Source organism: Mauremys reevesii, linkage group 24 (assembly GCF_016161935.1).
Source record: "Mauremys reevesii isolate NIE-2019 linkage group 24, ASM1616193v1, whole genome shotgun sequence".
Taxonomy (NCBI): domain Eukaryota; kingdom Metazoa; phylum Chordata; order Testudines; family Geoemydidae; genus Mauremys; species Mauremys reevesii.
This window is the reverse complement of record NC_052646.1, coordinates 10,128,919-10,189,866: the sequence shown is the minus strand read 5'-3', so window position 1 is coordinate 10,189,866 and position 60,948 is coordinate 10,128,919. Positions and strand designations below refer to the sequence as shown.

Below are 60,948 nucleotides of genomic sequence, written 5' to 3'. Positions count from 1 at the left end.
GACGTTGGTACAAAGGCCCCGTCAGGAGCTGACTTGAGTCTAAGAATGGAAACAGAGAAGCTTGATGGCAGCGGGAGTCCCAAGGCCTGGCCATTAACTGGCAGCCCAGGAGGGTGGACATGTGAATTCAGCCTGGCGACAGCTGGGAACAGAGGAATGAGGAGTCCAGGGGTGGCTTTAAGGTGCTGCTCTGCAGAGACAGGGGCCCCGACAGAGAGCTTGAGAGAGCCAAACGGGGGCCCAGGGGAGCCTGCCGAGATGGATTCTGACTTGAGCCTGGCATTGCCATGTCCCAGTATTGGGGCAGTGGAGGATGCCCAGGTGCTGCGTGCCTGTGACTAACGAAGGCTGCCTAGGGTCGCTGCAGACACTCCCTGTCTGAGCTCAGTTGGACTTGCTGCAGAGTCAGGGGGCTGGAGCCTGAAAGCTCCTGTTCGGAGCTGTGGGGTTGCATGTCCCACCCCAGAAACAATGTGGGCGCCTGGGGTCTGGCACACTAATGAGGTCACTCCCAGGGCCTGTATGAAGGCCAGGGCCTAGCCCAGACCCTGAGGAGCTATGACAGAAGGGATACGTGTGCAGCCGTGTGCCAGGATTGCCCTCATGTCTCTGCCCAAACTTCTCCTGCCCTCAGTGCTGTGGATGGGGGGTTTGGGAAGGGTGGTGTGGGGGTGATATGGGGACTGGGGGCACTATTGGGGGCAGCTGGGGCTTGGGAGGGGCAGCATTGGAGGTAGGGGCAGTGGGGGGTGATATGGGGCTGGGAGGGGTGGTAATGGGGCAGTGGGGTTAATATGGGGGCTGGGGTGGTATAGGGGAAGTGGGGTGATATGGGGCTGGAGTGGTATTGAGGGTGCTACAGGGGCTGGGAGGGGTTGGGGGCAGTATTGGGGCAGTGGAGGGTGATATGGTGCTGAGGCAGCATGGTGGGCTGGGGGTGGTATTGGGGCAGGGGTGATAAAGGGCTGGAAGAGAGAATGATGGAGTGACACGAGGCTGGGGGTAGTGGAGGCTGGGGTGGTATTGGGGCAATGGGAGGGTGATACAGGGCTGGCGGGCAGTATGGGGGCACTGGGGGTGATATGGGGCTGGGAGGTGGTAGTGGGGATGACATGGGTCTAGGGGGTTGGTATTGGGAGCAATGGGGGTGATACGTGGCTGGGGCGGTATTGGGGCAGTGGGGTGATACAGGGCAGGGGCAGTATTGGGGCAGTGGGGTGACAGGGCCGGGAGCAGTGGGGGTGACACGGGACTGGGGGCGGTATTGGGGCAGTGGGGTGATACAGGGCAGGGGCAGTATTGGGGCAGTGGGGGTGATACAGGGCAGGGGCAGTATTGGGGGCAGTGGGGTGACAGGGCAGGGAGGTAGTGGGGTTGGGGGCAGTGTCAGGGCAATGGGGTTATACGGGCTGGGGGCGGTATTGGAGGCAGTGGGGGGTGACACGGGACTGGGGGGGGCATTGCGGCGGGGTCACCGTCGGCTCACTCTGCCCCGCCCGCCTGTCGGGCTCCGCGTGACCCCGCCGGGCCGTCACAGGGCGGGGCCGACCTCGTTGATTCAGGACGGGGCGGTCTGCTGTCTGATTGGTCCTCACTCGTTATTCCCGCCCCCCCTAACCAATCCCGGCCGCGGCGGCGAAGGGGCATTTTTGCTCCGAGGGTGAGAGTGGCCGGACGGTGGGGACGGGAAGGAGGGGGCGGTGTGGGGTGGAGGTTGTGGGGCGCTGGGGCTGGGAGCGGTCGGGGTGTGGTAATGGGGGCTGGCTGAGGCTGGGGTGGTTGGGGTGAGGGGGCTGGGGGTGGTGGGGCTGAGGCGGGAGGTGGAGGGTTGTGGGGGCTGAGGCTGGGGGTGGTTGGGGTGAGGGTAATGGGGGCTGGGGTGGTGGGGGCTGAGGCGGGAGGTGGAGGTTGTGGGGGCTGAGGCTGGGGGTGGTTGGGGGTGGCAGGTGGCTGGGAGCGGTCGGGGTGAGGGTAATGGGGGGCTGGGGGTGGTGGGGGGCTGAGGCGGGAGGTGGAGGGTTGTGGGGGGCTGAGGCTGGCGGCAGTGCAGCGCGTGTCATGGGTCCCGTCCTACGTGTGGCTCTGTCCCATGTTGCTGGCCCCCTGGGTGGGGTCTAGCCCCAGAGACCCCAGGTTCAGGGGGAGCAGCTGATCCCAGTGTGGGGGCACGGCCAGCCCCTCTCCACGCTGACCCCTCTCCTCTTCCCCAGGCTGCTGAATGCAGAGGACGGTGGCTGTTGTCGGTGGTGGGATCAGTGGCCTCACCGCCTGCTACCACCTGGCCAGGAGCCCCAATGCTCCCAAGGTGAGACCTCCCCAGGGGCTGCCTGCGCAGGGCACTAACGTGGCGGGTCGCTGACCCTGGGGCCGCCCCACAGCTCTGGGGCCTTTCTGTGGAGACCATGGACAGCGCCAGGGCTGCCCTGCCTTCCAGGGCAGAGAGGAGCCCCTTCCCTACAGCCTTCCAGCTCTTGGCCTCTGTGCTGGAAGTGCCAGTGGGGGTATATGGTACCAGGTGTGGGGCTGGCTTGTGCAGCATTCAATGACCCTGGGATCACAGCTGCCCCACCCAGCTAGGGCATTGAGTTCAGGCCTGTGTGTGGCCCCTGATCCCTTCTGTGAGGCTCAGCCACCTGGCTGTGGGGCAGGTCCTGGGGCTCTTCCCCCACCTCTTGGTGCCAGGCTCTGCAGCGCTGAAGCACCAGTAGGGAGATGGTGCAATCCAGTGCTGACCGTGCTGCTTCATGCCTGGAAGTGGCTTCCACAGGCCACAGCCCAGGGCTTGGGGGAAGCTGGATTGGGCTGGGCTCCGGGGCAGTTAGGCTGCGTGTACCGGGAGCCTTGGTGTTATGAGGGGCTGGCTCAGCGACCGTCTCCTGCGAGAACTGGGGTGACTGCAGCCCTGCCCTGATGGACTCCCCGCTCCCCACAGATAATCCTGCTGGAGGGTAGCGGCCGCCTGGGGGGCTGGCTCCATTCCACTCGAACTGAGGACGGGGCCGTATTTGAGCATGGCCCCAGGGGGATCCGACCTGCCGGGACCGTGGGGAAGAACACTCTGCTCATGGTAGGTGGGCAGAGCCTGCAGAATGGGGGAGGGGGGCAGGCCCCAGCTGGGGGATGAGGGACAGACCTGGAGTGTTGGCTCTGCAGCCAGGTGGGATCTGTCCAGCTGGGCTGATCTCCTGATGGAGGCGCTAGGAGCCCCCATGCAGGGGCAGGCCCCAGAACTGCCTCCTGGTGGCTGTTGGGACCTTGCAATCGCTTGCACGCCAGCTGGGTGCTCTTGATGCCAGTAGCAGGGTCTACCCCTGCTGAAAGGCTGGTACTCCTCTGCCCCTGGCTGGAATGGCCTTGGCGAGGAAGCAGACATGCCAGCGCACTACAGAGCTGGGGGAGGGCAGGCAATGGCTTAGAGGAATCCGTGGGGCACGGTCAAAGGGTGGGAACATCTGGCAGCTCTGGGGCGGTTTGGGTGGAGTCAGTGAAATGGCTGTGTGCATTTGGGCAGAGCCTGCTGACTTTGGTCTGTCCTGCCTCATCTCAGTCAGGGCCAGGGGGTCTGGCATGACTAGGGCCCCCCTCAGCTAGGAGTAGGGAGTCAGTGGGACAGCAGGGGCCCCCAATTTTGGTCATGGCCTCTTGGTGCTGCTCTAATACCCAGTAACATGAGCAGTCAGTGTCTGGCCTGCTTCTCTCTCCCTAGATCTCTGAACTTGGCCTGGATGCAGATGTGCTTCCGGTGCCTGGCGACCACCCGGCTTCTAAGAACCGCTACCTGTATGTGAGCGGGGCACTGCACAGGCTGCCATCTGGCATTGGGTATGTCTCCCGTGGCGGCTGCTGCCATCCCAGCAGCTAGTGACTGTGCCCGGGGGTGATGGGTCTGGGGATGGGGACAGGGAAGGTTCCCAGCTGCACTGCCTCTGCTCACTTCGCTCGCCATGCCCCAGCCTGGTAACCCCTCTGTGTTTGTTGGCAGCGGTGTTCTGCGGACAGTGCCGCCCTTCACCAGACCCCTACTCTGGAGTGGGCTGCATGAGCTGGCAGCCCCCCGGGGCACCCAGCCGGATGAGACCATCCACAGCTTTGTGAGCCGCCGCTTCGGAAAGGAGGTATGAGCCCAGCCTGTGCAGGGAGGGGAGCCTAGGAGGGGTGAGTGTGGGCTCTGTGCACAGGGCAGGGGGAGGCAGCTTTGTGCGCAGGGCACTGGGAGAGATTTAGTGCAGGGGAGGAGCTGGGGCTGGGCCCCAGGGCGTGGTGGCAGCAGCTCTGCCTATCTTCATCCTGCAGCGGGTGAGGGAAGGGAGCCAGGCGTGGCCTTCTCGGATGGGCCCCAGGCAGCCTGTGATCTGTGCTGCACTGTCATGGGGTTTTGCCTCAAGCCCTGTTGCTCAGGGCCACTGGAGACCCAAGACAATTTCCATAAGAGCCAGGGTGTGAACCCAGGTGTCCTGAGGCCGTTCTGCCAGGCTCTCCTAGTGCCCTGAGCGCAGCCAGACGCATGCAGGATTCTGCATTTCCCATTCCAAACTGCCACGCAGTGTCGCTGTGCAGTGGAACAGCTGCCACTTCCTGCATTGCCATGACAGGTTTCTCTGTTGGTATCTCAGTGGGGCAGGGCCTGGTGGTGAAGCAGGGGAGACTGGAAGTCAGGGCTCCTGGATTCTATTCCCGGCTCTGCCACAGACACAGTGTGCCTCCAGGCATGGCTCTTCCTCACTCTGTGACTCAGTTTCCCCATCTGTTCATGCCTGACACCCTGGTGGTGGGGAGCCTAGTTGCCACGGTGCTCTGGAGCCCGAGGGTGGGAAGGTGCTAGAGGAGGTGAGGGGTGAACAGGCTGCCAGCAGGGCTGGAGGGTCAGAGCACCACTGAGAAATGGCAGAGAGGGAACTTGCTGGGAGTCCTATGAATGGAGAGAGGGGCTGCTTCAACCAGTATGAACGGCAGAGCAGGCGGCTCCTGCCCCCAGCATGGGGAGTCCTCCTGCCCCATGCTTGATGGTGAGAGAAACCTGCTGCGGGGGGGGTGTTCCCCCCTGTGGGGCGAGCATGGTCTGACTGTAGGCCTGGCACTGGCCTCTCTTCAGCAGCTGGGGGTGTGGGAGCTGTGCGTGGTGTGGGGGTGTGTCGGGGTAGAGGCCTGTGGTCTGACTGCAGGCCTGGGGCTGGCCTCTCCAGTCTCTGTGCTCAGTGCTGGTGGGGAGTGAGCCTGGCCTGGTGCAGGGGCTCTGGGGGCTGCCTGGCAGCCTCGTCTGCCCAGTCCTGGTGGGAGAAAGGGCAGGTGGACCCAGGGTTGTCCCTGGTCACTCCAGGGTTTGTGGAGCCAGCTGGGGGGATGGAGAGCAGCACTCCGATCCAGGGTGGTCTCTGCCCCTTCACACAGCTGTCCCCTGGGGGATGCAAGAGCTGCCCTCACTGGCTGTTCAGCTCACCCAGAGCCCCACTGGGAAGATCCCTTCTCTCTTGCCTGTGTCCAGGGCTGGGGTGGGGCCTGCCTGATCCTCTCCCCTTGGTTCCCTAGCTGGCTGACATCGCCATTGACAGCCTGTGCCGGGGGGTGTTTGCTGGAGACTGCCGGGCCCTGAGCATGCGCTCCTGCTTCCCTGCGCTGTTCGAGGCTGAGCAGAGGCGGCGCTCCGTCATCCTGGGGATGGCCCTGGGCGGAGGTGAGAGTCGGCCGCGCAGCCTCCTGCAAAGGGGCTCTGGGGGCGATGGAGCCGCTGGGCCAGGGATAGGCTGCACCTGTGCTCTAGAAGAGCGTGATACAGAAGGGCTTTCCACAGGGACAGGAGCATGTGCCTGAGTCAGGACCCTGCTCCATCATTGGCTGGCTGTGCAGTCTCCTCCCCTGGCTCCCAGGGCCAGCTCTGATCTCAGGGAGCCCTTCCCATTGGTGGCAGCTCAGTTGGGTCAGGGCAGCGGGATAGAGCTGGGAAGTGGGGAGATTGGCGGGTTCCTGGGGGATCTGCCGTGTGGGTGAGTTGCTAGTCTGCTCTCTGCTCCTAGGGAAGGGCCCCGCCCTGGACTCGGCGCTGAGCCGCAGGGCTCGCGACGAGCGCTGGAGCCAATGGTCGCTGCGTGGTGGCATGGAGACACTGCCCGAGGCCCTGCAGGACTTCCTGAGACGGCGTGGGGTTGAAATGCACTGCCATGCCCGGCTGCAGCACCTGGAGAGAACAGCAGCTGAGTGCTGGCAGGTGGGAGGCAGCAGGGTGCGTCCTCTTGCACCCCTTCGGCGTCCCCAGGGCTCTGCTGGGACATGGAGGGGAGGGGAGCTGGGCTCCAAAGGGTTAAACTGAAACCAAGCCTCCACTTTTTGCTGCATTTTCTGGTCAAACACTTCACCGTTGCCCAATTCAGGTGCGAACATGAGTGGTCAGAGCAGGGGGCGGTGGGAGCCAGGACTCCTGGGTTCTACCCCAGCTTGGCCACTTGTCTTCCTGCTGGGGTGAGTCACCTGTCTGCACTGTGGGGCAGGCTTGCCAGCAGGTGGGCCGAGGTCTCTGCTCTGACTGTGCCTTTCCCATCTAGATCACCCTGGAGGATGGCAGCGTGAGAGCAGACCATGTGATCAGTGCCATCCCAGCCAGAGGTAGGGGTGGTGCTGTGCTGAGGGGAGCCCCTCTGCTCTGATGGGGATCCGTGCCCAGTGTGGTCCCATGTGGCTGTGGAGCCATCTAGGCACTCAGGAATTGTGGGGGTTGGGACTCAGTCTCTGCTTGTCCAGCAGAGACCCCGCGTGGGTCTGAGCCCATTTGGTAGCTGGGCGCTGCATCCCACTCAGGGAACCCTCCCCTCTGTGCAGGAGTGTGGGCTAGTGGTGAGAGTGGCGGACTCCTGGGTTTTCTCCCTGGCTGTGGTTTGGAGCAGGCGTTCTGGCTCTGCGCAGAGGGGGAGAGGGGTGTGGAGCCCCCAGCTGCTCTGTGCTGAGGTGTCTCTGTTTCCAGCTCTGGCGGTGCTGCTCCCCGGCTGGGCCGAGCCGCTGGCCCAGGAGCTGCGCAGCATCGAGGCTGTGTCGGTGGGTGTGGTGAACCTGCAGTACAACGGTGCCACGCTGCCCATCACGGTGAGACTGGGGCACCCCCGCCTGCCACCATAAACCCCTGCAGCCCCCGTCCCCGAGCACCCAGCATTACATGGGGCTGAGTGGGAAGGGAGAACTCCCCAGACTACAGCCCTAGCCTCATGTCATGGGAGGGCCTGGGAGCTGTGGGGAGCTCCCAGCAAGTCGTGTGCGGAGCTGGCTCCCGGAGCTCGGGGTGAGGGCAGGGTGTCCATCCGTCTGCCCATCCAGCTCCTGTCTCCCAGGGGGAAGTGGGGCAGACCCTAGGGGGTAATAGGTGTTTCCTTGTCTCTGTCCCAGGGGTTCGGGCACCTGGTGCCCTCGTTCGAAGACAGCTCCCTGCTGGGCATTGTCTACGACTCGGTCGCCTTCCCGGAGCAGAATGGCAGCCGTGGCCCTTCCGTCCGGCTCACGGTGAGCCCACCACCCTGCTCCCTCCAGGGAGGCGTGCTGGTGGCAGAGGGGGCTGGGTGTGGATGTGCACAGGTCCAGCCATGGGCCCCGGCAGCCTGACCTCTGGTCACAGGGTGAACAGGCGACGACTTTCTGATTTTCCCTGCTTCCCCCAAGGCCCCACCCCTGCCCTCGCTCCTCCCTCAGTGCCTCCTGCCCACTGCTGACCTGGCTGTTCAGCGGCAGGCAGGTGGCACTGGGAGGGAGGGGGAGGAGCTGATTGGCAGGGCCCGCTGGTGAGTGCTGAGCACCCACTTTTTTTTTTTCTTCTTTCTGTGGGTGCTCCAGCCCTAGACTATCCATGACAAGGGGGCTGGTTCCACCACAGCACAGGGCAGACAGCTATGGCATCTGGCCCAGGATCCCCAGCATCCTGCTGGCGCCTCCCATGGGCTGAAGGTTGGCCTGGTCTGGCACCAGCTCAGCCGTCCTCAGTGTGGGGCAGGGGATCCTGGTTTGGGGCCAGGCCTGGTCCTCTGGGGCCCTGTTTAAAATAGACTTTAAGGTCAGAAGGGACCATTATGATCATCGCAGGCCCCAGAATCTCACCCACCCACTCCTGTAACAAACCCCTGACATACGTCTGAGCTATTGAAGTCCTCAACTTGTGGTTTAAAGACTTCAAGCTGCAGAGAATCCTCCAGCAAGGGACCCGTGCCCCACGCTGCAGAGGAAGGCGAAAAACCTCCAGGGCCTCTGCCAATCTGCCCTGGAGGAAAATTCTCTGTAGTAACTCAGATCCCACCCTATCTGGTGTCCCATCACGGGCCATTGGGCATATTTACCGCTAATAGTCAAAGATCAATTAATTGTCAAAATTAGGCTATCCCATCATACCTTGCCCTCCATAAATTTATCAAGCTTAGGCCTTGGCTACGCTTGTGAGTTACAGCGCAATAAAGCCTCGCAGAGCGCTGTACCTCACTCCCCGTCCACACTGGCAAGGCACATACAGCGCTGCTGGTACCCCACCTCCTCGAGAGGAGTAACGTTTGCTGTGCCTTGATTACAACTCCAGGTGTCAGTGTGAAGGAGGAGTTAACTTACTGCGCTGTGGTAATCCCCTTATCAAGTGGCCACTCTTCTCATTGTTGTGATGGGCTGCAGGAATGCAGAAGTGCCCTTTCAAAGCTCCATCAGAGAGAAAAAGCAAACATTTTGCTGTTGCTTTGAGTGAGTGAGTGAGAAGCAGGGGGGTCTGAACTTACAGGGCAGCGTGCTGTCCCCCCCACCCCTTTTGAAAAGCACGTTGCAGGCACGTTGCAGCCACTTGAATGCTGGGAGAGCTGCCCATAATGCACTGCTCCCAATGCAGCTGCAAATGGGGCCAGGCCAATGCGCTGGCAGCTGGCAGTGTGGACAGACGGCAGCGCTTCCCCTACTCAGCTGTATGAAGGCGGGTTTAACTCACACTGCTGTACAGCTGCAAGTGTAGCCATGCCCTTAGTCTTGAAACCAGTTTAGGGTAGGGAGGGGGGAGATCCTGGTTTGCTGGAGCCGTTACCCCTCCCCCTGCAGTTCAGAGGAGTCCTCTTGGCCCCCAGACGAGATCCTGCTCCCCTCCTGAGTGGTTGTTTCGCTGCCTGCAGGTGATGCTGGGAGGTGCATGGTTCGAACAGGGCTTTGGGGACCCAGACACGGTGCCACAGGCCGTGCTGCTGAGCCGTGCCAAGGAGGCAGTGAGGGCACACCTGGGCATTGTGGCCGAGCCCTCCTGCACAATCGTCAAAGTGCTCAAGGTAGGTGGGTTGGGGGTGGGCAGCACTGGGAACCATTCAGGCCAAACCAGCCCTCACCCTGTCTCTGGTCCTTCCACAGGCCTGCATCCCCCAGTACATGCTCGGCCACTGGCAGAGGAGAGGTAAGGCTGGCAGAGCCCTTGGTGCCCTCTCACATCTATGGCATCAGGCTGCCCCTCGCATGTTATCCCCTCTGCAGTATCATAGAATCTCAGGGTTGGAAGGGACCTCAGGAGATCTAGTCCAACCCCCTGCTCAAAGCGGGACCAATCCCCAGACAGATTTTTACCCCAGATCCCAAAATGGCCTCCTCAAGGATTGAACTCACAACCCTGGGCCAATGCTCCAACCACTGAGCTATTCGCCCCAAGTCAAGCCTGGGGGTGGGGTCCTGGGCTGGGCAATGGGCCACACAACCACACACTCCCAGGTGGGATTTCTCAGCATAGCCAGGGGAGCTCCATCCCATGTGCTGAGGGTGGTAAAGACCCCTCTAGCCTCACTCCCTCTGTCCCCCTGGCAGAGACCATGAGCCGTTACCTGGAGCAGGAAGGATTACCGCTGAGCCTGATCGGGGCCTCCTACCAGGGTGTCTCTGTGAACGACTGTATCTACAGTGCCAAGCTGGCAGTCACCCGGCTCCTGGACTAGGCCTGCTGATCTGCCACCGGCCACCCATCTCTTGAACTAACTCTGTTTCGAGCGGGGAACAGTGGAGCCCCCTGCCAGGCAATGGGCTCTCACAGTGCGAGGAGAGGCTGCCTCCTCTGAGGGCACTGGGGGCTGGATTCCTACCCAAGGTGGGAGGGGGCTGGGGGCCCCCTTGTGATAGAGGGACATCCCCAGAAGCAGTGAGAGAAGGTGAGGGTGGAGGCTGGGGCGCTGACTCTCAGCAGCTGTAGGCTGCAGCCTGGGTTCTTCCCAGCAGTGGTCAGGTACCAGCCCAAGAGAGGGGCTGGGCTGGGCTTGTCTCACCCAGACCCTCCCTTTCCCACCCCCAAGGCTCCCCCCCAACCAGCCCTTGGCCAAGCCCCTCCCTGGCTGGTGTGGTTCATGCTGCGGTTGTGGAGCTCACTGTGTGTGTGGGGGATTGGCTATGACCCCTGCACTGCAGCTCCCTGGAGAGGCCCTGCACCTCAGGCTCTGTCATTGACTAATAAACCCCCCCTGGCTGGGTTAGCGTGGCTCTCTGCTGACTGATTCTCCCCTCACTACAGCATGCTGGGCTGGGAGCAGGGCAGGCCAGTGCCAAGGAGTACAGCACCTGCAACTGAGCTGGTGCTGTGGCAGGGGGTGGACACCGCTAGGTCCAGAACAGCTCAGGAGAAGCAGCAGCAGCCTGGTGCGGTGCCCATGGCAGGCAGCCAGTTTCTATAGGCTCTGTCCAGGCCAAGGGAGCTGAGTGGAGGAAGTCCAGCCCCAGGCTCCCTGGGCTGTGATAGCCCCTCCCCCAGAGGGATGAGCCAAGGGCCACTGTAGGACCAAACATTTTATTCAGCTCCTGCCTGGTGCAGCAGCAGCCAGGCACGGCCAGCATGTTCCTAAATAAATAACCACAGCAAGTTGTCAACAGCTAGAGGAGGATCAACCCCTGGGCTCCCCCAACCACCATGGGGGTGGGGGCTAGACAGCCCCCCTAGCTCACAAACTGTTCTGGGGGGAGGGGAGGGGAGCAGCCCGGCTCTCTAAGCACAGTCTACTCAGCACCCATCTCTTAAAGTGAATTCAGTGCCGGGGAAGGTGCTGCCTGGAGGCCTTTTAGCAGGTATAAGCCAGGCCTGCAGCAGCAGCTGGCACCCTGGCTGTGCCTGGAGGTGCCCTGCACTTATGGGCCCTTGAGCAGCTGCCACTGGGGCTAGGGCTGGCCAGGCACCAGTGCCACCAATGCCCAGAGCAGGGGGGAGGGGAAAGGCTCCAGCTGGAAGCCCAGTCAGCAGGACCAGCCCTGGCCATTTGCCCAGCTGCTCCCGGGGAGGCTCCTGCCCAGCAGGGGCAGGCCGGGCTCCCAGCATTTGCCTCTTGCTTTAAGGGGGCAGGCAGGTGAGGCTCAGGCATGAGCCCCTGCCCTGGGGAAAGGAAGCCCCCAGCTGGGATTCTGCCCTGCCCTGCCCCTGCTGCTGTAGCCCCAGCAGGCTGTGCGCCCAGGGCACAGCTAGGTACATGGGAGCCTGCTGGTGCTGAATGCCCTGGCTCCTCCATACCCGAGCAGGGCAGCCAGCCGCAACAGGGCCTGGGGGAAGGACATGGCCAAAAGCCTGAGCACAGGCTAGCAGCTCCCCAGCTCAAAAGCCACCACAGACAGGGCCAGGGGAGTCAGGCACAAGGCAAGTACTAGCCTCCAGGAAAGGAGGGAGCCCAGTCCCCCCTCCTCCCTCGGAGAGCAGCTCCCTGCACAGTGCAGCCCACCTCCAGGAGTGCTTCCCCCCAGGGCCCCCCCTTCCACCTGCAGAGGATTAACACAGCAGCAGCAGCCCCGTGTTGTTTGTAAATCCAGCACCGAAGGGATAACATCTCCAGGGTGAAGGGTCAGAGTTGAGCCCTGCCTCCCCCAATCCCAGTGCCCCACTCAGCAGCCTGGCCAGAGCACACTGTAACACCCAGCAAATTCCAGGACTAAGGGCCTGCCAGCAGCTGAACAACACCCAGAGACACAGAGCAGTGGGTGCTACGAGCAGCCGGGGCCCCACTGCAGTTCACCATTGGCCCAGGCAGACTGATCGGGGGCTTTCTCCAGTACAACTTTCAGGGCACAGCAGGGACTAGGCCCCCCTCACTGCCAGTATGGGTCAGGGGGGGGAAGGGGGTGCACATGAGCTTGCCCCACCTCCAGCACAGGGATTTTGGCTCAGCTTGTTCTGAGGAGCTCAGCAGGATGGGGGGGTTGAGGCTCAAGGACTCAGCTCCCCGGGGGGGGGGGGGGGGGGGGAAAGGGTCTTGGGCAGGGCACCTGGGCTCAGGAAGAGCCTACTCCAGCTAGCACTTGAACACCCACCAGCACCAGGATTCTAGGGGCCCCGAGCCAGCTAATGCCCATGGCACCGGCGCACCTGCTTCTCCCCTGCAGCAGGCCAGGACTGACTGCAGCTGTTCCCCTGCAGGACCTAGTCAGTGACCCACTGTAACCACACCCAGGGGTTAGGGCCCCATGGTGAAGATGCAGCAGATACCAGCACAACCAGTCTCATTCCTGGGGGCTTAGCCTCCTTGCTGGAAACCACCCCCTGCCTCCTGCGCTCCTAGGCTCTGCCCCGATCTACTGCCCCAGCACGATGGTTTCCTGGGCCCAGACAGCGATGGGCCAACCTTCTCTGCCTTACAGCCCAGCAGGGGGACTCCAAGCCACAGCCTGTGCTGAGGCTGCAGCCAAAGGTGCCAACAGCAGGGGCAAGCTGGCTGGTGGGCCCAAGCCCTATCAGACTCGGCTCACAAAGGGCTCACCCTGCAGACTTGTCCACTCCTGGCCTGGGCAGGAGCCCCTGGGTGCCAGGCCTCATAGCCCAGCCTGGCACATGGGAGCAGCACAGGGCCAGGGCCTCCAGCCAACGTGACCCATGGGGTTTGTTCTGGGAAGGGCTCAGCTCACACAGCAAGTCTCTGGCTGCCCCGACCCCATTCCTGATGTCCAGGGCCCTCTCTGGTTAGCGGGTGCTCAGCGGGAAGGTCTGATTGTCCCATTGTGTCTGGGGGGCCTCGGGGGGCTGCCCTTGGGCCAGGGCCTGTGGGGCACTGCCCCCTGCATTCTCAGCCCCACCCAAATCCATTGCCCCGGACTCCTGGCTGTGCTGCAATGCGACAGGGCTCCGCGGAGGGATGCCAGCACTCGGCTGGGGGCGCTGAGCAGCTCCACGCTGAGGCCCAGAGCTGTCCACAGCTCCCCCCTGGGCCTTCCTCTGGGTGCTGTCCCATGCAGCCCCTTCCCTGCCCCCCCGCTGACCTGCGGCGGCTCCAGGCCCCTCGCTCTGTGTCCCGGGGGCTGTGGGCACTCCCTGGCCAGCATCCTGTCCAGACTTCTGGGGCAGGGGTGGGGGCTGCTCCCCCCCGTTTGCCGTGGCCCAGGGTAGCTTGGCAGGGTGTGTTTTGCGCAGCATCTCCTGCCTGAACTCATGGTTGGTCCCAGTCTTGTACTTGTGCCCCCCAAAGCCGGGCGCAGACCCCTTCCTGCCCTTCAGCGCCCGGGGGTCGGTCCCAATGTCAGCGGTGATGTTGGTGTACAGGGGATGCAGCTCCTTGGCCAGCAGCGTATAGGAGAGCGAGTTCATGCCATCCTGTGTCCACATCCTCTGCGTCCGGATCAGCAGGTCAAACCTGCAGGGTGGGGAGGAGAGTCAGCGCCAGGGCTCTGCCCAGCCCAGCCCCCCCATCAGCCTAGCCAGCGTGAACTCCCCGCCTTGCCAAGCAGCAGCGCAGGGCGGGGCCCCAGCACACTCACCGGTGCGGGTTCTCCTCGTTGCCCTGGTCGCCTTTGTGCTTCACCATCTTGTAGTGGCCGACCGATATGGGGGGGCGCGAGATCTTCATGCCAGCCAGACGCACCCTGGAGACACAGGAGCAGACGCGTCAGTGCGGCACCCAGCGCAGGGGCTGCAGGATCCGCTGCCACTCGTTGCCATGGCGATGCTGCAGCAGGGCTCTGGGCTAGATCCCTCCAGGGCCAGGGATCAGCTCCCCGGACAGCAGAGGGAGCTGAGTTCCAGCGGGTGCAGCACGAGCCAGGTTCTCTCCCCTTGGCACCCAGCGCAAGCCATGGGACAGCAGAGCACAGCCCCCAGGGACCATGGTGATGGACACAGCCCTGGCTCAGGGCAGTCACTTCGTCCTCACCCCACCAGCTCTGCTACAGCTACCGACCCGCCTCCTTCCCGCTGCGCTGGACCTACCTGAGCATGGCTGGCAATGGCACTGGGAGAAATGAGCATGCAAAGAGTCCCGAGAGCCAGGAGTGGAGAGAAGAGAGAGCTGGTGAGAGGCAGCCAGGCCCATGGGGAGGGGAGCACGCCAGGGCCAGTGAGACACGGCCATGGCGGGGGAAGCACACCAGAGCCAAGGAGAGAGAGTCACAGACCACAGGAGGGAGAGGGAGGGGGAGGGGGGCAGCACACCAGAGCCAATGAGACAGTCACAGATGGGGGGGGGGGGCGGGAAGGGGTGCACCAGGGCAATGAGACACAGCCATGGACCACAGCGGGGCTGACAATGAGACCCAGAGCGCAGGAAGCGGGGGCAGGGCCAGAGGAGCCCAGCTTGTGAAGTGGGGGACCCCAGAGGGACCTGCTGCCCAAGCGCTGTCACCGGGCTCAGCCAGAGACGCTGCTGCCAGCCCCCTGGCCCAGGCCCGTGCCAGGGGTGACAGCTAGACCAGTGCCTGCCTAGGTCCTTGAGCGAGCGCCTCACCAGCCTGGCCTGGGCCTGCTCTCCCAGCCCTAGCAGTACACAGGCCCTGCCTGACAGCTGGGCCCGGCCTGCTGCCCAGGGCCAAGGGGCGGGGGGGGAGGAAATGGCAGCAGAGATGCCTCCCACCCTGGGGAGCAGATCCTCAGGGAGACAGTGATGGGGGGCTGCACCCCAAGGCCAGGGGAGCAAGGCAGAGGCTCCACCTTGGCATGTCCCACTGAGCCAATGGGGCGGGTGAAATCACACCCCTCCCTCCTGCACAGGGGACTCGTGTGACTGATCCCAAAGGACAGCGTGTGTCACCAGCACCAGGCCGCTGATGCCAGACAGGCAGTGCCTGATGCCCGTCCCCTGGCCCAGTTACTCACCCCACAGCTTGTTAGCACACCCCTCCCCCGGAGACAGGAGCTGCACTAGCAGGGGGTGTGGGCCAAGGCCTGCTCCTTCTGACCCTAGGATTCCCTGGCCCCCAATGCTCCCTCCACAGCTCCTTCTCTTGTCAGCAGGGTCCCCGGGCGGCCAGCCATGCGTGCGCTGGGCCTGTGTCTGGGAAGGGGAGGAAGTGCCCACACCCCAGGCGAGCAGCGGGGTGGGGACGGACCTGCTAGTTACACACCCAGCACAGCGGGGGGGTGAGAAGCAGGGCGCAGGTGCAGGGCAGGTGCTGGAGGCGACTCTCACCTGGTGGCGATGTCGTCGTCCTCCCCACCCCAGCCCCAGTACTCATTGGGGAAGCCGTTCATTTTCAGATACTGATTTGGGGTGAGCGCTGACACGCCGCCGAAGTACTGGGCATACGGGAGGCTGGAGGAGAGAAGAGGAGAGTGACTGAGATGGCTTGAGGAGGGATCCTGGTTCAGAGACTACCCCCAGCAGCCAGGCCCCAGGTGCCGTGATTCCCTCGGGGAACCACCTCAGACCTCAGTCCCTGCTCTGGGCAGGCTGGCTGGGGCTTGGATACCGGGCAGTGAGGGCGTGTAGCTGCAATGATAAACCATGGTGCCACTGGCATAGCTGGTATTAACTGACAGATGCAACCAGGAGTGGACCAGCAGGGGGCCGCGGGGGCAGGACTCAGGGGCCTGGGCAGCACAGGAGTGGACCAGCAGGGGGCCACAGGGGCAGGACTACTATGGAGGATTTGGAAGAGCCCTCTGAGGGAAGGGATCAGAAGGAGACCCCACTGACCAGAAGGCATGGGATGCATTGTCCTAAGGATGGGGGTTCCATGACCACCACTCCAAGAGGAGGAGACGGGTGGTGGTGATTGGGGACTCCCTCCTAAGGGGGATGGAGTCCCCAATCTGCCGACCAGACTGGGAGCCTCGAGAAGTGTGCTGCTTGCCTGGAGCTAGAATCCAGGATGTGACGGAGTGTTTGCCGAGACTGATCAAGACCTCGGACCACCACCCCTTCCTATTTCTCCACATGGGCACCACTGACACTGCCAAGAATGCCCTTCAGGGGGTCACTGCTGAGTACATGGCTCTGGGAAGAAGGATAAAGGAGTTTGAGGTGCAAGTCATGTTCTTGTCCATTCTCCCCGTCAAAGAAAAAGGCCCAGGTAGGACTGTCGAATTGTGGAGGTGAATGCGTGGTTACGCAGGTGGTGTCAGAGAGAGGGCTTTGGATTCTTTGACCATGGGATGTTGTTTTAGGAAGGATTGCTAGGAAGAGACGGGCTCCACCTAACAAAGAGAGGGAAGAGCATCTTCGCAGGCAGGTTTGCTAGCCTAGTGAGGAGGGCTTTAAACTAGGTTTGCTGGGGGTTGGTGACCTAAGCCCGGAGGTAAGTAGGGAGTTGGATACCAGGAGGAAACACAAGGAGGAGGGTACAAGATAGGAAGAAAATTGATTCATACTGAGAAAGTAGGGCAATTGACTAGTTATCTCAGGTGCATGTACACGAACGCAAGAAGCCTGGGAAACAAGCAGGAAGAATTGAAGTCCTGGCACAATCAAGGAACTATGACGTGATTGGAATAACAGAAACTTGGCGGGGCAGTTCACATGACTGGAGCACTGTCATGGATGTGTATTAACCGTTCAGGAAGGACAGGTGCGGGAGGAAAGGTGGAGGAGTTGCATTGTATGTAAGAGAGTGGTATGATTGCTCCAAGCTCCAGTATGAAACTGGAGAAAAGCCTGTTAGGAGTCTTTGGGTTAAGTTTAGAGGCGAGAGCAACAAGGGTGATGACGTGGTGGGCGTGTGCTATAGACCACCAGATCAGAAGGATGAGGTGGACGAGGCTTTCTTCGGACAACTAACTGAAGTTTTCAGATCACAGGCCCTGATTCTAATGGGCGACTTCAGTCACCCTGACATCTCCTGGGACAGCAATACAGCAGTGCACAGACAATCCAGGAAGTTTTTGGAGAGTGTTGGGGACAACTTCCTAGTACAAGTGCTGGAGGAACCAATTAGGGGCCATGCTCCTCTCGACCTGCTGCTCACAAACAGGGAAGAACTGGTAGGGGAAGTAGCAATAGGTGGCAACCTGGGCAGCAATGACCATGAGATGGTTGAGTTCAGAATCCTGACAGAAGGAAGTAAGGAAAGCAGCAAAATATGGACCTTGGAGTTCAGAAAAGCAGACTTAGACTCCCTTAGGGAACTGATGGGCAGGATCCCCAGGGAGGCTAATATGAGGGTGCAAGTGGTCTGGGAGAGCTGGCTGTATTTTAAAGAAGCCTTATTGAGGGTGTGACGAATTGGGAATGTTCTTAATGGGTTCTTTGAATACTGAGTGGGGAGTATTGACCTGGAAAGGTTGCAGGGGAGTTTTGCTGGGACGGTCTGCATTGGGGACGGGAGACTTTCCTTGAGGACTGATACCTGAGCATGTAACATGAGAACCCAGGAGGGGTTTGGAGGCCAGGTGACACCTCTGCCCGGGAAACTGGACAAAGGGTGGGGGAGGAGCCGGGGGGAGGCTGAGGGAGATTCCGTTTGGAGCTGGCTAGGAAAATGGAGGGGAGCCCAGATGAGGCTTTAGCCTCCCAATGAGGCTCTGGCCTCCCTGCCCACCCCGCCCACCCCAGGGACCTAACTGAGGGGTCCTGTTGTCTGTACCTGCAAGACCTGTCTTGGACTGTGTTCCTGTCGTCTAAATAAACCTTCTGTTTGGCTGGCTGGCTGAGTCATGGTGAATCGCAGGAAGCCGGGGGTGCAGGGCCTTGTGTCCCCCCACACTCCGTGACAGAGGGCACAGGAACAAACCACCTCGATGTGCAGAAAGAATAGTAAATATGGCAGGCGACCAACTTGGCTTAACAGTGAAATCTTCGGTGAGACTCAAAAAGGAGGCTTAGAAGTGGAAATTTGGACAGATGACTAGGGAGGAGTATAAAAATATTGCTAGAGCATGCAGGCGTGTAATCAGGAAGTATTTTAAAGAATCATTATTGAGGTTGCAGGAACAAACCATCCCGATGTGTAGGAAGAAAAGTAAATATGGCAGGCGACCAGCTTGGCTTAACAGTGAAATCCTTGCTCGTCTTAAACACAAAAAAACAGCTTACAAGAAGTGGAAGATTGGACAAATAACCAGGGAGGAGTATAAAAGTATTGCTCAGGCATGCAGGAGTGAAATCAGGAAGGCCAAATCACACTTGGAGTTGCAGCTAGCCGGAGATGTTAGGAGTAACAAGAAGGGTTTCTTCAGGTATGTTAGCAACAAGAAGAAAGTCAAGGAAAGTGTGGGCCTCTTGCTGAATGAGGGAGGGAACCTAGTGACGGAGGATGTGGAGAAAGCTAGTGTACTCAATGCTTTTTTTGCCTCTGTCTTCACAGACAAGGTCAGCTCCCAGACAGCTGCACTCTGCAGCATGGTATGGGGAGGAGGTGACCAGCTCTCTGTGGAGAAAGTAGTAGTTTGGGACTATTTAGAAAAGCTGGACGAGCACAAGTCCATGGGGCTGGATGCACTGCATCCAAGGGTGCTAAAGGAGTTGGCCGATGAGATTGCAGAGCCATCTTTGAAAAATCATGGCGATCCGGGGAGGTCTCGGATGACTGGAAAAAAGCTAATGTAGTGCCCATCTTTAAAAAAGGGAAGAAGGAAGATCCAGGGAACTACAGGCCAGTCAGTCTCACCTCAGTCCCTGGAAAAATCATGGAACAGGTCCTCAAGGAATCAATTCTGAACCACTTAAAGGAGGGGAAAGTGATCAGGAACAGTCAGCATGGATTCACCAAGGGCAAGTCATGCCTGACTAACCTAATTGCCTTCTATGATGCGATAACCAGCTCTGTGGATGAGGGGAAAGCAGTGGATGTGCTATTTCTGGACTTTAGCAAAGTTTTTGATACCGTCTCCCACAGTATTCTTGCCAGCAAGTTAAAGAAGTCTGGGCTGGATGAATGGACGGTAAGGTGGATAGAAAATTGGCTAGATGGTTGGGCTCAACGGGTAGTGATCAATGGTTCCATGTCTAGTTGGCAGCCGGTATCAAGTGGAGTGCCCCAAGAGTCGGTGCTGGGGCTGGTTTTGTTCAACTTCTTTATTAATGATCTGGAGGATGGGATGAATTGCACCCTCAAATTCGTGGATGATACTAAGCTGGGAGAGAGGTAGATACGCTGGAGGATCGGGATAGGATCCAGAGTGACCTAGACAAATTAGAGGATTGGGCCAAAAGAAATATGAGGTTCAACAAGGACAAGTGCAGAGTCCTGCATTTAGGACGGAAGAATCCCACGCACTGCTATAGACTAGGGACCGAATGGCTGGGCAGCAGTTCTGCAGAAAGGGACCTAGGGGTTACGGTGGACAAAAAGCTGAATATGAGTCAACGGGGGGGGGGGGGGGGGCTAATGGCATTTTGGGTTGTATAAGTAGGGGCATTTCCAGCAGATCAAGGGATGTGATCATTCCCCTCTATTCTGCACCGGTGAGGCCTCATCTGGAGTACTGTGTCCAGTTTTGGGCCCCACACTACAAGAAGGATGTGGATAAATTGGAGAGAGTCCAGCGGAGGGCAACAAAAATGATTAGGGGGCTGGAGCACATGACTTACGAGGAGAGGCTGAGGGAACTGAGATTGTTTAGCCTGCAGAAGAGAAGAATGAGGGGGGATTTGATAACTGCTTTCAACTACCTGAAAGGGAGTTCAAAAGAGGATGGCTCTAGACTGTTCAGTGGTAGAAGATGACAGAACAAGGAGTAATGGTCTCAAGTTGCAGAGGGGGAGGTTGAGGTTGGACATTAGGAAAAACTTTTTCACTAGTAGGGTGGTGAAGCACTGGAATGGGTTACCTAGGGAGGTGGTGGAATCTCCTTCCTTAGAGGTTTTTAAGGTCAGGCTTGACAAAGCCCTGGCTGGGATGATTTAGTTGGGTTTGGTCCTGCTTTGAGAAGGGGGTTGGACTAGATGACCTCCTGAGGTCCCTTCCAACCCTGAGATTCTATGAAGGCAAAGCACAACTGGTGTTGCAGCTAGCAAGGGATGCGAAGGGTAGTAAGAAGGGTTTCTACAGGTATGTTAGCAACAAGGTGGTCAGGGAAAGTGTGGGACCCTTACTGAATGGGGGAGGCAACATAGAGACAGGTGATGTGGAAAAATCTGAAGTACTCAATGCTTCTTTTTGCCTTGGTCTTCACAGACAAGGTCAGCTCCCAGACTGCTGCACTGGGCAGCACAGTATGGGGAGGTGGTGACCAGCCCTCAGTGGTGAAAGAACAGGTTAAGGACTATTTAGAAAAGCTGGACATGCACAAGTCCACGGGTCTGGATCTAACGCATCCGAGGGTGCTGAGGGAGTTGGCTGATGTGATTGAAGAGCCACTGGCCATTATCTTTGAAAATTTGTGGCAATCGGGGGAGGTCCTGGATGATTGGAAAAAGGCAAAATCATGGAGCAGGTCCTCAAGGAATCCATTTTGAAGCACTTGGAGGAGAGGAAGGTTATCAGGAACGGTCAACATGGATTCACCAAGGGCAAGTCGTGCCTGACCAACCTGACTGTCTTCTATGATGAGATAACTGGCTCTGTGGATATGGGGAAAGCGGTGGACGTGATGTATCTTGACTTTAGCAAAGCTTTTGATACGGTCTCCCACAGTATTCTTGCCAGCAAGTTAAAGTAGTATGGATTGGATGAATGGACTATAAGGTGGATAGAAAGCTGGCTCGATTGTCAGGTTCAACGGGTAGTGATCAACGGCTCCATGTCTAGTTGGCAGCCGGTATCAAGTGGAATGCCCCAAGGGTCGGTCCTGGGGCCGGTTTTGTTCAACTTCTTTATTAATGATCTGGAGGATGGGATGAATTGCACCCTCAAATTCGTGGATGACACTAAGCTGGGAGAGAGGTAGATAAGCTGGAGGATCGGGATAGGATCCAGAGTGACCTAGACAAATTGGAGGATTGGGCCAAAAGAAATCTGATGAGGTTCAACAAGGACAAGTGCAGAGTCCTGCACTTAGGACGGAAGAATCCTATGCACTGCTACAGGCTGGGGACTGAATGGCTATGCAGCAGTTCTGCAGAAAAGGACCTGGGGATTGCAGTGGACGAGAAGCTGGATATGAGTCAGCAGTGTGCCCTTGTTGCCAAGAAGGCCAACAGCACATTGGGCTCTATTTGTAGGAGCTTTGCCAGCAGATCAAAGGAAGTGATTATTTCCCTCTATTTGGCACTGGTGAGGCCACACCTGGAGTATTGTGTCCAGTTTTGGTCCCCCCCGCACTACAGAAAGGATGTGGACAAATTGGAGAGGGCTTCGAAAATGATCAGGGGGCTGGGACATGTGACTTACGAGGAGAGGCTGAGGGAACTGGGCTTATTTAGTCTGCAGAAGAGTGAGGGGGGATTTGATAGCAGCCTTCAACTACTTGAAGGGGGTCCAAAGAGGATGGAGCTCAGCTGTTCTCAGTGGTACCTGATGACAGAACAAGGAGTGATGGTCTCAAGTTGCAGTGGGGGAGGTTTAGGCTGGATATTAGGAAAAACTTTTTCACTAGTAGGGTGGTGAAGCACTGGAATGGGTTACCTAGGGAGGTGGTGGAATCTCCTTCCTTAGAGGTTTTTAAGGTCAGGCTTGACAAAGCCCTGGCTGGGATGATTTAGATGGTGTTGGTCCTGGTTTGAGCAGGGGGTTGGTCTAGATACCTCCTGAGGTCTCTTCCAACCATAATATTCTATGATTCTATGACTCAGGGGCAGGGCAAGGGGACCCAGGAATGTAACAGCAGGAGCTGCGGGGGCAGGACTGAGAAGCGCCTGCCCCATGCTGAGCTGTGACAGCTGTTTTCAGTCAGATTCACACAGATTCTGTGCCATGCGCCCAGTGACGAGCAGACAGCTGCAGTGGCGGGAGGCCGTGTGGGAGGGTGGCACGTGGCAGCTCACCTGTAACCGAACTTGTTCATGGCAATGGAGACGTGCTTGGGGCTCCAGGGGTCGCAGGTGTACAGGTTGTGGTCATTCTCAGGGATGAGGTCGACATCGTGCAGGAAGAGGCAGTCCCACTCCTCGTCCCTCAGAGCCTCCTTCACTCCCACGTTCAGCAGCTTGGCCCGGTTGAAGGTGGAGTTCCCAGCCTGGAGTGGGGCAGCGCAAGGAGCTCAGACAGGCCCGGACAGACAGGAGCCCAGTCAGGTCTTTGAGGCCCCAACTCCACCCTGGGCCAGTGGGGATCCCCAGTACAGCGCCCCCTGCCTGGCGGCGGCGAGCACAGACCCACCTGGTGGATGACATAGATGCCGTACTGCAGCTGCTGGCGCTGCAGAAAGGGGTGCAGGTAGTAGAGCAGGTGGCGCAGGTGTGTCTCCCGGTTACGATGGGGGATGATCACGGCCGTACGGGAGCGGGGCTCGCAGGTCACAGGCCGGTATCTGCCCCCTTCCCTCACCGCCGGGTTCTTCTCCGCGATCTGCTTCAGCGTCGGCACCTGACTGAAGCTCACTGTCAAGGGGCCAACTGCAGGGGCAAGAGCATTGCTGGCATCAGCAGAGACACACCCACAGCCCATCACACTGGCCATGAGGCCACAGCTCCAGAGCCCACCCAGCTGAGGCCACCACACCCCAGCCCCAGTGCCGCCACTCCCACCCCCACCCACAGGCCACACCCCCAGAGAGGCATCAGCACCAGCATCCCCATCCACACACACTACACGGCCCCTCTGTACTGGTATCCCTGTCTCGCCCCCAGCCAGCCTTGGCCACTCAGACCCCTCAGCTCTCACGGCTGCCGCCCCAAACGTTTCCTCCCCACTCAGCCATTGCTAAGGCAGCCCGCACATGCTCTCAAGGACAGGCGTGCCCCTCCTCCTCCACACGCAGCAGGCACAGGCGGGGGGAGTCGGCCAGCTGGCTGCCCAAGCCAACCCTGTCAGTCGGGCTCAGGCAGATGGGTGAAGCCCGAGGGAGCCTGGCACCACATGGGGGCGGAACAAGGCTCTGGAGAGTGAGTGGCTGCCGTGAGCACAACTGTCCTTTAGGCTCATCCTTCACTGGCCAGCCAGGCCATAGGCCTGAATAGCCAGCTCTGCCCTCCCGGGGCCGGCCTGCACTCCGGCCAGGGCATCTGGGGTGCAGCTAAGCTCCATGATGGCTCCCTCCAACAGCAGCTGTGTGGGGACAGGAGTCCGCGATTTCTCCAGTCCTCACGTCTCTGTGCCCTGAGTCAGCGCTGCAGGGGGGTCGTTCACACCAAGGGGAGCCCGGTCTGGCAGGCTGAGAGCAGGGGACTGCACAGGATTCAGAGTCCCTCCCGCTCCCACGGACCCAAAGCTCCATGCCGCCACCTCTGGGGAGGAGGCCAGTGTCCGGGCGGGGCAGAGCTCCTGCCCGAACAAGGTATTGTCAGGTGGGACAGACAGCGGGACAAGCAGCCTGGGCCTCCATCTGCTCCCTGCAGAGGAGCTGGCTCCCCGGCTAGCAGCGTCGCTCGGTTCTCAGAGCAGCGGGTAGGACTGGAACGCAGGCCTGGGCCTCTCCCACTAGGTGCCCTGCTCCCTGGATGGGTCTGATGCACTGCAGCCCTGAACAGATCCCCACTGACATGCAGCCCCCTGCCTGAGCCTGACCTGGCCACTACAAGCCTGCTTCCCCATGCGGGTCTGCCCCAGGGTTGCTGTTATGGGTGCTTGGGCGTGTCTAGGTGAGTACACACCAGCTGCAAAGCCGGACTTCCCATTGCAGAGCAATGCAGGGCCTCCCGGTGGCACAGCAGCCTCATTAGCCCCGCACCGCTGCTGCTCCTGCAGCGAGCTCAGCAGGGCATCGCGTGGCACTGGAACTGGGCTCACAGCAAGTCCAGGCTACACGGCAGCTGCCCCCCAGGGCCACCAGCCCCTTGTCTTCCTCAGCGCTGCTGGCAGTGGGAGCTGGAGCCCCACTGGGGCAGAGGCGCGTTCTAGTCCTTTCACCAGTGGGCTGGTCTGAGCACTCTTGGGCACTAGCCTGAAGGTGCATCTGATGCAGCAGGCTCCAGAGACTTCTTGCTCCTCCAACCACAGACTGTGTCCTGGCAAGTCATGGATCCCAGCCTGTAGCGAGTCCCACACTGCCTGCGAGCTGAGTACCAGGTGTGCAGAAACGGGCAGGCTGATCGACCTACCCAAGATGCAATGGGTACAGAATTGCCACCCGTCAGTGGCCAAGTTCTGCTCCGTCCCTAGGTTTTTAGAGCACCCACATCACCATTCGGAGGGGGCAACGCCGCCTGGGCTATCCCCACCGGGCAACAGCACAGCCACACACGAGCTTTTACAACAGAAAACTGTAGTTGAATGAAAGTTAAGGCAAAACAATCTCAAGTGAGCTGGTGTGCGCCACCAGGCTCAGGCTGGCCCGTGCTTCCTTCCCCTGGGACTGGCGCAAGGTTCCCTCCCTGACCCACCTCTGATGGGAGACAGTCAAGGACTCCACAGCTCTCTCCATGTTTAACTATGCAAGTGCTCGGAGACAGGAGCCGACTGCCCGGCAGCTCTGTGGTGCATGGGGTCACACCTCAACCACATCAGCAAGAGGGCGTCTCTGCTGCCCTTCCCAGACACTCGGCCCACAGCAAGATGGAGCTATGAGACGTGGCAGAAGCAGCCCCCTGGAGGGCAGGAGCCTTGTCTAACATGTAACCAATAAGCCTTCTGGAGACACGTCACAGGCCATTCCCCCTGCCCGGCTCTGTCCTGCCCTACAAGGGTGCTACCCACCTCCCCCCGCCTTGCCTCTGGGGTGCTCGCTCCCCACCATAGCTTGTCCTGCACCCACTGATGGGGGAGGGGAAATACCCTGCTCGTTATTATTCCTGCTGGAAAACCACAGACTTGACTGAAAGCCAGTTTGGCTCATGTATGACAAATGGCGCTACAGAAAGGCTGAGTGAACCCCATTCCACCAGCCCTCAAGGCTCCACGCCTGCGCCCCACTGATCCCCCTGCCCCCCCGCGCCGGGCGCCACGCCTGCGCCCCACCCATCTCCCCCCGCGCCGGGCGCCACGCCTGCGCCCCACCCATCTCCCCCCGCGCCGGGCGCCACACCTGCGCCCCACCAATCCCCCCGCCGGGCTCCACGCCTGCGCCCCACCGATCTCCCACAGGACTCCTTGCCTGTGGCCCCCTGATCCCCTACCACCCTGCAGGGTTCCCATTCTGGCCCCACGCCCAGTGCACAACTTACTGAGGTAGGGCGAGCGCTCAGGGCAGTAGGGCAGGGACCCGGTGGGGCTGCCGCCTGGAGGCAGCCGGGGCAGGAGGCGACTCAGGTTGGTGTACACGTCCCGGGTGCGGGAGTAGTCGAAGACGGGGTTTGAGTCACGCCCGAAGATGGAGGTCAGGTTCCGGAAGCCGCCGAAGGAGAAGTACACCATGAAGGCAAACTGGAAGCCAATGAGCAAGGCCAAGGTGCAGGGCCTGTCCAGGAGTCTCCGGATCATGATGCCAGGAGGGAGCTCTCCTCCCCCACAAGCAGTGCCAGGTGGTGTCTCTAGCTGGTGCTGTCGAGAAACAGACATCCACACATTAACTGGGTGAGGTGCCCCTGGGCAGCAGCATGCAGCCCCCCAACTCCTCCAGCCTCATCCCCCACACAGGGTGCGAGTCTCTACTGGAGACTCCCTTCAGCGCCGGGGCCTCACCTCCTCCACCCAGCTGAGCTGGCCGGCCGCAGGGAACAGGCTGGCAAAGAACTATAAGGACTCTGGTTTAGCTCGGCAAATCAGCTTGTGACATGAACATGCCCAACTCTCCCCCCACCCCCTGCAGTGGGCGGGCAGTACAACCTGCTCCCTTCCCTGCCCAGTCCAGCCGCAAGCTGGCAAATGCCATTAAGTGAAGAATTACAGGTCCTGGTGGAGTCTCAATCTCCTGCCAAGCGCTCTGCGAACTCTCGCTGGCATTGGGATAGCGCCTGTCAGCCTGAGGGATACCCAAAATCTGCTCCTCACCCCCACCCCCGGGGAGATGCAGCCACCTCTGGAGTGAAGAGCAGCAGAATTTTAGAGGAAGGCGTGAAGCATCCTGTGTCCACTCAGAGCTGCAAGGAGAGTGGAGGGAAGTGCAACAGAAATGCCTGCATCTGGGTCTGGCCAGGGACAGACTAGTGAGATGTGCCACCGGATTAGCAAAGGCCTTTGGGGCCCCTGCAGCTGTGTCCTCTAGCACCAGGCTGGGGCACAGAATCAGTCACTCCCACCTCAGTGGAGCAGCGTCACAGCTTGCAAGGAACAGCTCTGCGTTGGAGGCGACAGACTGGCTGATCCATCCCTCTCCTCACAGGAACTGCACCCCCTGCATTCACCTCCCCTGTCTGCACTGTAGCATCTTCCTTCCCCAGGTCTGCACTGACACCTACTGCCCTGCAGCACAGCACAGCTGACATTGCCTTGGCTCCACCTCTGCTCACATCCTACAGCCTTTCTCCGCTCTGACTCTGCGCTGGGACCATGGCCTGGCTCCAGCTCCTGCCTGCTTTGCCAGTATTTAGAGGAAACAGCCCCATCTCCCCAGACTCTCACACTTCCATCAGAACCCCGTCCAGCCATGTTCCTTCTCAGCACCCCGAGGGGCTGGGATCAGCCAGCCCCACACCCTCCCCGCCTGGCTCTGCTCCTCTAGCGCCACTCGTCTGCCCCGTCAGTGTCTCCGGGCTCTGGGCACAAGAGCCTTCTTTGGGACTCCTCCTGTCTACCCCACCCCAGCTCTAAGCAGAGCATTCACACCCGCACCCAAGTCTGGCCTTCTCCACTGCTGCCAGAAGTGGCCCCTGCTGAGCCCCTGGAGGAGCCGCAGATTCCAAGGCCAGAAGGGATTAGTGCCATCACAGAATCACAAAAATGTCGGGCTGGAAGGGACCTCGGGAGGATATCTAGTCCAGCCCCCTGCACCTGAGGCAGGACCAAGTAAACCTAGAGCATCCCTGACAGGGGTTTGTCCAACCTGTTCTTAAAAACGTCCAGGATTCTGCAACCTCCCTTGGAAGTCGCTTCCAAAGCTGAACTCCCCTGAGCGTTGAAGTTTTTCCTAATATCTAACTGAAATCTCCCTTGCTGCAGATTAAGCCCATTACGTCTTGTCCTGCCTTTAGTGACCATGGAGAATGATCAGTGTCTTCCTTTTAACAGCTACTAACATATCTGAAGATTCATCAGGTCCCCCCTCAATCTTCTTTTCTCAAGACTAAACATACGCAGTTACTTTAACCTTTTCTCATGGATCAGGTTTTCTAAACCTTCTATAATTTTTGTTCCTCTCCTCTGGACTCTCATTTAGTCTGACCTCCAGTATCACACAGGCCAGAGAACTTTCCCCAAAATATTTACTTTGACCTACAGCAGACCTAGAAAATCATCCCACCTTGATTTTAAAATGGCCAATGATGGAAAATCCACCACGACCAATGGTCAAATTACCCTCACTTAAAATTTCAGGCCTTATTACCAGTCTGAATTTGTCTAGCTTCAACTTCCAGCCATCGGAGCATGTTAGACCTTTCTCTGCTAGACTGAAGAGCCCATTACCAAATGTTTGTTCCCCATGTAGGTACTTACAGACTGTGATCGACTCACTCCTTAACCTTCTCTTTGTTAAGCTAACTAGATTGAGCACCTTGAGCAGACCACTAAGAGGCATGTTTTCTAATCCTTTCTTAATTCTCTTGGCTCTTTTCTGAACGCTATAATTTATCAACATTCTGCACACAAAACTGGATGCAGTATTTCACAGGAGGTCGCACCTGTGCCAAATACAGAGGTAAAATAACCTCTCTATTGCTACCCTATATTCCTGTTTCTATGACCAATGCATGGGACACATTAGCCGCTTTGGCTGCAGCACTGCACAGGGAACTCACGTTCAGCTGATTATCCACCACAACCCCCAAATGTTTTTCAGCATCAGTGCTTCTCAGGATGGAGTCCCGCACCCTGTAAGGACGACCTAGGAGGAGGCTGGGTGCAAAATGAAGAGAAGGGAGTTTCCATTTAGGAGTTCTGCTGGCCTTGCCTTTGCCCTCACTCCGTCACATCACTGGTCTGCTCCCCCTAAGGAGATCTTCTGTCTCTGCATCGACCTGGAAACGTGCCGGTGTGACGTCCGATCCTGAGTTGCGGTGCTGCAGGAGACAGCACACAGCGGGTCAGGCCCATTGGCATATTGGTGGCAAGGGAAGGGGAGGTGGGAACCCAGGAGATTGCTGGGGAGAAGAGGGCTCAGCTCTTAGTGGGAGCACTGCTCCTCCCTCCCTCTACGATTTCTACATCTCTCATTCCAGAGCAGACCCCCGCCCGGGCTGAGGACATGGGCTCTCCTCACAAACTGCTGCTTTCAATTCAAATCAGATTGTGTTTCTAGCACTTCTGGCTAGAAAGAGAAGCTCATGAGGCTGCCATCTCCCAGCAAGAGCAAAGGGAGCTGCCACCGTCCCCCTCTATGGAGTTGTGAATTTTGAGGCCTTATCAGATCAACTGAGGGTCGATGCTTTTAGTTTTCACACCAATCTCCATCCCAGAAAGATCCAGCGGGCACGCTTCTCCCACGCAGCTAGGTGCGTCTTTGCCCCCCTCTTAAAGAGCAGACAAACACTTTGTCCTTAATCTAAAACAAGTCCTTTTTCCAAAGCAAGAGTCTCTGGCAATGCTCAGCATATCTCCCCTCCGCATGGAGCTGAACACAAAGGCTACCTGTCTCTGCAGACAAACACCTGAGGTTTAAATTATAGTACCCAGAAAGCAAACACGCCACAGGGCATCGAGGGGGGAGGTGTGGGATAACTGAGGGATTTGCTATTGTTTTCAGAGAGCCGGGTAAAAATATTTATAGACTCAGTCAAAGAATGCTGCTGCATGCATGCAATGCAGTTTAGAGAATTTGAGAGCTCTCAATAAAACGTGGCCCAGCAGCAGCAAACGTGGGTTCAGTTTCACTGCTAATCAATATGTCTGAACAACGAATATTCTCGCAGATTCAAATTTAGCCCAGCTAAGCAGGAAAAACACAAAACCCAACATCTCTCCTGCAGATGTGCCAGACCACAGAGAAGACTCCTTGCATGATTCCACTTTGCCCTGGTCAGTAGGATCCTGGGATTCAAATAGCTGCTGGGTCAACTGGGGACCCTGCTGCTGGAACATCAGACCCCTGCAGAGTTCTCCCACTAGGAACATGGGGGAACCAAGGCAACCCCCTGCCGTTAAGGAGTCAGATGTGTTGTAATTTCACCTTCAAAGCATTAATCATTCTTCACGTCCCCCTGCCCGATAGCTAAGTATTATCCCCATTTCACAGATAGGGAAACTAAGGCACAGAGTGGGGAAGAAACTTGACTGGAGTCATGCAACGAATCAGTGGGAGAGCCAGGATTCTCTCTCCTAAAGGATACTAATGGTCAACAGCTGCCCAAGGCCCCAGTCAGGGGCTGAACAGCCATGTACGGAGACACAGCTATCACAGTCTGGGCACAGCTAGGACTCACGATGCTCCCGACCTCCGGGCCTCATGCTCAGGCTGCAGCCCACACCTCACTTGGCACAAATGAAGGAGACCTGCTGCAATCGATTTTCTCACCACAGATAAGCAGAGAGCAGCATTTCACTGCTGGGGCCAGCGTAACAAGGCAGACATGGTGCAAAGCTGCCCAGGTTCGAGGGCATGGCGCACTGCTGGCTTTACAGAGTCCATGGCAAAAGGCTGCGGGTGTTGGAAAGCGAAGGCACTGAAATCTATTCCATTAATGCTTCATGCAGCCCCCGCACCAGCCCTGCCAAATCAATGCTTCTAACATCCTCCCCATCTTCTCTGCTGCACAATGCCAGCCACCCTCACCCACAGCCCACCACAAGGCACAGGATCTGAGTGCAACTGGAACCAGTGGACAGCTCCATCCACGGACACACCCTAGAGCCGTGACCTGTGTGCAAATACAACGCGCCTTCAGTACCCACAGTTCCAGCTGAAGATTTCAAAGATGCCCAAGGAAATCTGAAGCCCAGCCCCAGTGAAAGCCAGTGTTTGCCAGGGGCACTTTAGAAATAAAAGCCATGTCACAAATTAACATGACATGAAATTCCGTGCATGCCACCCTTGCCCTTCCTTGGAGTCTGTTCTAGGGACAGGAGAAGGGGCAATGCTCCCAGCCGTCTCTGATGGGCATTCGGCCCTCCAGCTCCTTAAAGCAATCATGGCCCTTCTCTTTTCCTGGTTCATTCCTCTTCCTGTTACTGGGGGGTGGGAACATTAATATTATTAAGAGAGCAGAACTGGAGTTCCTTCTCTAAGTGCTCAGGTGACACTGGGCACCTGGCATAGAGATAAGACTGGCTGTTCTGGCAGCATTCCATGTGCTCAGGAGAGTCCATTAGCCAGGAGGCAAAAATGCAACCCGTGCACGGAGAAATGTGTTCGGCCAAAACTGGTCTCACAGCTAATTGCATGAGCTGCCGTATCATATCAGACTTTGAGTGCTTGGCATTTGGCATCTTGCCTCCAGTGGAAAACAGCCCTGTCCCCGTAATGCAAGGAGGCGCCAATCCTGCAGGGCTCCACACGGGGGATTCCTTCCGCGCTGCCATGGCAAAGAGCGGGGGTCCTGAAGAGACCAGTCACTCCCATCTCTGCAGGTGCCACTGCGGACAGGAGAGCACTTCACAGAGATCCAGGCTCCCCCTAGCTCCAGCTGCGTGTGCCTCCGCCTCAGATCCAGCAGCGGGGAGTTCCGCAGGGCACCCGAGCGCCTGACACGCTGCCGGGGCTGGGCGGCTTGCACGGGACCCCTCCCCCACCCCAAGCAGCCCACTCCGGGCCCGGTCTGGCCGGACACGCCACGGGCACCACCGGGGCTGGGCCAGACGCGCCGGCCCGACAGGAGCTGGGTCAGCGCCCCGCCCTGCCAGACGCTCCCCACCCGCCTCCGGCCGCCCGCAACGCACCTGCGCCCCGCGCGCTGCGTCCCGGGGGCGGCGGGTCCCTCAGCACCGCCCAGCAGCCAGGGACACCGCCGCCGCCGCCGCCGCCGCCATCTTGGGAAAGGTGCGCTGGGGCGGGGGGCGGGGGTCGGTGGTGACGTAACGGTGGGCGGGGCCTCGAAAGTTCCACCCCTTAAAGGGCCCCTCCCGGGTAACCGGCAAGACGGGGCGTGGAGCGCGAGCTGTTCCCAGAGCTCCCAATGCCCCCGACTCACCCTCGCCCCAACCCCCTCCCCGTAACCCCTTGCCCCAGCCCCCGGTGCCCTAATGCCCTTCCCCAGAGCCCCCTCGCCCCAGCCCCCGGTGCCCTAATGCCCTTCCCCAGAGCCCCCTCGCCCCAGCCCCCGGTGCCCTAATGCCCTTCCCCCAGAGCCCCCCTCGCCCCAGCCCCCCGGTGCCCTAATGCCTTTCCCCCCAGAGCCCCCCTCGCCCCAACCCCCCGGTGCCCTAATGCCCTTCCCCAGAGCCCCCTCGCCCCAGCCCCGGTGCCCTAATGCCCTTCCCCAGAGCTCCTCGCCCCAGCCCCCGGTGCCCTAATGCCCTTCCCCCAGAGCCCCCTCGCCCCAGCCCCGGTGCCCTAATGCCCTTCCCCCAGAGCCCCCTCGCCCCAGCCCCGGTGCCCTAATGCCCTTCCCCAGAGCCCCCTCGCCCCAACCCCGGTGCCCTAATGCCCTTCCCCAGAGCCCCCTCGCCCCAGCCCCCGGTGCCCTAATGCCCTTCCCCAGAGCCCCTCGCCCCAGCCCCCGGTGCCCTAATGCCCTTCCCCCAGAGCCCCTCGCCCCAGCCCCGGTGCCCTAATGCCCTTCCTCCCAGAGCCCCCTCGCCCCAAGCCCCGGTGCCCTAATGCCCTTCCTCCCAGAGCCCCCTCGCCCCAGCCCCGGTGCCCTAATGCCCTTCCTCCCAGAGCCCCCTCGCCCCAACCCCGGTGCCCTAATGCCCTTCCCCCAGAGCCCCTCGCCCTAATGCCCTTCCCCAGAGCCCCCTCACCCCAGCCCCGGTGCCCTAATGCCCTTCCCCCAGAGCCCCTCGCCCCAGCCCCCGGTGCCCTAATGCCCTTCCCCAGAGCCCCCTCGCCCCAGCCCCCGGTGCCCTAATGCCCTCCCAGAGCCCCCTCGCCCCAGCCCCGGTGCCCTAATGCCCTTCCCCCAGAGCCCTCCTCGCCCCAACCCCAGTGCCCTAATGCCTCCCCAGTGCCCCCTTTGTCCCAATGCCCCAGTGACCTAATGCCCTCCCCCAGAGCCCTCTTTGTCCCTAATGCCCTTCCTCCCAGAGCCCCTCGCCCCAGCCCCTGGTGCCCTAATGCCCTTCCCCAGAGCCACCCTTGCCCCAACCCCAGGGCCGTAATGCCCTTCCCCAGACTCGCCCTTACCCCTGCCCCAGAGCCACCTCGCCCAACCCCCAGTGCCCTAATGCCCTTCCCCAGACTCACACTTGCCCCAACTCCTCCCCGTGCCCCTCGTCCCAACCCCCAGAACCCCCCTTGTCCCAACTCCCCAGTGCCCTAATGCCCTCACCCAGTGCCCCCTGAGCCCTAATGCCCCTCCAGAGCCACCCTCGCCCCAACACCCCTTCCCCCATGCCCCTCTCATCCCAACCCTCCAAAGCCACCCTTGTCCCAACCCCCCAGTGCCCTAATGCCCTCCCCCCAGGGTCTCCCCACAGATCCAGGAGATCCACCTGTGGATAATGACACATCAGATAAATATGCACATTTGGATAGTTGTGGATGCCCATACCTGGAGTTGTTCCAGTTTGGAATAAAGACACCACAATGTAGTAAAGCTGCTCAGACTAAAAAAAAAAAAAAAAATCTATAAGAGAACAGTTTGAGGGTTAACTAAGATCCCACACAAATCTCAACACAGTCATATCAAAAAGGTACCCAGGCCAGGCACCACTGAATTGGCATTAATACCCTGTCCTGAGCTGAACATGCAGCAGTTCTTTGAATGGGTTGATGTCCTTAGCTTCCAGGTTAGCTTCTCACTGCAATAAAGCAGGCCCAGGAACATCAGTCTCAAGGGCAGAGATCTTCACCCCCACGCCCGCCTGGCTGTCTCCCCCTGGGGCTGGCTGAACTCACTGAACAGTTTGACACCTTTTTTCCTCTATACTTTGGAGTTGACTTGTTGGCCCCCATCCTTGGAGATGACCCACTGAACCTGCTGCCAGGATTTGTGCACTTTTCCCCTTTGTTTACCTGCTAGTCCCAGACTAACTGGATTCAGGGGACAGCTGCTTCCTACAAAACCACTGTGGTTTAACAGGAACATCAACCTGACAGAAGCATGTTACACAAGAAACCTGAGTAGAGCAGAGAAGCAAGTTTGTCCTTGACAAAGGAATGTGGTTTCACCTGTTTTTCTGTGTCTCCAGTGTAAATAGAGCAAGGAGAGGCCAGAGCAATGGCTGTACATTTACATGAGATCAAAACTACGAGATCAAACTAGCTGGAAACATAATGGGTGTCAAGAAAACATTCTACAAATACATTAGCGAGAGGAAGCCCAAGGACAGGGTAGGCCCTTTACTCAGTGAGGGAGGAGGGGGAACAACAACAGAAAATGTGGAAATGGCAGAGGTGCTTAATGACTTCTTTGTTTCAGTTTTCATCAAGAAGGCTGGTGGTGATTGGACATCTAATATAGTAAATGCCAGTGAAAATGAGGTAGGATTAGAGGCTAAAATAGGGAAAGAACAAGTGAAAAATGACTTGGGGCTTGTCTACATTGGCACTTTACAGCACTGCAACTTTCTCACTCGGGGGTGTGAAAAAACACCCCCCTGAGCGCTGTAAGTTTCAGCGATGTATATGCCAGTGTAGACAGTGCACCCTCATGGAGGTGGGTTTTTTAGACTACACAAGCCACGTTAAAGCGGTGCCGCAGCAGCGCTTTAACGTTGCCAGTGAAGACGTGCCCTTAGACAAGTTAGATGTCTTCAAATCACCAGGACCTGGACCTGGAATACTCAAGGAGATGACTGAGGAGATATCTGAGCCATTAGCAATTATCTGTGAAAAGTCATTGAAGACAGGAGAGATTCCAGAAGACTGGAAAAGGGCAAATATAGCACAAATCTATAAAAAGGGAAATAAGGACAACTGGGGAATTACAGACCAGTTGGCTTAACTTCTGTACCTGGAAAGATAACAGAGCAAATAATAAAGCAATCAATTTGCAAATATCTAGACGATAATAAGGTGATAAGTAAGTCAGCATGGATTTGTCGAGAACAAAGCGTGTCAAACCAACCTGATAGCTTTCTTTGACAGTGTGGATAAGGGGGAAGTGGTAGACATGGTATATCTTGACTTTAGTAAAGCTTTTGATATTGTCTCTGTGACCTTCTCATAAACAAACTAGGGTGCAACCTAGATGGAGCTACTATAGGGTGGATGCATAATTGGTTGGAAAACCGTTCCCAGAGAGTAGTTATCAGAGGTTCACAATCATGCTGGAAGGGCATAACGAGTGGGGTCCAGCAGGGATCAGTTCTGGGTCTGGTTCTGTTCAATATCTTCATCAATAATTTAGATAAAGGGATACACTTATACAGTTTATACACTTATACAGTACACTTATACAGTTTGTGGATGATACCAAGCCGGGAGGGGTTGCAAGTGCTTTGGAGGATAGTATTATAATTCAAAATGATCTGGACAAACTGGAGAAATAGTCTGAAGTAAATAGGATGAAATTAAATAAGTACAAATGCAAAGTACTCCACTTAGGAAGGAACAATCAGTTGCACACATACAAAATGAGAAATTACTGCCTAGGAAGGAGTACTGCAGAAAGGGATCTGGGGGTCATAGTGGACCACAAGCTAAATATGAGTCAACGTGTAGCACTGTTGCAAAAAAAAAAAAAAAAAAGCAAATATCATTCTGGGCTGTATTAGCAGGAGTGTTGTAAGCAAGACACGAGAAGTAATTCTTCCGCTCTACTCTGCGCTGATTAGGCTTCAGCTGGAGTATTGTGTCCAGTTCTGGGCACCACATTTCAGGAAAGATGTGGACAAATTGGAGAAAGTCCAGAGACAAGGAACAAAAACCATTAAAGGTCTAGGAAACATGACCTATACGGGAAGATAAACAAACCCAATTTTTTCAAGTCTGGAGAAGAGAAGACTGAGAGGGGACATGATAACAGTTTTCAAGTACATAAAAGGTTGTTAGAGGAGGGAGAAGAATTGTTTTTCTTAACCTCTGAGGATAGGACAAGAAGCAATGGGCTTAATTGCAGCAAGGGCAGTTTAGGTTGGACATTAGGAAAAACTTCCTAAGTGTCAGGGTGGTTAAGCACTGGAATAAATTGCCTAGGGATGTTGTGGAATCTCCATCATTGGAGATTTTTAAGAGCAGGTTGGACAAACACCTGTCAGGGATGGTCTAGATCAGTGGTTCCCAAGCTGGGGTTCGCGAAACCCTGGGGATTCGCACAATGTTACAGGAGGTTTGCCACACTGAGGAGATTTAAACTTAAATCCCTGGAAATATTCATTTTTAGGAGGGGGTTCATGAGATTTCACATTTTAGTGAAAGGGGTTCACTGATTGGTAAAGTTTGGGTGCCACTGGTCTAGATAATACTTAATCCTGCCATGAGTGCAGGGGACGGGACTAGATGACTTCTTGAGGTCCCTTCCAGTCCTATGCTTCTATGATATGATTCTATGTAAGGTAAACAAAGCGGTTAAGCCACTCAGAAAAGCAAACTGACCAGAGGATGAGGCAGACAGCCTGGCATCTGCACCCCAGCAGGAGAGAGGAACTTTGTCTGGGTTTATTTGTCAAAGAATAAAGCCTGGTCTACGCTACAGAGTTAGGCTGATGCAAGGCAGCTTACATCGACCTAACTCTGTCAGCGTCTACACTAAAACGTCGCTCCCGCTGATGTAACTTGCCCGCTACGCTGCCTTGATAACTCCGCCTCTGCCAGAGGCATAGCGCTTAGGTCAGTGTAGTTAGGTTGATGCAGTGTCAGTGTTGACACTGTGTTACTTATGTCAACTTTGTGGCCTTTACGAGGTGTCCCACAATGCCCTACCCTGACTGCTCTGCTCACCGTTTTGAATTCTGCTGCTCAGCGGCCAGGTATGCAGGTACATGCCCCTCCCCTTTTAAAGCCCCATGAATTTTTGAAATTTCATTTCCTGTTTGCTCAGCATGGAGAGCTCATCTATTAACTGCCCAGCTGACTGCTGGCTCCACGCTGCAGGTGCGCTCCTGCCTGGAGTTCACAGGAGGTGGTGGATCTCCTGGATCTGTGGGGAGAAGCTGTGCAGGCACAGCTCCAATCCAGTCACAGAAACATCACAGAATCATAGAATCTCAGGGTTGGAAGGGACCTCAGGAGGTCATCTAGTCCAACCCCCTGCTCAAAGCAGGATCAATCCCCAACTAAATCATCCCAGCCAGGGCTTTGGCAAGCCTGACCTTAAAAACCTCTAAGGAAGGAGATTCCACCACCTCCCTAGGTAACCCATTCCAGAGCTTCACCACAACGATATCTACAAGCAGATTGCTCGGGGCACTGGGGAGAAGGGCTACAAGAGGGACCCGGAGCAGTGCCGTGTGAAAGCCAGGGAGCTGCGGCAGGCGTACCAGAAGGCAAGGAAGGCTAGCACTTGTTCTGGTGCGGAATTGCAGATATGCTGCTTTTACAAAGAGCTGCATGCCATTCTCTGCAGACACTCCACCCCACCCCCACCAAGAGCCCTGTGGATACTTTGAGGAGCTGGAGTGAACAGGCCCCAGAGTGAACAGTGAGGAGGAGGTGTTGGGTGAGGAACAGGAGGAGGAGGAGGAGTATGGGGGACAGGTGATGGGGGTCCAGGGGCACAATGAGCCCAGAGCAGTCGAGCCAGTCCGTACAGTCCAGCAAGGGTGAGCCTGATGCAGAGGAGGAACCTCAGGTAAGTATGCCGTTTGCTTTGATATTGCTGGGACACATCTGTTCATTTACTTTTTTGTAATCATGCTAGAAGAGGTAATGAAATAACCAATGGAGGTAGAGTCACCATCTGCTTCTCATCCCCCTGTACGGCAGAGATGTACGGCAGAGTCCGGCAGAGATGGTCCTGCAGAACAGTTTGTTTATGTGCACTGGGATGCTCCGTGAATCCTCCGTAGAGATCTTGAGGAAACTTTCATGGAGGTGCTGTGCAATCCTCTGTCAAAGGTTCCTGGGGAGGGTTGCCTTGCTTGTTGCATTGCGGTAGGATACTTTCCTACACCACTCGGCAATTACTTCAGCAGGTACCATTGCAGCACACAAGCTAGCAACATACGGACATGGTCTGCAACCAGATGCATGCAGGAGCTGTTCCCTTACAGTGTTACCCTGAGGAGTGAGATATCAGCTAAAATCACCACTGTGTGGAAAACAGTATCAATGCTCAGTTCATTTGCCCTATACGCATACACTCATGCCCGTGAGCAACTCTCCACCATTATTTTCCCAACTCCCCTCCTTCCCGCTGTGCTGTACTCACTGGGGTGCCTGGGGCAGCCCTCACTGAAAATGCCAAGGTCAGGGCAGGCTGAAAAAGGAGAGCAGATACTCCCCACACTGGTGGTTAAGACTGAAGTTAAACTCACCAACCAGTCACAAACTGTGCTTCTGATCCCCTACACTGGTTGTCGAGAAGCTGAACGAAGAAATCATACTGCGCCCTTTATTGCATTGCAGTTCTCTGCCTCCCAATCAGCATGTGACGAGTTGAACCCCCGTCTGGGATGCCACCTGATGTCTGAGTTCGCACTGGTTCCGCCCGCTCCATCAACCCGAGTTTCCTCACCCTGTCCTAGCTGTGCCAGGCCCTCAAGCTTTCTCCAGCACAATACACAGGTAAGGACACACCCAGCTGCAAATGGACGAATCAGCTCAGGGATTGCCCAGCACTCATGTGCACACCTCCTTTGGGGTATAAATCCCAAATAATAGTGTCTTGCGCTGTACAGAAAGATCTGCACAGCGTAAGCTCATAAAAATTCACCCTCTCCCTCAGTGAAAAGAGAGATGCACAGCTTTCCCGCCCGCCCCCCAGATATAAATGGCACAAACTGGGTTTTGAAATAAACAAGAAATGTGTGTTAACTACAAAAGGTAAATTTTAAGTGATTATAGGGATTGCAAACAGAACAAAGCTGATTACTGAGCAAATAAAATAAAACATGCAAACAAAGCTTAATACACTCAAGAAACAGGTTACACAATGTAATTTCTCACTCTAAATGTTGTTTTAGGCAAATTGCAGAGTTTCTGCAGCCTGGACTCAACCCCTGCCTTTCTCTTCAGGTGTTTCTAGCAATCTTTCTTCTTGGTCCAGGAGGTAATGGAGATGAGTACCGTTTGCCTTACGCCCCAGCTTTAAACAGAATTTAAATAAGGTGGGAACCCTTAGTTTTCAGTCAAAAAATACCAGCAGTGTCCAAGGTGGTACTCCATACTAGGTGACATCATCAGATGACCCTGCAGTGTCAAAGCAACATCCCAGGAAGCTCCTTGGGATGGTGGGAGATTAGTATCTCCAAAGTTCTATTATCCTTCTTAAATGACTCATTCAGGCTGATTGCCTACTGTCTGGTGGGGGTTCCCACAGTTGGCCCGAGCAGTCCTCCACCACCACTGCATGAAACAATTAACCTCTCCTTTAGCCAATTTAGTTTTAGGTTGGCCAAGTTTGTCCTTTAAGATGTCCACTCGGTCTTTGTTCCAAGATTTTAACAGTGGCCACTGTTAAACGGAACAGTGCACCAGAACGGAAAGGTGCACAACCACAGTGAAGTCTACGCCATCGAACCTGTTGGTTCCCACTCTGTTCTGGTAGGGATCCCGGGATCTGACATCAGGAATCTGGTCAGGTAATTATTTCTGTGTTTTGTCCAGACTGAGGACTGTCCTGTCTCTGTGTCTATCCATCCTCCTGTGGAGTGTTTGAGTCTGGATGCCATCTCCGTCCGGGGATCGGCCGACCAAGGGGTTCCTGTCCCCGCGGTCTGAGTGAGTGGAATCTGCACAATCGCAGCCGCACCGCACTTTGGGTAAAACCCTTGGTGTGAAAGCAAGGGTGATTGAGGCAGTAGCCTGTGGGCTCCTTTTGTGTGTTGCACCGGGCATTGCTCTGACGAACCTGAATTTCCTTCTTGTGCGATTGGTGTGTGAAATCCTCCTGTATGGGTAACCAGACGTCTAAGTCGGGACAGTTCCCTAAACGAACACCGGCTCATTTTATGTATTTTAGGATGGGTCCAGACTCCTGTAAAAAGGGTCCGGACTCCTGTAAATTTCTGGAAAAATGGTCTAGGCTAACTCAGGGGGATCCCAAAACTCAGTGGCCACTGTTAAAATCTTGGAACAAAGACTGAGTGGACATCTTAAAGGACAAACTCGGCCAACCTAAAACTAAATTGGCTAAAGGAGAGGTTAATTGTTTCATGCAGTGGTGGGAAGAGGCAAATCGTAGGTGGACAAAAATCAAAACTTGCCTCTCTCAAATATTCAAATAATAAGTTAAAAGCTTTATTAAAAGCCTCCTCTCCCACCACCAGACCGAGCGCTCCCCTTTACGCCGTTCTCAAAAAACCCCACCCCGGATCGATCCAACCCCCTTCATACTCCCATCTCATTGTAAAAAGGACAAAAAGCCCCTTGTTCTGTTCCCCTTTGTTGTCTGCCTCAGAAACTGATTCTTTAGTGTTCCACTACCAATTCAGCAAGGAGGGGGGGCTCCTCAACTTGCCCCCACCCTTCCTGGTCCTTTTCCTTAAACATTTCTTTCAAAATTGTAAAATAACCACAATACCACTCACAAAAATGGTTCATTGAAAAAAGCAGGATCGGGCCCAGACAAGCAGGCAAGCAACAGAAAAAGAAACTGAAAAACAGGTTGGAAGCCCTAAGGGCATAGTGTCAGGCCTAAGAAAAGCAGAAAGTGCAGGCATGAACCCCTGGAACAATACTTAAAATGGTGAAATCTGAGTTCATGAAGGTGTCATTTTGGGAGATAAACAAGTGATTTAAGGGAAGAGAGTGAAAAGTTAACTCTACAGAGGCTGGAGAGAATTAAGCAGTTAAACTTTGTGAAAATGTTAAAAAGGACCATGTTAAAGAGAGAGAATTCTTGGTTTCTTTGCAGCCATTCTGAAGGAAAATGGGCCCTTTTCCAAAAGTGTCTGTAAATAATCCAAATAAACCGACTCTTTGATTGAAATCATTTGACTATGGACAATTTAGTCAAATTTGCTAAGAACATAGGGGGGGTTGTATTGGAACTTAACTGACCCAAATGTATAAAGGGAGAGTAATCAACCCAAATGTATAAACAGAATGTAATCTATGTACAGCTATGTTAAAAGCACTGAGCCTTAAAATGGATCGGTGTAATCAGACTGTCACTTTGATAAGGGTACATGAAAACTCTGTAAGAACAAAAGAAACAGTTACACCTTATGTAAAAATTAATATGGCTAATGTTTTAAAAGTTATAGTATAGAAGAAATGTGCATTTTCCCTAGGACATGTGCAGTGTATATTGTAAAAAGGGGTAAGAGAAATACAAATGAAACGTGCTGCTGAATTAAAATCCTATTAGGCTCTGAGCTCTGCTGATGGCTTTGAATCCAAAAGCCAAGCCTGTGTTAATGCAAATTACCTATCTGATAAAAAAAAAGAAAAGAAAAAAAAAGCACAAAAATAGCTGCAAATAAAAAAACCATACCTGGTCAGCAAACAAATTGCCTAAATAAAAGACATGGTGTAACAAGATACCTTTAATAGATTTGACGCTAATGTTATTGTTAATATTAAACACTGAAATAAATTTAATGTTAGTAAGTACCCCTGTAACAACGTATAGTGTGTATGATTTTTGGAAAAATCCTTTAAGGTAATATGGTAATGATGCTCCTCAGCTATTACCTGTGAATAAACTTAAAGCTTAACACAGAAGGAAAAACATTACAAACTTGGTCTGCTATATAAGAGGAAAAACTGAGGTACACCACCTCATGGATTTAATGACTAAACAGTGTTATAATTTCCCCATAACCCTTAAAAAGTAAAAGCCATTAAAACCTGGCCTGCCTATAAAACAAAAAAACACAGGAAAATACGGAGGTAATTCCTCTGTTTTGCCTGCAGTCAGCAAGGGTATTTGTAAAAGAAAGGAATCTTTTAAGCAATAATCAATGCCACCCCGAAAGGGGTAGAAAAATGTTATTTTTGTCTTTCAGAAAATCAGAAAAAGCTAATACCAGCTACAGAACAACCTATTACAAAAACAAATGAAAGTAAAAAAAAACATACTGCAATAGCTATGGAATGTACTGAAATGCAGATATTTAGAACATAAGATGTTTTGGGTAATATCAGAAAATATTAAGGTTTTGATGCATCTGTTAAAGCAAAGGAAAAGATCATTGTTTAGTACCTATCAATATAAATAAACGCAGTATGTCTCCAGTACGGTGAGACCAAATTTGTTAAGTAAAAAAAAAATTGTTGTTAAAATCGCACACAAACAGGCTCTGAAAGCAAATATATAAAAAGTTAGCCCACTCCCCAGATTGCACCTGGGATCTTTCTGGCTGCCCTGAACCTCAAGCCAGTGGACTGGGGAGGAAGGAAACTATTGGACACCAGAGGTTGTACCAAGTGGACTCCTCAAAAGTGGGTATGCTTATCCATGCCTGTTGCTCCAAAGCCCTGTAGTAGACATCTCACTAGGATCCTGTATGTGGGATAAAATTAATAATTAGACCAAAGTATTGTATAATGGGCTATGTGTATGTGTTAATTCTTGGAAAGAAATGTTTTCATTCTTTTAAAGTGTTAGCAACCCACCAGTAAACAACTGTACATGTAATGTAAGTACTGTGCTTACCAATAATCACATTTACTATTTGCCACAACAACAACAAGTCTCAGCTTACTGTAAGCACTGCTTTAGCTGAGTTCTCTATCAATCTTGGCATTAAATGGCAAACAGTTACCAATCATCTGTTAAAAGGTAAAAAGGTAACAGTTCCTAGAAAAAATAAAAATAATGTAAAAAACTGAACCATTCATATTATACACGCAAATGAAAACATGTTAAGAATTGCCACTGCAGAAAAACATAACAGCTTACCATTGGTATAACATATTTTCTGGATGATCTCCCACAACTAGTAGCATACTAATGTTACTACCCCTAATTGTTTTTGGTTTTAAATTATATGTGTTTAATAGAAATGTTTAAAATGTGCTGTTGGATAAAACAAGTGTATGCAAAGCTAGAGCCACAGGCCCAAATCACCTCCCAGTATTTTCTATTATGTGGACTTGAGTATTCTCAATCTGTTTGTGTGAATGAGAAATGTATGCATCAGGAAAAGATAAGGTGTGAAGGCCATTGTTATAGCCAGAGTCAAGGAAAAAGTATTGAAGAGACTTAAAGAACATCAAAGAACCATCAGGCACTGCTTACTACCCAGACGGCTGTTAAACTGTCTGGCATTGCAGAGTGGATACATGCTTTGCAGTGTAAGAATGCACCACCCCCAGCGAACCAATCATCACCTCAGGATAACGCAGAGTCAATTTTGCCAGAAGCAGACGACGACCTAAAGCAAGGCCCAAGAAGAAGCAGTAGTGAGCCTAGCTCCTGCTGCCTGGTGGACGTAAAACCGTGACTGCGGTTCCCTCAGTTGAGGTTGTCAGAACTAGAAGGGCCCTGCCTCCAACATGCGCCCCTGGTGGCGCCTGTTCCTCAGCTGCTGGTGTCTTAAGATCTGGGGAGTCCACAATGACAATTATTTTATCCAGCAGCAAGTGTGGATAGCTCAGACCCTTAATATTTCTAAATGCTGGGTCTGCAGCCACATCCCAGCCCACTCTCAAACTGGTGTTCCTGTCCTGGCTATCCCACTCAATTCCCCAGACCTCACTGGAGGACCTTGTCCATTTAACACAATATGGAACAGTAATGATACCTGGAAAGAGGCTATTGGCAGTTCCTTTATCCCACCTGGGGGAGTGTAGACGGGCCGGACTCACCCCTGCGGCGCCTCCTGCTGGTGACTCCGGGGAATTAGTTCGTTCCAGCTCCGGAGCACCCTCTGCAGGCTGGTGATCTGCCTGTCCTCTGGCCCCTGTGTCCCTCCCTGGACCCAGTGCCCTTTTAGAACATAAGAACATAAGAAAGGCCGTACCGGGTCAGACCAAAGGTCCATCTAGCCCAGTATCTGTCTACCGACAGTGGCCAATGCCAGGTGCCCCTGAGGGAGTGAACCTAACAGGCAATGATCAAGTGATCTCTCTCCTGCCATCCATCTCCATCCTCTGACGAACAGAGGCTAGGGACACCATTCTTACCCATCCTGGCTAATAGCCATTTATGGACTTAGCCACCATGAATTTATCCAGCCCCCTTTTAAACATTGTTATAGTCCTAGCCTTCACAACCTCCTCAGGTAAGGAGTTCCACAAGTTGACTGTGAAGAACTTCCTTTTATTTGTTTTAAACCTGCTGCCTATTAATTTCATTTGGTGACCCCTAGTTCTTGTATTATGGGAATAAGTAAATAACTTTTCCTTATCCACTTTCTCAACATCACTCATGATTTTATATACCTCTATCATGTCCCCCCTTAGTCTTCTCTTTTCCAAACTGAAGAGTCCTAGCCTCTTTAATCTTTCCTCATATGGGACCCTCTCTAACCCCTCATCATTTTAGTTGCTCTTTTCTGAACCTTTTCTAGTGCTAGAATATCTTTTTTGAGGTGAGGAGACCACATCTGTACACCGTATTCGAGATGTGGGCGTACCATGGATTTATATAAGGGCAATAATATATTCTCAGTCTTATTCTCTATCCCCTTTTTAATGATTCCTAACATCCTGTTTGCTTTTTTGACCGCCTCTGCACACTGCGTGGACATCTTTAGAGAACTATCCACGATAACTCCAAGATCTTTTTCCTGACTCGTTGTAGCTAAATTAGCCCCCATCATGTTGTATGTATAGTTGGGGTTATTTTTTCCAATGTGCATTACTTTACATTTATCCATATTAAATTTCATTTGCCATTTTGTTGCCCAATCACTTAGTTTTGTGAGATCTTTTTGAACTTCTTCACAATCTGCTTTGGTCTTAACTATCTTGAGAAGTTTAGTATCATCTGCAAACTTTGCCACCTCACTGTTTACCCCTTTCTCCAGATCATTTATGAATAAATTGAATAGGATTGGTCCCAGGACTGACCCTTGGGGAACACCACTAGTTACCCCTCTCCATTCTGAGAATTTACCATTAATTCCTACCCTTTGTTCCCTGTCCTTTAACCAGTTCTCAATCCATGAAAGGACCTTTCCTTTTATCCCATGACAGCTTAATTTACGTAAGAGCCTTTGGTGAGGGACCTTGTCAAAGGCTTTCTGGAAATCTAAGTACACTATGTCCACCAGATCCCCCTTGTCCACATGTTTGTTGACCCCTTCAAAGAACTCTAATAGATTAGTAAGACACGATTTCCCTTTACAGAAACCATGTTGACTATTGCTCAAGAGTTTATGTTTTTCTATGTGTCTGACAATTTTACTGCCCCCTGGCAGTAACCCCTGTCTCTCAGGGAACCCCCACCCTCTATCCTCAGCTTGCCTCAGTATATGGCTACTGCCAGTCATTGTCTAGCCCCACACTCTGGGACAGACTGCAGTATCAGCCTACTCATCACTGCCAAGGAGGGTTTGGACCTGCTGCCTTGGCCTACCCCTGGGCTGCCCTCTGCAAACCCCAGTACCTGATAGCCCAATGCTAGGCCGCAGCCTGGGGCTTTCCAGACTGGAGCTCCTCAGCCTTTCCCCAGCCCTGCTCCACTCAGGTACCCTGTGTCTAGCTCCTTGTAGTCAGGCCTTTCTCCCTCTACACGCAGAGGGAGATTGTTTGGGCTTCTGACTCACAGCCTCTTATAGGGGCCAGCTGGGCCTGATTGGCACATGTCCACAGCTGAGCCTACTTTCCCCAATCAGCCCAGGCTTCTTGCCCCAGCCTAAAGGCTGCTTTCTCCAGCCACAGCCCCTTCCCAGGGCTGTTTTTAACCCCTTCAGGGCAGGAGCAGAGGTCCACCCTGCTACAGGGAGTAATACACCATGCAAAAAGGCTCCTGAGGTTACAAGCAGTAGTTAAAATAATGGCAAATAAAACTGGAGAAAGTTTAAGAGCCCTGGCCAAAGAAACAGGGGTGATCTGACAGATGGCCCTCCAAAACTGCCAGGCATTAAACATAGTGCTGGCGGCCAAAGGAGGGTACTGTGCTCTCATTGGAAAACAATACCAATGAGGTAATAGATCGTGCTAGCCACTTAGAACAAATCACATATCTTCCCCATAAAGAGCCGAGTTCTTTATGGAAGTGGCTAAGTAACCTGTTCAATTTCTCTGGCATAGGAAACTGGTTGTTTCAGGGAGCCCTGACTATCCTGTTTGGAGTCCTAATAATTTTTGTATGTTTTCAGTTAGTCTCCTGTTGTATCCAAAATTGTGTAAGGCATGCCACCCAGGTGACTGCCCCAAAACAGAGTGCTAATATGATGATTTTGAATATTGCTGATGACCAAAGAGATAAAGAACGGTTAATATGTGGAACCCAATAAAATGTTGGTCATGGCGTAGCTTGACCAAAAGGAGGGATTGTGAAAGTAGAATGAATTATATTGTAAAAATAAGAATGGATTAAATAAATGTTGTATGTACCTTTAAGCAGAAATAAGAAATGTTGAAATACAGGTGCCAGGAAAAGAAACATTAGGCATAAACAATGGTGCTAATGGCGAAACATTAACAGAAGATCAGTAATAGTTAGTAAGGAAATAAGATATGCATGTCTAGCCCAGGTAAACATATCAGATTCTGCTTCCTTTGTTATCTTGTTAAGTTCTTGCCCTTTTATCTGTATAAATAAGATAGTTTGTGTCTTGCATGGTGCTCACATTATCTGGGTTATTAGCAGAACGCTGTACTAATAAAACAGAGTGGTCTGACAAACTGTGAGTTCTGAGTCTAACTTTGACATAATCTTTTCAATGATACTCACGTGACTCATCTTGCATAAAGCATATCTTAGTTATGCCATATTTATATCATACCAATATTTCTATGAAGAATATGGGGAGTCACACAGCACATAGGTCCAGTACAGTGAGAAGTTATTTAAAAACTCTGCTCACATATACAAAGAGTTCTTCTGACCCCAAAGGGTCAGTCACTTTACCAGGTCAATATTAGTTTGGATCTTACCCAAAATACCACGCTGCCAGCCAATCCTTTAGCGATTAAAACTAAAGATTTATTCTAAAGGAAAAAGAAAGAACAAGAAGAGACTTGTTAAATAGTAAAACAGTCACACACACGCAAAGACTTCAAAGTCCAAATATCTGGTTCTTAGCAGTATTGGTGAGTTTGCTGGCTTGAAAGTCCCTCTGGAGCACATCCAGAGCCTGGAATCACACATTCAGAGCTTCGTTTGTAGAAAAGCCACTCCAGAGGTAAGAAGCAGGAATGAAGACAAAATGGAGATGAGGCAGCTGCCTTTTATATTCCTTTTGCCACGTGGCTTGTACTTCCTGTGTCCCAAACATAAGCTTCACAGCAAATGGCATGGAAAAGCCTTAGGCATAGGCACCGACTTCCCCTCTGCCTGGTGGGTGCTTGACCCGCCCCACCTTGCACCGCCCTTTCCCCAACCCAATTCCACCCCTTCCACCCTGCCTTTTCCCACCAAGCCCCGCCCCTTCTCACCCCCATTCCAGCCTCTTCCCCCAAGTCCCCACCCCTGCTTTGCCCCTTCTCTGCTTCCTCCCCTGAGTGTGCTGCGTCCCCGCTCCTCCCCCTCCCTCCCGGAAAGTCCTAAATACTGCCTGTGACGTTATTGATATAATCTGGAACCATATTGCAACCAAGGTCCTGTAGTGGCACCAAATCGTATGTAAAGGGGGTCATATAAGGTATCTAAGACCAGGTTATGGGTTGCTGGTTATGATTATGCTGTCTGTATGTATGTGTCATTTTTTAGTTAAAGTAATGAGTATTGGCTCTATACTGTCTGTATTTCAAATTTGTGCTGTGCTTCTGGGTGACACCCCAGACAAGTTGGTGTTAGCTCTGCCTAGCCTGCTTGATGGCCCATTAATCATAGAATCATAGAATCATAGAATTCAAGATCAGAAGGGACCATTATGATCATCTAGTCTGACCTCCTGCAAGATGCAGGCCACATAAGCCGATCCACCCACTCCTTAGCAAGCGACCCCTGCCCCATGCTTCGGAGGAAGGCGAAAAACCTCCAGGGCCATTGCCAATCTTCCCTGGAGGAAAATTCCTTCCCGACCCCAAATATGGCGGTCAGCTGAACCCCGAGCATGCGGGCAAGACTCTCCAGCCAAACCCTCTGGAAAAGGTTATATCATACCATTGACCCATTGTACTATTTACTATTGACCTATTGACTATTGACTAAACCCGTTATCCTATCATACCATCTCCTCCATAAACTTGTCTAGCTTAATCTTAAAGTCATGGAGGTCCTTCGCCCCCACTGTTTCCCTCGGTAGGCTGTTCCAGTATTGCACTCCCCTGATGGTTAGAAACCTTCGTCTAATTTCAAGCCTGAATTTCCTGACTGACAATTTATATCCGTTTGTCCTCGTGTCCACATTAGCACTGAGCTGAAATAATTCCTCTCCTTCCCTGGTATTTATCCCTCTGATATATTTAAAGAGTGTAATCATATCTCCTCTTATCCTTCTTTTGGTTAAGGAAAACAAACCGAGCTCCTCAAGTCTCCTTTCATACGAAAGGCCTTCCATTCCTCGGATCATTCTAGTGGCCCTTCTTTGTACCTGTTCTAGTTTGAATTCATCCTTCTTAAACATGGGAGACCAAAACTGCACACAATACTCCAAATGAGGTCTCCCTCACTATATAACGGGACTAGCACCTCCTTATCCCTACTAGAAATACCTCGCCTAATGCAACCCAAGACCGCATTAGCTTTTTAACGCCACATCACATTGCCTACTCATAGTCATCCTCGATCAACCAGGACTCCTAGGTCCTTCTCCTCCTCCGTTACCTCCAACTGGTGCGTCCCAGCTTATAACTAAAGTTCTTGTTAGTCATCCCTAAATGAATAACCTTACACTTCTCACTATTGAATCTCATCCTGTTACTAATACTCCAGTTTACGAGGTCATCTAAATCTCCCTGGAGAATATCCCGATCCTCTTCCGAATTGGCAATACCCCCCAACTTGGTGTCATCCGCAAACTTTATCAGCCCACTCCTACTCTTGGTTCCCAGGTCAGCAATAAATAGATTGAATAAAATTGGACCCAAAACCGAGCCTTGAGGAACTCCACTGGTAACCCCCCTCCAACCGGACAGTTCCCCCTTCAATACTACCCTCTGCAGTCTCCCTTTTAACCAGCTCCTTATCCACCTCTGGATTTTCATTTCGATCCCCATCTTTTCCAATTTAACCAGTAATTCTTCATGCGGTACCGTATCAAACGCCTTACTGAAATCCAGATATATTAGATCCACCGCATTTCCCTTGTCTAACAAATCTGTTACTTTCTCAAAGAAGGAGATCAGGTTGGTTTGGCACGATCTACCTTCGTAAATCCATGCTGTAATCTATCCCAGTTGCCATCGGCCTCATGCTGAACCACTCTCTCTTTAAGATTTTTTCCATGACTTTGCATACTACCGAGGTTAGACTAACAGGCCTATAGTTCCCTGGGTCACTTTTTGTCCCCTTCTTGAATATAGGAACTACATTAGCTAATCTCCAGTCAGTCGGTACAATCCCCGAATTTAGGATTTATTAAAGATTATCGCGCAATATCCTCGCCAATTCCCTTAATATTCTAGGATGAAGATTATCCATTTACTTCCGTTAAGCCGTTCAAGTTTGGCTTCTACCTCAGATACCGTAATGTCTACCCCCATATCTTCATTCCCATCGGTCCCTCTATCACTATTCCTTAGCCCTTCATTAGCCTCATTAAAGACCGAGGCAAAGTATTCGTTCAGATATTGTGCCATGCCAAGATTATCCCTAATCTCCACTCCGTAAAGTTTTTTAAAGTCCCACTTCTTCTTTCTTGGTTTTCTTCCTATTTATATGGCTAAAAAACCGTTTGCTATTGGTTTTAATCCCCTTCGCTAGGTCCATCTCCACTCGTCGCTTTGCCTTTCTCACAGCTTCCCTGCACCCTCTGACCTCAATAAGGTAGGTGTCCTTGCTGATCCCTCCCATTTTCCACTCCTGGTACGCTTTCTGTTTTTTCTTAATGACCCCTCTTAGACGCTTGCTCATCCAGCTCGGTCTAAAACTGCTACCGATACATGCCTCTGACAAATCCTGCAACTTCAACCTGAAGTAACCCCAGGCGTCATCTGCCCCTAGATCCCTAAATATGTTAGCCCAGTCCACTTCCCTAACTAGTCGCCTTAATTTAGTAAAGTTAGCCCTTTTGAAATCGTACACCCTAGTCTCAGATGCACTATTGATTATCCTCCCATTTATTTGGAAACGAATTAGCTCATGATCACTCAGCCAAGGTTGTCCCCTACAACAATTTCCTCAACAAGGTCCTCGTTACTCACCAAAATCAAATCTAAAATGGCATCCCCCCTCGTCGGTTCAGCAACCACTTGATGAAGGAATTCATTAGCTATCACGTCTAGGAAAAGCTGAGCCCTATTATTATTACTAGCATTTGTTTCCCAATCTATATCCGAAAGTTAAAGTCCCCATGATCAAGCAGTTCCTATTAGTGTTTACCTCCTTAAAAACATTAAAGAGCTCTCTATCCGTCTCCAAGCTAGATCCCGGCGGTCTATAGCACACCCCAATCACTATCCCGGGTGAGGCTCTGGTAGTTTTCTTCCCCAATGTGACCATTGCCCAAACAGACTCTGTATTATCCATTGCATTGCTAGTTACCTCATTACATTTCACCTCATTATTGATATACAGTGCTACTCCCCCACCTTTACCTTTGCATCGGTCTTTCCTAAACAGCACATACCCTTCCATACCTGTACTCCAGTCATGGCTACCCACCATGTTTGTTATTCCTCGATATCGGTTTCAATTCTCTCGACCAGGAGCTCCAGTTCCTCCATTTTATTACCTAAGCTTCTTGCATTGGTGAACAAACATCCTAATTTTTCCTGTTGGGCACCTCTCACTCTTTTCACCCAACTCGGTAGGGACACAGTACTTCCAGTATGTCTTATAGATCTAGTATCCGTCCCCCCCCTCTTCCTTACACGTAACTGCCCCTCTCTGGCTATATCTGTTCTTATCTTGTCCTCACTCCCAATGTATAAATTTGGCGTGGAGAGCACCAGGACCTCTCCCAACCGTCTCCCCCCAGTGTCTAGTTTAAAGCTCTTTTAATCAGATGAGCCAGCCTCCCTCCTAGAAGTCTACTTCCTTCCCTACTTAGGTGGAGCCCATCCCTTGAGAACAGTTGTCTGTCCCCAAAAGCCTCCCAGTGCCCATACATCCCAAAGCCCTCCTTGTAACACCACTCCCTCAGCCAACTATTAATCGTCACGATCCTCTCACCCCTTTGGCGCCCTTCCCTAGGGACAGGTAGAATCCCACTGAAGATCACCTGAGCCTCAATTTCCTTGAGTGTCTTACCCAACCTGGCATAGTCTCCCTTGATCCTTTCTAGTGAGAATCTAGCAGTGTCATTCGTTCCCACATGAAGGATGATCAAAGGGTTCTTACCCGCTCCTCTTAGGATCCTTTTCAACCTCAGGTCCACATCCCGTATTTTAGCACCCGGTAGACAGCACACCCTTCTGTTCTCCGGATCAGCCCTGGTCACAGGCCTGTCCAACCTTCGCAGTAAGGACCATAAGCTACACAATTGACCCATTGAGAGAAGGCAGATAGGCCTTGTAACTCAGCAAAGTATGCAGGGACTTGCCCATGTGACTCCAGACTCCATTTTGCTGTAGTTTTCCACAGTAAGGACAAAGAGGTTCTTACACCTGGAAACAAAAATTATAAAACGCTGATGCCTCATCTCCATCTTGTCTTCAATCCTGCTTCTTACCTCTGGAGGGACTTTGCTACAAACTGAAGTTCTGAACAAAGGACTGATGACCCATCCCAGCGGGGGATGTACTCCAGAGACTTGATTTGAACCTGCAGTTTACTCCATCACTGCTACAAGCCTGAACCAAGAACTTTGCCATTACTGTATGTGGTGATTTAACCAGTTCTAGCTCTCATCTCTATCTTTTTCCTTTTATGAATAAACCTTTAGATTTTACATTCTAAAGGATTGGAAACAGCATGATTTGTGGGTAAGATCTGATTTGTATATTGACCTGGGTCTGGGGCTTGATTCTTTGGAATCAAGAAAACCGTTTTCTTTTACTGGGGTGTTGGTTTTCATAACTATTCATCCCCAGGACGAGTGGAACTGGTGGTGATACTGGGAAACTGGAGTGTCTGAGGAAATTGCTTGTGTAACTTGTGGTTAGCCAGTAGGGTGAAACCAAAGTCCTCTTTGTCTGGCTGGTTTGCTTTGCCTTAGAGGTGGAAAAACCCCAGCCTAGGGCTGTAACTGCCCTGTTTTAAGTGATTTGTCCTGAATTGGCACTCTCAGTTGGGTCCCGCCAGAACCGCATTGTCACACTGCCAAACAACTGTTAGGTGGCGGGGGGGTGGGAAGCGCTGGAGGGAGGGGACGATTGGGGATGCAGCCTGATCAGGCGGGGAGAAGGAGGCAAGGAGAGGGGAGCTTGGCTGCTGGTGGGTGCGGAGCACCCACTGATTTTTCCCTGTAGGTGCTCCAGCCCCAGAGCACCCATAGAGTCGCCACCTATGGCCTCTACACTTACCAGGGGATCGATGCGTGGTGATCAATGTATCGGTGGTCGATTTAGCAGATCTAGTGAAGACCTGCTAAATCAACCACCGATCGCTCTCCCATCGACTCCTGTACTCCACCTGAATGAGAAGTGCAAGCGGAGTCGATGGGAGAGCGTCTCCTGTCTACATAGCATACTGTGGACCCCACGGTAAGTAGATCTAAGTACGTCGACTTTATGCATGTTATTCGCATAGCTGAAGTTGCGTAACTTAGATCAGTCTCCCCCCGTAGTGTAGACAAGGTGTTAGAGTTCTCTGCCACGGGCATGCCCTTACATGTCTTGCTGACTCATAAGATGTAGCCCCTGCCTTCTCTCAGTGGGTTAATTGTATAGCTGATGACCCTTGATGGGCCATCGAACAGGCTAGGCAGTGCTGATTCCAATCAGTCTGGGGGGATACCCTACGTATCTATAACTCACAATATAAAGGTGGTACAAACATACAAATAATCCTTGTCAAACCACACATTTCCACTCACACCTTACACGGCATATCTGGCATGATTCATTGCAATTTTATAATATTGGTATTAATAATAATATAAAGTATCTCACATATTCCATACAGCGTCACACTCACCATGGCTGGGACTGCTGCTGTGCTCTATGAATCCCAAGGAGAAGTGAGCATGTAGTGCTTGCAACTTGTGTGGATCAAAGGGAGTGAGTTCAATATACCACAGAGCTCATGAATATGCTCACAGTAGCATCTCTGTGCGTTGTATCTTTTGTAGCGGGAAAGGTGGCTTCGAAGATCTCTCCATCCACACCAGCGGAGCGGCTCAGCCAGAGAAGGAGACGTGGGATGACATGTTCCAAGAGATTCTGCAAGCCTCTGGTGCTTCAGATACCAAGCACAGGGCTTGGAGGATCACCCTAGTGGACAGAATGGACAGGGATAGAGTGGAGAGGAGAAAAGCGTAGCAAAAGGAGAGGGATGTGCAGCAGGAGATGCCAGCGCTTTTCAAGAGGCAAACAGACATGCTGGAGACTCTGGTTGACCTTCAGGGTCAAGATACCCATGTTTGTCTCCCTCTGCAGCCCATAGAGAATTGCATTCTGGGACTTCCCTACAACCCCTGCCCTTACCTCACATTCCATGTGGCATCAAGGGCCGCTGCCCTTCACCTGCCACTCCACCCTGGGGGAAAGTGCAAGCAATCACAGCTGCACATATACTGACCTGTGAGAGACAAGGTTGGTGTATGTACTTGTGAAATTAAAATAACTGTTCTCGCCTCTTCAAAGGTTCTTTTCCATGTATTTATAATTTCATTCAATTACAGATATGTCTGTTTATATGGGTTTGAAATAAAAGTCTATTTATGGAAACTTAATTCATCTTTATTAGTTCCCAACATGTGTTGGCTGGGGCTGACATCATTCACAGATAGTAGCAATAGGTGCATTTGCAATGTTATATTAATACACACACAGCACTCATTGCTCCTGGGGGAATTCTGCGCCACTGCACACAGGCAGAATTCATGGTTCCGCAGATTTTTTTTCTCTGCAGAATATGGATTCTGCTGGAGAGGTGCTGCAGTTACACCTTTTGCTCACCAGAGGCTGTTGTGGCACCAGAAGAGAGGGTGTCAGCCTGATGGAGAGGCTGCGTTTTTCACAGTGGGGCCTGGTGAGGAGGCACAGGAGGGACAGAGTGTGGCACACGGGGCTGCTGGGAGATCACAGACAAGGGTTCAGAAGGGCTAGTGGGTGGTACAGACTGGGGCGCAGGCTCAGGAGCTAGTGGGGTGACAGCATTGAGCCAGGGGCTGAATGGAATGGGGGGTGCAGGGACACATTGGGATGATGGGGGGCTGCAGGGTCACACAGGGACAGGGAAGGATGCTGCATGGACATATGGGGATGGGGGCAGATGTGCCTGACTGAATGGGAGAGGCTGGGGGTCAGCCATGGGGGAGGCTCCCCAACTCCCTAACCATCCCTCCCCACCACAATACCTCCACCCGTTCCATACTTCTCCCACCCACACCCAACAGCCCTCCAGGTTCACTCCCAGGTTCCATCCTTCTCCCTCAGCTCCTTCATTACCCCTGACTCCCCCAAGCCTTTGCGCTGCTTCTGGGGGTTGCGGGAAATACGATTCTGTATTGTAGTTTAAATGAATTATTACTCAAAGTTCTGTATTAATATGCCTAGTAAGGAATCTATTAGTTCCTGAATCTTTTTTTGTCTGCATTATTACAGACATACTTGCTGACAGGTATTTTGAAATAAATTACCACAATAATTGCAACTGGCATGATTATATTGTCTTATTATGACAAATAATATATGCAGAGTTTTGCAGAATTTTAAAATATTGTGCACAGTATTTTTTATTTTTTTGGCGCAGAATTCCCCCAGGAGTAACTCATTACTAGGTTCATCCCAGGGTGCAAAACAATAATGCCGGGCAAAGCACACTACAGCACACACATTACTGTCTCACTATGAAAATGGTCTTTCAAAGCTTCCCTGAGCTATATAGCTCTCCTTTGAGCTCTTCTTATAGCCTTGGTATCTGGCTGTTCAAAATCAGCAGACAGCTGTTCCACCTCTGCCCTCCACTGAGGCGGAAACTTTTCCCCCTTTCCTTCTCAGATATTATGAAGCACACAGCAGGCAGCTATAACCATTGGGATATTTTTTCACTGAGATCTAATCTCATGGGTAGACAACGCCAGCGACCCTTCAAAAAGCCAAAGGAACATTCAGCTGTCACTCTGCAGCTGCTGAGCCTGTAGTTGAAGTGCTCCTTGCTGCTGTTGAGGTGGCCAGTGTATGGCTTCATGAGCAAGGAGTAGGTCACTTTCAAGGTCACTATTGGCACCCCAGTGGTAATCCTCTGAACTAGAAAGAAGGTCCCTGCTTGTAGCTTTCTGAACAGGCCTGTGTTCTTAAAGATGCGTGCATCATGCACCTTCTCTGATCAGCCTGTGTTAATGTCGGTAAAACATCCTGTGTGATGCACCAGCTGTTGCAATACCACAGAAAAATAGCCCTTTCTGTTGATGTACTCCATGGCAAGGTGGTATCAAAATAAGGATAGGCGTACACTCCCCCTGGTAGTGGAAGTTCTGGTAGTGCCCACTGTTGGAGACAGGCTACTGGACTACATGGACTATTGATCTGATCCAGTAAGGCAGCCCTGATGTTCTTGAATTGATTGTGGACTCTCAATACATTGGCATCCAGTGTAGGCAGGTAGCTAAGAATGCAATGTGATCCTAGTTAAAGTTGTCCCCAAATTTTCATCTTAGTCAGGGTGTAAACATTCTCTAGAACCATTTTTGAGTGAAGGATCCTTTGACCCTTTCAAATGCTTATCATAGGTCAGGAATTGCTTGAAGAAACCAGTGAGGTTATTTGTTACTATATCAAAAAGCAGCATGAGTGTTCCATGGGCCATTCACCCAGGGGTGACGGTTACTCTGCTGAGGTCACCATTATGTTTTGTGTGACAGAGCATGGTGGCTGAAGTTGGGGGATGTGTTGCTCTGCGGTATGCACTGGAGGTGGCAGTGCATACCCCTTAGGTTATGAGCTACATAGCTGCTGGGAGCTGTGATTCCCTGCTTGAGTGTGGCTGTGGCAGCACGGGCAGTGGGTTGAGTTAGCTGTCCGAGCATGTACCCAGGGAGTTGGGTGTGTTGTACTTGGGCAGGTACCCTGAGCCACCACGGCCAAACTGCTATTTTTGGGCATTAGCTTGAGGACAGCTAGCACGTTTCCATCTACCCCAGTTGGCAATTACACCTCCCAGCTGCTATGGATACGTGCCCACTGAGAGTTATCAGCAGTGCTGGAGGTGAGGGGAAGGTGGCAAGGAATGCTGGAGAATCTTCCCCTTAACTTAATGTCTTCATCTGTGTAAGGAATTGGCTGGGTCCTGATGCAGCTTCAACAGTCACTAAATGTAGTTCTGTTGGTGAGAGAGACAAGCTTTTGAGCTACACAGAGGTCTTCTTCAGGTAGGTCTTGTTTAATGTACAAATTGTGATGCTCTGTATCTCGGGGAACACCCTGCACCCCCATGTTCATCCTTATAATATGATTGTGTGGTATCCAATGCAAAGTTTGTCATGTTGGGTGCCTCCGGAAAGTTCATGATGCACTGAGCATTGTTGTTATAGTAATTAATGTTATAGTCATGTTATAGGTTGTGATTTGATGTATATAGTTATGAGGCTGAAATGTATCCTCATGGCTTAAAACAAGCCCAGGCAAAACTCTCCAGGAGCAGAGGGGCAGTTCACACCTCATCAGGGCATGTATGGGACAAACCCAGCCCAGCCTCACAGGAACAAAGGACAATGACCTAGGCAGCAACAAAAGATCTGCTGGACTCTTGAGTGAGTCACCCCCCTTCCCTTGGTCAATTTGGGACTGCGATGAGGTGATGCTCACCTGGCTCTGAAGGGGGGGTAGGCAAAGCCAAGAGGGAAGAAAGAACATGATAAAAGGGAGAGACGTTTGCCAGGCTCTTCCTCTCTCTTCCACCTCCATCTACAGACATCACCACCAAGTGACTGAAACGGTGATCAAAGGGGAGAGCCTGGCTGAAGAGCAACCAGCCAGCCTGTGGTGAGAAGCGTCTAAGTTTGTAAGGGCACTGAAAGTGTTAAGATCAGCTTAGAATGCGTTTTGCTTTTATTTCATTTGACCAAATCTGACTTGGACTTATAATCACTTAAAATCTATCTTTTGTAGTTAATAAATCTGTTTGTTTAGTCTACCTGAAGCAGTGTGTTTGGATTGAAGTGTGTCAGGCTCCCCTTGGGATAATAAGCCTGGTACATATCAATTTCTTTGTTAAATTGACAAACTCATATAAGCTTGCAGCATCCAGTGGGCATAACAGGACACTGCAAGACGGAGGTTCCTAGGGTTGTGTCTGGGACTGGAGATATTGGCTAGTGTCATTTGGTTGCACAATCCAAGCAGTCAGGGCCGGCTTTAGGAAGTGCCCAATTGGCCCTGGCAGGATGACTAAAAAGCCTTTCATTTCTTCCTTCTATTATTTACTTTCCATAACTATATAAATAATAAAATTATATATTATGTACATTGATTCATATATGCTGTTGATTGGTTATTAATGAACGTCACATGTGGGTCACCGCCAATCCCTGGGGTGTGCACATGTGTCCCTGCCCTCCCTCATTGAAGCAGGTATGCAGGGTTACTGCCTTGGGAACTGCAGGGCAGCAGTGGACATGGGGCTGGTTGGAGGCAGGGCAGGGGCTGACTGGAGGTAGGGTCTGGCTGCAGGCAAGGCAAGGGGGGGGCTGGCTGGAGACGGGGTGTGGGGTGGGCTGGCTGGCTTCAGGCAGGGCCACAGGGAGTGCAGCAGGGGTTGTGGGCTGGAGACAGAGGATTGTGGGACTGGCTGGCTTCAGGCAGGGGGTGCAGCAGGGTTGGCTGGAGACAGAGCAGGGGGTGCAGGGAGTGCAGGCAGGGGTGTGTGAAGGGCTGGCCGCTTTGGGCAAGGCCACAGGGTGCGTGGCAGGGGTTGGCTGGAGACAGGGCAGGGGTTTGGGGTGGGCACAGGGTGCAGAGCTGGCTGCAGGCATGGGGGCAGAGCTGGTGCAGGCAGGGCAAGGCAAGGGCTGCAGCAGAGGCAGCTGGAGCCCTGGCCCTTAAAATAGCCCCAAGACCCCTCTATCCCAGGGCTCTGGGGGCTAGCCTGGGGCTCCTGCTTCTACCCCGCCTCAGACCTTTTAAATGAGCCCTGATGAATGCATACTATTTAAAGGACTGGGTGCGGGTGGTGAGACACCTGGAGCCCCAGCCCTTTAAATAGTCCTTGGAGCCCCGCTACCCCAGGGCACCAACTGGGAGAGCGGGCTGCAGGGTAGGCTTGCCGCACACTCCGGAGCTCCAGCTGGGGCCGCGGGGCTGTGGGCACGCCCAGCCAGAGTTCCAGCTGGGAGAGCGGGCTGCGGGGCTTGCCGCGCGGCCAGAGCTGCAGCCGGGCTGCGGGGGCTTGCGCGGCGGGGCTTTTGCTCCAGCTGGAAGAGCGGCTTGCCGCACTCCAGACGGAGCTCCAGCCGGGCTGCGGGGGCTTGCGCGCGCGGGGAGCCAGCTGGGAGAGCGGGGCGGAGCTGCAGCTGGGAGAGCGAGGCTGTGGGGCAGCCGCCCCGCCTGCGCTTTTCAGGGGCGGGGCCACAGAAGACCGGAGCAGACGGCAGCTGGAGTAAGTAAAAAAAAAATTAAAAGGCACCAAAGGTGCGGGGCCCACCCCAGGAATCGGGCGAAAGCCGGCCCTGCAAGCAGTGGCTGGTCAAAAGTGCTCACTCATGTAGCAGAGAGCAGCTTACATGCTAGAGGCTGTGCGTGAACAGCCCAGGAGTGGGGGTTCTCACAGCAGAGCAGGGCTGGCTGGCTCCCAGTGTCGAGGATTGGAGTGACCTAGCAGATCACCGGTCCGGATAACACCAGGGGAACGTCACCCAAATGTCTAAGGCTGGCTGCATGAGGGTGATGTTTTGGGGATCACCCAGACCGGTAAAGGGTTCTGTCACTGCCTGCCCTATAACCTGGGGGGCTTTTATGCTGTGCAGCTTTGGTTCAGATCCTGCTCACAAGCACTAGGTCTCACCCTGGCTTCCACCAGAGTAGTTAGTCCTTGCAGGGTGACACCACCAGCCGTTCCAGTCAAGAGCCTCCCCAAATCCATTCGAACCAAGTTCTTAACTACCAAACACTTGCCTGGTACTTGTACCTGTACCTCATCATGGTGGAGGCGGTGTAACATCTGAAGTAGGGGATTCCCCGCTGGAGCTATGCCATCAGCGATGAAGACTTGTCCGAAATATCGCCTTCGGCATTATGCGGGGTGGACAGATCCAGCATGAACACTGAAAACGATGGTTAACACCGGCGGTGAAGGTGCAGGGCAGCAGCTGCACCTAGCTACCAGAGGCGAAGGAGTTCGCTGAGAAAGACTCAATGGCTGGGGTCACACAGCATGAAGCCAGTACTGGTAGACCAGGAAAAGGGTCACATTACTGCACCTCCAGCTCACCCCAGTGGGATGAGGTATTTCCCGGGATAATCGTTCACTCTTGTTTTTTTGGCCACAAATAACCTAGTACTCAGCACCAGGGTTAAAGCCCCTGCCTCACTTTCAGCTGTAGATGCCTTGTCGGTGCTGTATCCCTCCGGTGCAAACACGACAGGTTCGTGTCAAAACCCCCCTGGGGACACGCGTCCTCTGATGTCGGAAGGCCCATCTGCAATACATTGTGACTGGGATCTCCGACAGTCCACCAGAACTGCTACTTGGAATGTTGCAACTCTTCACAGGTCATCAGGTTGCTGTCTCACGCAAAATGGACAGTCTTGGTATATAAGTCACAAGACTATCAGAAACAAGGCTGATGGATCTTCCACATTGTGACATCTGTGATCTGTGTGCCAGGTTTAGCCACCAGGTTTTGTATTCACAGGTGCCAACTTTCCTTGGCGCTGGTGGGTGCTCGCCCCCGGCCCTGCCCCGACTCCACCCCCTCCCTGCCCCTATTGAAACCCTCCCCAAATCCCCACCCCAGCCCTGCCTCTTCCCCGAGCGCGCCGCCTTCCTCCTCCTCCCCCTCCCTCCCACTGCTTGCCGCGCGAAACAGCTGTTTCGCTGCGCAAGCGCTGGGAGGGAGGGGGGAGAAGCAGGACGCGGCGGCGCACTCAGGGGAGGAAGTGGAGGCAGAGCGGAGGTGAGCTGGGGTGGGAGGGTGGGGAGCTGCCGATGAGTGCAGAGCACACACCAATTTTTCCCCGGGGGTGCTCCAGGGCTGAGTCAGCACAGAGTCAGCACTTATGTTTCTATTGACGTCAGCAACAGATTCTCGGCTCTAGGTCATCTGCCACATGACGTGCAGGTTGCCTGGTCCCTGTTCACTTCTACCCTCAACCAATCTGCTGAGCAGACGGTTGGCTATAGGCATCCAGCACGCCGACAATGGCTATCGGAGGAGGCCTTCCAGATAATTTAATTGAAGGCCACAGCCCACCAGCGCGGTGATAAGCGCACTCATAATCAGCTGAAGCGAAAATTTAACACCCTGGCACTGCACGATTGCGAGGCATATTATAACCAAGTGGCGGATGATGTCGAATTTCGCTTAGGCAGGGGCGACTTGAAGCCAGCATTCCGCGCCACTCGCAACCTCAGTGGTCAAGAGGTAGTCGCTACAAACGGCAGCCTGAACAACAGCCAAGGCCATCCATGTAAACCAGATGATGCCATTCTCTCTCGCTGGGTGGAACATTATCACAGCGTCCTGAACCATCCTCCAGCTGCCACTTGTTCAGAGCTGGATGATCTGGCAGTCACTGAGGTTCTGGATCCAAATAGTTGTACTGATGCACCAACACTGGATGAAGTGAAGTGTGCCCTCTCTATACTGAGAAATGGATGTGCAGCTGGTGCTGATGGCATTCCCCCAGAGCTGCTAAAATGGCCATATTTCATCTAGTGTGGAGAACTGGGACCCTGCCTGCTGTAGGAGCAACAGTGATCTGTATGCTCTGTATAACCTGTATGCTCAAAAAGTCTGTTATACTCCCCCCCTTTTTGTCTCCTCTCCCTCTCTGAATACCTGTGAAGTGGCTTTCCCGCCCCCCCCCCTCTCCCCGCCCGGAACGCTTGTGGGATAAATGGGCTGGTTGAACAGCTGGAAGATCAGAAGAGCTCCCAGGTAGACAAGATGTCTGGGACTCTAATTAGGCAGCGCTCACACACCCAATGCATGGACACTGCATGGACACTGGCTGAGGTGGAGTGTGACCAACCAGATGTGGCCAAGTCATCTCTAGTCTCAGGCCATGAGGCAGATCCTTAAAAGAGAAAGGGGCCATGTGCTCAGCAGTGCACTCACAAGCTTGTACCTCCCGTGAAGGCCCTTCGCCTGGACCGCCTGGACAGTTGTTCGCTA

General features: G+C 53.6%; 2 protein-coding genes across 5 annotated transcripts; one reads left to right on the top strand and one right to left on the bottom strand.

The window, feature by feature from the left end:
* The first annotated feature begins 2,050 nt into the window (after nucleotides 1-2,050).
* Nucleotides 2,051-9,911, top strand: PPOX (protoporphyrinogen oxidase). Its single transcript, XM_039513241.1, has 12 exons — nucleotides 2,051-2,305; nucleotides 2,933-3,067; nucleotides 3,707-3,822; nucleotides 3,983-4,115; nucleotides 5,527-5,671; nucleotides 6,012-6,202; nucleotides 6,537-6,597; nucleotides 6,953-7,071; nucleotides 7,369-7,482; nucleotides 9,111-9,260; nucleotides 9,340-9,533; nucleotides 9,758-9,911. Exons 1-12 carry the CDS (start codon nucleotides 2,219-2,221, stop codon nucleotides 9,909-9,911), a joined length of 1,599 nt encoding a protein of 532 aa, XP_039369175.1. The 5' UTR covers nucleotides 2,051-2,218.
* Nucleotides 9,912-10,731: 820 nt separating this feature from the next.
* B4GALT3 (beta-1,4-galactosyltransferase 3) lies at nucleotides 10,732-31,165 on the bottom strand. 4 transcript variants are annotated; one of them, XM_039513057.1, is made up of 8 exons: nucleotides 31,024-31,165; nucleotides 27,951-28,211; nucleotides 25,281-25,596; nucleotides 22,339-22,574; nucleotides 22,005-22,195; nucleotides 15,333-15,455; nucleotides 13,690-13,794; nucleotides 10,732-13,565 (listed from the first exon to the last, which is right to left on the bottom strand). In XM_039513057.1, exons 3-8 carry the CDS (start codon nucleotides 25,534-25,536, stop codon nucleotides 12,899-12,901), a joined length of 1,578 nt encoding a protein of 525 aa, XP_039368991.1. In that variant the 5' UTR covers nucleotides 25,537-25,596; nucleotides 27,951-28,211; nucleotides 31,024-31,165; the 3' UTR covers nucleotides 10,732-12,898. The 4 variants fall into 4 exon arrangements, with proteins under 4 accessions (XP_039368991.1, XP_039368993.1, XP_039368992.1 ...); XM_039513059.1 differs by having other exon boundaries at nucleotides 28,023-28,211; XM_039513058.1 differs by having other exon boundaries at nucleotides 28,103-28,211.
* Nucleotides 31,166-60,948: the final 29,783 nt, after the last annotated feature.

Coding starts and splice junctions, on each gene's coding strand:
- B4GALT3 (XM_039513057.1), bottom strand. CDS start 25,536: ATGATCCGGAGACTCCTGGACAGGCCCTGCACCTTGGCCTTGCTCATT. Junction 22,575..25,280: donor TGAGCGCTCGCCCTACCTCA/GTAAGTTGTGCA, acceptor TTGCCCCTGCAG/TTGGCCCCTTGACAGTGAGC. Junction 15,456..22,004: donor ATGAACAAGTTCGGTTACAG/GTGAGCTGCCAC, acceptor TCTCTCCTCCAG/CCTCCCGTATGCCCAGTACT.
- PPOX (XM_039513241.1), top strand. CDS start 2,219: ATGCAGAGGACGGTGGCTGTTGTCGGTGGTGGGATCAGTGGCCTCACC. Junction 6,203..6,536: donor CAGCAGCTGAGTGCTGGCAG/GTGGGAGGCAGC, acceptor TTTCCCATCTAG/ATCACCCTGGAGGATGGCAG. Junction 6,598..6,952: donor CAGTGCCATCCCAGCCAGAG/GTAGGGGTGGTG, acceptor CTCTGTTTCCAG/CTCTGGCGGTGCTGCTCCCC.